Source organism: Danio rerio, chromosome 2 (assembly GCF_049306965.1).
Source record: "Danio rerio strain Tuebingen ecotype United States chromosome 2, GRCz12tu, whole genome shotgun sequence".
Lineage (NCBI taxonomy): Eukaryota > Metazoa > Chordata > Actinopteri > Cypriniformes > Danionidae > Danio > Danio rerio.
Genome location: NC_133177.1, coordinates 39,080,232 through 39,152,320, shown reverse-complemented (window position 1 = coordinate 39,152,320; position 72,089 = coordinate 39,080,232). Strand labels below are relative to the sequence as shown.

The 72,089-nt window shown below is 29.8% G+C and overlaps 1 gene segment (V, D, J or C); it reads right to left on the bottom strand.

The window, feature by feature from the left end:
* Positions 1 to 17,170: 17,170 nt before the first annotated feature.
* On the bottom strand, positions 17,171 to 53,743 carry trac (T cell receptor alpha constant). The segment is given in 5 exon segments: positions 17,171 to 17,679; positions 19,340 to 19,447; positions 20,121 to 20,162; positions 20,245 to 20,424; positions 53,648 to 53,743. Coding segments are annotated over 4 exon segments (405 nt in total).
* Positions 53,744 to 72,089: the final 18,346 nt, after the last annotated feature.

Sequence of the window (72,089 nt, the reverse complement as noted above, 5' to 3'; positions counted from 1 at the left end):
TGAAGAATAAACTAGATATTGTTCTTTTCCATTTCTGTGTAAAACATTACAGCAACACTGTAATGTTTCTGTTGTGATAAAAAATAACGATTCGATAACGATCAATAATGATTATTGATTTGAATCAATAATGAGTGAATCAATGAATTAGTCAATCAATAGCTACATTTAATGACTTTATTTATCACAATACTATTAAACCAGTTAATAATAGTAATGATTTTGTTGTTCTTGCCCAAATTAATTTCTTTTTTTAATAATCCTAATTTGTGATAAATGACACATTGCTAACAACAATCTGAAACCCACCACATATAGATAAATATTTCTATTATAAACATTTCACAATAGTTTCAACTTATTTTTATTATCAACTTGTTTGAAATAATTTCTAGATTATTTGTAGTGTGTGTTTCATATGGGTCAAAGGGACTGTCAGTGGCCTTAGAGTAGTATTTATCTTGACAAAAAATTTTTTTTTATCAGCTTGCATTAAGCTTGCATTTAAATAGATGTCAGTTTGCTGTTAATGCTGTGTCAATGTTGTCTGAGAACAATGTCATTATCCTGTCCCTATAATGTTGTTCAAAACACTGCCATTTTGTTTCTTGCAAAAGGTGTAATGAGGTCATGCTGGCCTCATACCATATTTAATGTCACATGTAGTTCTGTAGGCCTTGTAAAGGAAAATGACAACAGAAAAACGAAACTTGAGTCAGTCCTGATCTATCTCTATTCAGACAAACATGTTTTTGTCTCCTACATTACCTGACATTACCTATCCTGCTACATTAACATTTTATTGTAATACATTTTTATTTTAAAAAGGCAACAAGTTATATAATTTTATAACTTGTTGCCTTTTTTAAAAATAAAAATGTATTACAATCAAATGTTAATGTAGCAGGATAGGTAAGAAATAATAACTTTTACAAAGAGTTTTAAAATATGAAATATAAACATTTAAAATATTGCACATTGCAGAATAATAATAACAACAATTAAATAAACAGGTTTTATACCTTTAACTGTCTTACATTTTTACCACAATTTTACTAGACACCCACTAAAATATAATTCAGTGCAACAATAGTTTATGTATTAATAGTCTTGTCAGGCATATTTAAATTAAGAATAATTTAATGACAATATCATTTAAACAACTAGGTTTTACTAATTTGTTAGCAAGGCGTTTTGGATTATTTAAAATATACAAAAGAAAAGTCACAATACACATTTCGTTTCAATTTTACAGAAATAGATTTGTTATAGAGACAGACATTCAACATTTATTTTCAAAAGCTATTTTAAAACATTATAACATTACAGCACACTTTCACACTTTACAAAAAGGTTCTGTTAGTTAATGTTAAAGTTGTATTTATTAATTGCATTAGTTTATAGTATTAGTTAATCATAGTAAATTAGTTCACTGTGAGTTAACATGAACTAACAATGCATGAATTAATTTGATCAAAAATCAACATTTAAAAAGGTAATATAATTAATACTAAGGTAATATAATAAAAATAAACACTGTTATGAATGTATTGCTTATTGTTTGTTCATGATAGTAAATACATTAACTAATGGTACCTTATTGTAAACTGATATTTGTTTTGTATATAAAATCATATTTGTACATTTAATTTGATTAACATTAAGGTAATGACCCCAATAAGGTATGACCCCAATGTATATAGGTTAGGGTTAGGGTTGTATATTTTGCAATCCTAGACTGAGGATGACACAGAAAAGCATGAGCAGGAAGTGTGAGTGATTTTGTTTGCGTGGAAAACAGGTGCTGTGGAAGTGGTGTTTGTGTGGGCTTTACAGACTCTGATCTGACAGCTGCTGTATCTCGAGAGCTTGGTTTTCCGCTTCACACAGATCTGGTTTTCAAACCATGGAAAACACAACACACTTCCCGGATGATGTGGACAAGTTTAGACATTTGGGCGTGTGCCTTTTTTGCCCGTTATTTACAGATGTTGTTTTTCTTTATAATTTGTTTGACATATATACAGTGTGTACATGTCTGGTATTTAAACACACCCCAAAAACTTTCACATTTATATATTAATGTATTAACAGTATTTGTTGCTTTTTTGAATATAGCAAACTAGTGGGTATAAATGTTAAAGTTACACTTATTAATAATAAATCTTCACCTTAGAATTATAAGGTTCTATCTGACATTTTTGTCAAAATTGAGTTATTAACATATTCTTATTAAATGACAACTTATTCACGTTATGGGAGTTTTTTTTATAAGTTGTTTACATTTTAGGACTTTTTATTTAAAAAACAAATGTTACACACATACTGTTTGCTATGGAATGCAAAAACTTTGGAGCTCAATATCTCAAAATCATTTAGAACACAGATAGAACCTTATAGTTCCAAGGTGACGAAATGTAATTGTGCATCTAAGTTCATTCAAATTCCCAATAACCTACAATAAGATTAAAGGGGGTTAAAAGGGGTTGCATATTGATGCATAATAAACAATGCACTGAAAAAAAATGCTTGTGGGTGTTTTCCACTTCTTTAAGCTTTGAATTGCATTATAAGTTCTTTATCTCATGGTCAGACAGCTAATGACGTTGAGAATGCAAAACAGTGACTTTTTTTTTATTTTTATTTTTTTATACAGTTTTAGTTGTTTAAAACAATATGTGTGATTTTATTGTGTAAATTATGGTACAAAAACCAGGTAATGAGTGACTTATTTTCTGTTATTTTATGAATTTGTTTAATTTTGAATGCAATATCTTGTCTATAACTGTTACAACATTAAGTGTTTAAATTGTAAGGTAAATTTTCACATTAAGAGATCAAGCACCCATATTGCAATTTTTAAGGCGCTAATAAATCAAACTTGATTGAATCGCTATTAATTAACAGATGTTTTTAAAAGCTTGCTTGAGTGCATGTAATGTGAACAAGTACCGTGTAAAATTAAAATAATATTGTTAACACAATAGTGGTATACATACATTACATAACATTCATTTGTTTTTCTTTGTCCCTTTAGTCATCAGAGGTCACCACAGCGGAATGAACAGGCATCTTATGCAGCGTATGTTTTACACAGCGGATGCCCTTCCAACTGCAACCCAGTACTGGGAAACATCCATACACACTTATTCACACACATACACTACAACCAATTTAGTTTTAGTTTATTCAATACACCTATAGCGCATGTCTTTGGACTGTGGGGGAAACCGGAGCGCCCGGAGGAAACCCATGCACTCAAACACGGAGAGAACATGCAAACTCGAACCAGCGACCTCCTTGCTTTGAGGTGACAGTGCTAACCACTGAGCCACTGTGTCGCCCATTAAGTAACACACTTTAAAATAAATAACATTTACTTCTGTGTCATTATTTCAATGTGAATGTACAGAATTTGAGTCTTACATTCAGTTTATTTGAACAAAACTTTAAACTCAAAAAAAAAAAAAAAAGAATAGCACCAATAGGAACAATACGCGTTATTTTAAATCAAAAGCAGTACATATATACAAATATATAAACAGATATAGATTATGTATGTTTCAATGCTATGTTATATTATGTTAAACTTCTTCGGTATTAAATGACCTAGAAAAATAGAAAAAAGAAAAGAACTAAGCATTCACTACAGACACTTTTTCTCTGATAGCATTAGGGCCCATTTATATTTTAGTGGTTATGCATTGTTGATCAAATTTACACACACTAAAATGTGCCTCAAATGTGTGAATAACATTTGATATACAGTTGTAGTTAGAATTATTAGCCCCCCTTTGAACTTTTTTTCTCTTTTTAGAATATTTCCCAAATGATGTCGAACACAGCAAGAAAATGTTCACAGTATGTCTGATAATATTTTTTCTTCTAGAAAAAGTCTTATTTGATTTATTTCGGCTAGAATAACAGCAGCATTTAATTTTTTAAAAGCTATTTTAATGGACAAAGTCATTAGTCCCTTTAGGCTATTTTTTTTCCGATGGTCTACAGAACAAACCATCGTTATACAACAACTTGCCTTATTACCCTAACCTGCCTAGTTAACCTAAATAACCTAGTTAAGTCTTTAAATGTCACTTTAAGCTGTATAGAAGCATCTTGAAAAATATCTAGTAAAATATTATTTCCTGTCATCATGGCAAAGATAAAATAAATCAGTTATTAGAAATTAGTAAACCGTCATGTTTAGAAATGTGTTGAAAAAAATCTTCTCTCCGTTAAACAGAAATTGGGGAAAAAATAAACAGGGTGGCTAATAATTCAGGGGGGCAAATAATTATCAACTGTATGTATACTTTTGGGTTAAATAAGGCCCAACAGTATAACTTTCGAAAAATTACCATGCCATTGACAGCTTTTGTACTTTTTTTTTTTAGAGAATTTCATATACTGTAGACTAATGGATAAACGAGAAAAAAAGGCCTGTAGTCGAAATACAAACCTGCTCACTGCACAGCTTAAACCATCCCTCAGCTTGAAGGGGATTTACAGTGATGAAAAGACAAAACAAACCAACATATTATCCCACACTCTCAGAATTAATGGTGCAAAAGTGGTCAATGGTGTGGGATTTCTTCAAAAGGTACACTTTGGTACTTTTGAGGTACTAATATGAACACTTTATTGTACTTTAAAGGGCCCATCCCAAAATGTGAGTCTTCGAAAGGGTACAGTCCCAGTGACAACCTTCATTTCTGAGACTGCATGCTCTAATTTATTATTTTTGGTACAGCTAACAGATGCAGGACATTTTAAATGACGTATTTCTTAAAGCATGAATGAATGCAGCTGCATTTCCCATGTGCTGTAGCACATCTGCACTGCCGGAAGTAAACTTCCTGCAGTCAACAATCTGTAATATAAAAAAAAAATTTTGACCTGCAAAACTTATAACTTTTGGAAATGCATAATTTAATAGACAGTGGAGCAGATTTTTTTTATATTTTTTTAAATCAGTGTTAGGTATTTGTGGTCAAAGATAAAACAAGACAAATACTGTACAAACATAGTGTCATAAACAGAAAGTATTTCAAATGTATTCTTTGCAATCATGCTGAATGTGTTACATTTTAAATGAATAAAACCTTTTTTCTATAACATGAGTAAACATAATGATTTGAAGGAAAGTGACAAACTAAACATCAAACAACAGTTAAATAGTATTTTAGAGCAGCATTGTGTATCAAATGACACTTGCTTTAAGTACTGTATGCTTGTATGAGTGTCTTCTATAAATTATGGTAAAACATATGATTTTCAATAGTTTTAGTTCATGGGAAAAACAATTAAATTAAATAGGACACATCCTAATAAACAGATTATTGAAAAGTTGTTGTTACTTTTATTCTTTTGATAAAAATAAATATCTTTGAACCACTGAAATACTACTCTTACTTCTATTACTATTATATGCATATTTACTATGTACATTTGTATATGTTTTGTATGTTGCAAGTGAAGCTGTAAATAAAAATCATAACAATGTTCTGCATATGGTGAAGCAGGTAAAGCTCCAACACTAGTTCTGCATTTGAAGAGGCTTTACACCAAGCATAAGGCCATGTTTACAGATCACAATGTGGCTCAAAAGTACTAATTAATAGTCATAAATGCTTGTGTGTTGCTGCAGTACTTCAAATCACAAGGATTTATTCATTTTAAGAAAAAAAAATCCTTTTATTGTCATTCAAAACATCACAAAAAGGTGGAATGCAGAAGAAAACAACAATGCACCAGTAGTAAAAACTATACAAAATAGATATGAATCAGAAAGTTTAGGATGGAACATTTCTAATATGTTAATGTTTTATGTTGCATAAGGGACACCAAAATAGGACAAATCTTGTCTTTGAGTCATGTATTAATTAGTTAGTTTAAACCAGGGCTTCCTGTTGTTGTTGATTCTGTAGGATCAGTGTCCTGTAGTTTAACTCTAACTCTAATTAAACACACCTGAAGAAGCTAATCAAGGTCTTATACTTGAAACTGCCAGGCAGGTGTGTTGAGACATGTTGGAGCTAAACTCTGCAGGGACACCGCGGCTCTCCATCCTGGCCACCTGACAGCTTCACGTTCTTTCTACAGTAACTGACTTTTTCCATGACATGGCCACTTTTCACTTGTTAAGGACGTGATGTTTTCAGGATTGAGATACTCAACATGGTATCTTTGACATATTTGAAAAATTTTAAACTTTTTATTTAAATATTGAATAAAGTTGCACCTGACATAAATATCTAAATATGCAGGTACACCGGCCCTTCAGGACACACACACACACACACACACACACACACACACACACACACACACACACACACACACACACACACACACACACGCACGCACGCACACACGCACGCACACACAAACACACCAACACTCACACACACACACTTTTATTTTATGCTATAACAAAAAGGATTATCAGGAATTACCCTACCCTTCCCCTAATACCCAGTTAGGTATGATTTTTAATCATTTGGATTTGCGAGGGCACAGGATAGTCACAGTGCTTGTAGACCACCTAAAGTAACACCCACTAGTAACCACAAGTTACTGTGGCACACACACAAACAAATGAAATATACTTTTACAAAGATTCAAGACTCGAAATAGAAAAGGCCATTTAAATATGCTTACAGATTTATTTTTTAATATGTTATTGGTGTTTTTAATTGAATTCATTTATTGTCTAGACATACACTCTCAGTAATAAAGGTACAAAACCTGTCACTGGGGTGGTACCTTTCCAAAGGGTACAATTTTATACCTTAAATGTGCACATTGGTACCTTAAAAGTACAGTTTTGTACTGTTAGCCTACACCTTTGTTTTTGGATAGAACTATGAGGTACACATTTCTACTTTTTTAAATTAGTAAATAAGTTGTACCTTTAAAGTACATAAAGTTGAAGTCAGAATTATTAGCCCCCCTTTGAATTTTCTACCCTTTTTTAAATATTTCCCAAATGATGTTTAACAGAGCAAGGAAATTTTCACAGTATGTCTGATAATATTTTTTTCTTCTAGAGAAAGTCTTAATTGGTATATTTCAGCTAGAATAAAAGCATTTATTAATTTTTACACACCATTTTAAGGACAAAATTATTAGCCACTTTAAGCTATATTTTTTTTTCGATAGTCTACAGAACAAACCATCGTTATACAATAGCTTGGTTACCCTACCATGCCTAGTTAACCTAATTAACCAAGAAAAGCCTTTAAATGTCACTTTAAGCTGTATAGAAGTGTCTTGAAAAATATCTAGTCAAATATTATTTACTGTCATCATGGCAAAAATAAAATAAATCAGTTATTAGAAATAAGTTATTAAAACTATTTTGTTTAGAAATGTGTTGAAAAAAATCTTCTCTCCGTTAAACAGAAATTGGGGAAAAAATAAACTGGGTTTCTATTAATTTGCACATCAACTGTATGTGCCCCTGTAAGGTACATAAGTGTACCTTTTGAAAAGGTACAGTACCACCCCAGTGACTGCACCTTTATTTCTGAGAGTGTATAATTTAGTCTGATCAAATATATGTTTTGAGATGCTATTGGTATCTTGGAAAATGAACCTTTTAGGAACATTTGTCACAGATGTGATTTTCACTGCCGACTGATCCAGTTTCTTTAGAATCCATATTTAAGTATTTATGCCTACAGTGCATCTAGAGCAACTTATTCAAGAATTGAATAAAAGTTTAACATGTTTCAAATATCATGTCAAAAGGTACCACGTTGAATATATCAATCCTGAACACATAACAGGTGAAAAGTGGCCATGTCAAGTGACAAAGTCAGTTACTGTAAAAAGAAAGTGAAGCTGTCAGGTGGCCAGGATGGAGGATTGGTTTTCACTCTTCCACAAATACGCATGTAGGTCACAGAGGTCAAATCTGTGTTGATTCATTGAGAGGTTCAAACAACTAGGGCTTAACCAAACAATAAATAAAACAATATGAATATAAATGAAATAATAAAATATAATGGATAAAAGTTAGAATTTTATATTAAACAAGATCATTCTTTCAAAGAGTATTTAGGTTTCTACTTTCCTGATCCTTTTAATTGATCTTTTCAGTTTATGGTAATTGCTCAAGGACAACTCTTTTATAAAAATACCGTCACATTTTATATTTATGGCTGTACATGAGAATGTGTCATGTATAATCTAATAATATTTTCTATGCTAAAACTACACTGAAATGTTTTGTTGGATCAACTTACAAATTGTACATCCTTTGGTAACACCTACAATAACTGTTTGTTTAACTGACAGATGTAAAATGTTAAGATTACTGAATATATTTGCTCAGTTTAACTAAGTGAAAATTTACTAAGGTTTAACTAAGGCATAACTGTCAGAAAATGTAACTTGATTTGTCTTGTTATTTTACATCACTTTGCAAGTTTGAAATGATCTGTTATATCTTTTTATCTAAGGAAATTAGCTGGACTATTTATCTAAACTTATGTAAATTTGTGCATTCTGTAACCTCAAATCACACATTTAAATTAATAAAAGATACTGTTTCATTTTAATATGTTACATCAAGTGTGTGTAACTTCAAATCATGGCTCACTTGTTAATAAAGCTGCCAACACCCAAAGCACAAGTGCTATTCTTCTGGATAGTGGTAACCTTAAATCTCAAGAAAGGAAGATTAAACTCAAACAAGACTTTCTCTTAACTTAAAACACCTGCTATCGTGAACATTTTCTTCTTTTGATGCAATTCCAATGTCATGGATGCTGCGAACTACACATCAATTACGTAGAAACTTAAGCCACGGTCACACTGCACTTTTCGCCCTGTAGACTTCCATTCATATTGCGAATGCAACAGACTGGAAAATTTTGCAAGTTGCTGTTCAGAAGTTCAAGCTTGGTGAACTCTGACCTGAGAATCGCATCACATGATTGCATGAGACCAGTAGAAGGCCAACACATGAGCTTCATGTACAAAAATGGAAAATTTGGAGCAATTGCTCACTTTATCAATGTCTAAGCCGTACGGCAGATATTCGCTAGCTCAAAACCCAAATATAAAAACCGTTTTACACCTACACAATTCCTTCATGTTGATTTGAACACAAAATAATTAAGTTAACTTAATTGTCTTTTTTTATTTGTTTTTATTTTACAAGTTTACAACTCTATACTGCCCTCTTTGTGTGGGGCTGACAGTGAGCATGTTTTGAATAAGTCTTTCCCAAGTACTACTCACAATTGTAAGTTGGTTCAATGTAACTCAATGTAACTAATTGTAAGTTACATAATGAATAAAGTACAGTAGGTTATACCAACAAAATAAAATTTTCTACTTTTTCCATGTTCATTTTTACAGTGTATTGATTATCATATATTTCTACTGCAATGTACAGAAGACACACAAAAGTCAATCAGGATAAAAATCATTTATGTACAAAACAATTTTGTCAGACATACAGTACTAAAATCAAGACTCATTTGATGAAAATACAGCTCCAAAATACTATTTAATTGTCTTTTTATATCTTTTTGTTTTGTCACCTCAAAATCATTATGCTAAAAACAAATCAAATTAAATCAAATTTTAAATTATTTAAACCATGATAAAATGTAGCACGATCACAAAGATTAAATCAGGCACTTTGCTTGCATTGAATATGCCTTCTCTCTCTCTCTCTGTGTGTGTGTGTGTGTGTGTGTGTGTCATTATGTTTGTCAATGCCTTCTCTTGTCTTTGACACTATAAGACCTAAAAACTGATAGAAGACTAAATTAAAACTCTGCTCTTCTGTGCATTTTTTCAAAAGTTAAAAGTTTAGTAGAAGTCGGACACCATTATTTGGAAGACTGTTGACTGCAGAGAGCTTACTTCCTCTCAGTATGTGGTTTTGTCACCATCTGAAATTAGATCAACAACCTGTGCAATCTCATCTGCAAACTCAGATGCACAGTCATTTTTGTTTATTTAGAGTAGGTGTGAGAGAGACAAGGAACATGAATCTGCATTTTGGACATTGAACTCTATTTGAATACTTTTCAGTAAATAATTTGTCATAAAATAATGTCAGTGCTTTGTAATTATAATTGAATGAGCTATTTAGCATCCTGAAGTGTGTTTCAGTGTCGCAGATGTGATGCAAATTAGCACTCAGCAATCACTTAGTGCTAGATTAGATCCATAAAGTAAAATGAATAATATTATTTGACACCTAATCCAGTTCAGTTTAGATCATTGGAATACAGTCATTTAAACAGGGGTTCTCAAGCTCACTTTGAGGCCTACCTCCTTCTCCAAAAATGTTTTGAAGGAAAATACTCATTTTAAAGCTTTATCTAACCCTAACCAAAACATTTTTTTTGTCTTTTCTTATTCTCTTTTTTTTGATCAATTTATAAAAAAAATAAATAATAAATAAACAAATATATATATATATATATATATATATATATATATATATATATATATATATATATATATATATATATATATATATTTAAATATAATCTAAAATATAATAATATGTATTTAATATTAAAAAACAAAAACGCACAGACAGGTTCAAAGTTCCTGAATTCAGTTATTCAGTTATTCTTTAGAACTGCAGAGTATTTGGACCTTTTCTTTAACAAATTAACCTGACAGGACAACAGGAAATGGCAAATAACAGTTTCTGCTTTGACTGACTGACTACTATTCATCTATTGATCTACTAATCATATTTTTGAAAAAATAAACAAAGTATTATAAAACACTTTAAAACCTGTGCGATACAATACAGGTTGCGTACGTGAGGCACGTTCGAGCTGGTTTTTTAAACTTTAATCATTGTTACCTTTACATTTGCTTGACGGTTTGATTCATACAAATGAGAACTTAGTCCTAGTTGATGCACAGCGGTTGGAAGTTTAAGCCACATGTCTGTATTTACCAGTGAGGCTGTTTTTGCACCGGGTCCGAATTAGCCTGTTCGATCACAGAAAATGGGAAATACCATTACTTCAATCATTTTAATATGACATATTTAATAATGGATTCAAATAATTATAGTATAATATTTAAATTAATTTTAAGCTATCTCGCGGCCCACCTGCAGGATCACTGAGGCCCACTAGTGTGCACAAAATGCATACAGTTAACACCACTTTAAAATGTTTAAACTTCTTTTACACACAAGTTCAAGCAAGACCAAAACAATGTAATGTTACAGTTAAATTTACACATGCTGTCACACTGTTTGTCAGAACAGATAACATGTTCTAACATGTGAACAGCTGTTCATATTGTGAATGGAAACACAAATATATTCCCTCTATTTTATTCCATTTCCAATGAGAAACAGCTTATTGGATAAGGCATGCCAAAAAATTCATCCCACGATGCCTTGCCAGAGAAGATAACAGGTGTGAAGGGATGAGAACATGTGGCCAAATGCAGAAGACCGGGCACAATAGAAGATTACTTCTAGAAGTTTTTGTATTATAATTGCAGTGCTTTTTCTGTTTGTATATCTTGCAGTAATGTCATTGTGCAAATAAAGTCTGTACTGTACAATTCTGTCTGTATTTTATTTACATAAACTGCACATTTTAGAAAGCTACGCTGAGATGGTCATTCATTTTTTTATACTGAATTCCTGCAGAAAAAGAAACAAAATGCATGCATTTGCTAAACCCAACAAAACAAACATGTAGAGAGGTTTCAAGGGCAGGGCTGACACATAAAATAATGCAGTTTCTGTAATGTCAGCTGATGATAGTGTTTTTATTGTCAGTGTGTTATGATTGACTAAATGTTTCTGTTGGAAGAGAACATGTGTTAGTGTTTTGAATCATTATTTGATTTTGAAACATGTTTGCAGTGTTTTGTAGACATGTAGTGTGTTAGTTTATTATTCTATTTTGAAAAGTTTTAAGGTTTAGTTTACAATGTGTGATTTTGAGCATGAAATTAACTATTTTGCCAATTGTGTGTTTTAGGTGTGCTGGTGCGTTAAGAGTTTAGAAAACTCATAGCGATTGTCAAAAAAACTGTAAGTAAGTAATGTGTATTTTTATAGCGCATTTATTTATTGTGTACGACCATACAGCCAAAGCACTTCACAAAATAATGAGGGGGGTCTCTCCACACCACCAAACTAACAAGAACAGTAAAAGAACAGTTCAACCCAAAATGAGAATTCTGTCATTATTCAACAAATTTTTGAGTTTCTTTATTTTGTTGAACACAAAAGAAGATATTTTAAGGAAAGCTCTTGAAAGTGTTCACTAGAATAAAGGAACTCATAAATGTTTGGAATCAATTGATGGCGAGTAAATAGTGAGTTAGATTTCATTTTGGGTGAACTATCCCTTTAAGTCGGGACTGAAAACATAATGTAGGCCTGAGTTAATGTGAATAGTTATTGTGCAGGAAACAAGCTAGTTTAATGTACAGCCTCATAACCAGGGGGGTTCGGGGGATTCGAAAGACCCATACACCCCTCTGACAAAGTCCAGAATTTGGCTCCTAAATGAGCCAATTCGTCCTATTTTTGACAGTATGCAATCATAAATTGTGAAAATAACCGATTGAAGAAGGCTTTAAGACAAATTTAGTTTTTTAATTATTCAAATGGACAAATTCTGACTGTGGAAATGTGCTAGCCAGTTTGTTATTTGCCTACAGGCTACAGCTGTTATTGTTTTTTAAACAAGTTAGAGCAGATTTCTACTGTAATAATGTTTTTTTTTAATGATGGATAATAATAAGCTTATATTTTAAAAAATGTTTCATATTTCTTTTTTCAAAATGCTTAATTTGAAATTTTAATCTCATAACAATTTTTAAAAAACTAATAGCTTACAGTTTAAAGGCACATTTGTAAATAAACACTAAGTGGTAAAATAGTACGGTAAGCAATTTGGCAGTGAATAACTGCAAAAAGAGCCACTTTTTGAGAAAAAAGAACCACTCGTTTCAATAGGATTGCTACAGGCCTGATGTATGATGTATAGGCTGCCTACCATGTTTAATAGTTAAATACTGTTGAGCTTTTGTTGTGTGCTGTTGCTTAAAAGTCTTTGATACTAAATGGGTATTACATTTGTTCCGCTAAACTGAAACAAGCTATTTATGTTTTATTGAACCAAAGTTTCTCTCTCATTTCAGAAAATAGCACACAGAAATTGTTTTTTTTTTTTCTTGTTTAATCGACCTACTCAAAATTTGTAAAACAACACAGTTTGTTACAATTTCAGTCCACTTTCAGTGAAAAATTGTGTTGGCCTTGCATCATTTTTGCTTCCCAGCATGCATAGAATTCTATGAGGTGCATGAAACAATTCTGTATGTTTCATGCTTTTGAGTAAAGAGAAGTTTTTAGTGTTTCATTTTATTTTATTACTTATTTATTTTTATACAATTAACATTTGTTAGATGTAAAAATGTATTGCAGCTCATTTTATGTGGTTACCATTATGCTAACATATTTTCTAATAACATGCAGAATGTTATAACATAGTTGCAATTAAAATTAGCAAATTAAAAATGTTAGCTTTATTTGAAGATACAGAGTTTAAAATACACCCACATCTGTAATGGTTTATGTAATTAAATGTTACTTTTTTGAGCCATATGATTTTGTTTTATTTGTTTGTTTGATTGATTTTTTTAACAGAGTTGTCATAATTATCCAAACTCAGTTATTGATTTGCATGGTAGGCCACAAACCACCAAAATCTATAGCCATATGAAATGGCTTTTAATATGTCTGAAATGTGTTCTAACAGAAAGCCATTGAGGATGTAAAAAAATCATCAAATATAAAATGTTTAATGTAAACAACAAATAAAACTTTATATTTTCCCGCCAAAGACTAGAGAAAGAAACTTTTCAATAACAGAAAAATTAATAAAACAATTTCAATACAGAATACACAGTGTTATGTGTGGCATTCACTCCTGCCCATGATTATTACTTTCAATTGATCTTGTTCGTGTTTTTCCTTTTTCATTTTTCTGTTGGTTGATTTGGTGAAGTCAGGCTTTTACAACGGATGGAAGCGGACTGCTCGCTGCCTCATATCTCCATGCTACCACAGTTTCTGACTGCATTTTTGTTGTGCTCTCCATGACTTACTTTCATTTATTTGGAATAGGGAGTCCCAACTTGCTTTAGGTTTGTTTGGTTGTTATTGATTAAGTTGTTGGGCTCCCCATCTCTTGTCGTTTTGCTGATTAAGTTATGTTAACAAATAAATTAGTTGGAGCACTTTGGCCGTTGTTTATTTATGTCATGTTGTCTTAGGATCCCGAATTTTGTTTAAGTAGCGACCATAACATACAGTGAGAACAACATATATGCATGAATTTTATATTGGATCTACTGAGCAACATCTTGACCATGAAGAACATTAATCATCGTTTACTCATCCTGCTCTTGTTCCAAACCCATCATAGTTTCTTTCTTCTGTTCAACACAAAGGAAGACTCCATTCACTTCCATAGTATTTGTTGTTGTTGTTCTTTGTCAATGACTGCCTTTAACCAAAATCCTACAGAATGGGATGTGTTGTGTTCAACATAAGGAGAAATTCATAAAAGTCTAAAACTACTTAAGTGTGAGTAAATGCTGAGGAAAATTTGATTTTAGATGAACTATTTCTTTAAAAGGCAGACTTGATTAGGCTAAAATTTATTTGGAAATTCAAGGGAAGTTCTGGATGAATGTTTCATTGGTTGATTTGAGCTTTTTGGAAACATGAGAGTAGAAATACAGTATATCTTGTTATAAAGATGCTTTGTTGCTGCATGAAGTTGAAATCTTTACCTATTAAGAACTTCATGGATTATTTGAAATAACAAGCCACTTTCACTAAGATTGTGATATGGTGCTGAAGCTTGATTGTCTGTAGACTTTGCATCAACCCACTGTAATGAATACATCCAACCTTGGTTTAGAGATCATAATGTTTCTGAGTGTCCTGTTCGATGTCCAGCAGTAAATGTCATTTCAAATATAAAGTAATCATATGAAAACCAAAGTTTATCAGCCCACAGGATGCTTTTCAGGAGAGATGATGCTGAAGTAAGCGCTTAGAGATACCATTTACAGTAGGACGCTATAAAGAATAAGTGATTTTATCCAAAGACTATATTTGCACATAAACATTTAAAGACAATCTCAAAATTTTTTACAGTTACTTTGTTTTTAGAAATTGTCAAAATGAACTGCATTCAAAGTATAGCTGCATTTTTTGCAGATCAAGGGGGATTAATACTTCAAATGCAACTGTATATACACTAAGTGACAAAAGATTTGTCACCTATATCCAAAATTTAGGGACAACAAATAATAACTTGACTTCTAGTTGATCATTTGGTATTAAAACAAAAGTGGTTTAAATGAAAGAAATAAAAAAAGCCTCTAGATTATGCTTATTTTACCAAAATAAAATTTGATCATGCCTTTATTTTTTATTTATTTAAATAGAACAGAAAGGTCTGACTTTGCTTAGACAAAAGTGTTGTCACTTAACAGAAATAATGTACAGTATAGAAAATAAAGTCATGGTTATAACTTATTAATAAAGTCATCTGGAATGGCAAAGAAAGCATTTCTCGCTGGACTTCCTCAAAATTCTTTGGATTCAACTTCAATGCCTCTTTTACATCTTAACCCAGACCTGCTCAATAATGTTCATGTCTGCTGAAGAATTTGCCCTCTTCTGTGGTTTGCAATGTAATGGGCAGCGCAAATGTCTTGATATCTACAGTAAGGCTGTTGAGGTTGCTATCCACTCTGCAGATCTCTCGCACACCCCCATACTGAATGTAACCCCAAACCATGATTTTTCCATCACCAAACTTGACTTATTTCTATAAGAATCTTGGGTTTATGCAGGTTCTATCTTAGGTCTTCTGCAGTACTTGTGATGTTTGGGATGCAATTCAACAGATGATTCATCAGAAAAATCTACCTTCTCTCACTGTTCCAATTGATTAACTAAGTCAAGTTATTACTTTTGCTCTTACAACTGGGATAGATGACAAGACCTTTTGTCAGGTAGTGTAAGTTTTATATAAACTGTATTTTGCATGCTGATGTGTAGTAGCAGCTAGCATACTCCAAATGCTGCTCTTGGTTTCACATTACAACATTAGTGTTCATAATGTACTGTAAAACTACCATGAAGACCATATATATATACTGACTAAACATTGTGTGAGAAATCAGAGAGAGATAAAAAAATTAATACATCTATTTAAGGGCTAGTTCACACAAAAGCAAAAAATTCCGCCAACATTTACTCTTCCTGGAATATTTACTTGCTCCAAAACTTGTTTCATTTTTCTGTTGAACACAAAGGAAGATTTGTCTTTGATTCCATATTATTTTTTGCCTGCATGGATGTCAAGGGCTGCTTTTTTCCCAACATTCTTCAGAATATCTTGTTTTGTGTTCAACTGAAGAAAGAAATTCATTAGTTTATAACAACTTGAGTGTGAGGAAATTTTTTGGGGGAACTGACCCTTTAATTCAACTAATCTCTATCAGGTCAGCAATTCAGGCCATTGCCTTTAATATGCAATTAAGATTTTAAAAAGTTTCAACGAGTTCTCATTCTTTAATAGTAATGTATTTACCTACAAGCTCATTCAATTTAATAGTTAAGATCTTAATGGGTAATCAGCCTTCCTTTAATAGTTAGACTTTAACAGATTAGGTCTACTCATCCTGCATAGCGATTGGGAAGGCAATAATCAAAAATAGTCCTAATAGAGACTATAAAGTTTATTGAAAAATAGTTAGCATGTGGACATTTTGTTAGTAATAAATTTGGATTTGGTTTGATTCATTTATTTCATACATAAAACAATTCTTTAAACAAAATACATTTTAACATGATTGAAATGGAGCGGGATGAAGCACAAGCCTATTATTTTCCCCAATGCTGTTCATCTCTAAGTAATTACCTTTAATTATACCAACACAACTGCATTTGTATTTTAAAAATAAATGACAACTAATTAATTGTAACTAGTTTGATTACCATTCAGTGCAATTGATCCTTAATGGTTAGTCAATGATCTATTAATCATACCTACACACTTTCATGCATTATGAATTTATGATACACATTTATAATGCATTTATAATACACACAACTGGACGACTTGTCATTTACACATTTTATTTGCATATTCTTTGTACAGTACACAACATCTGCCAATGTAAAAAAAGCACAAATCTACTTAATGAGATGAATAGGTTGTAAATTAATTGTAAATAATAAGTTGTAGCTATATAGTCAGAAATATTCAGATGTAATACAGCGCCAAAGCAATTTAAGATGTTTACAAAAAATATATATGTAGAAAACCTTAAAATAGAAATTACACAGGAGAAATAATCTAAATTTGAAACAAATATACCTCTACTGTACGCTAAGCTTAATGAAATATTTTTAAAAATCCTATATAAACATATGACATTCAAATGTGTATGTAATTCTCAAATCAATAATGATTTTGCATTACTGAGGGCGGTTATATAATCCCTCCATTGCTATTTAACAACATCTGTGCACATCTGATGATCTGGAATGGGATGCAGCTTTTTCTGTTGTCGTCAGTAAAAGTTCAGTCTCATGAATTTAACTGATGAAACGTGGTGTTTTTCTGAGACCTGTAAGGTAAATAATAGACAAATTGTAATTCTTTCAACAAAACAGGTAATCTGTACAGTTAGCCAATTCAACAATGGGTCTCATTCACTAAAGACTGCATACAAGTAGCGTACTTACTGGATATTCTCGCAGAAAAACAAGATCTTCCAGCATAGCCATGTGAGCCATTCACAACCAGTCGAAAATGATTCAAATGTTTTCGAGGTACCAGAACAAATCCTCTTTTAACCATAATAGGCTACTATTGAGATTTATTAACCGGACATAGTGAAATATTAGCAACAAAAATCTTTTTTGTGACTGACTTTATGAGGAAAAGTTTATATTATTTATACGAATGACTTTTCCCACTCAACATTTAAAGCAGGAGAGTATTTAGATTAATCACACGATGAGATTAACAAATGTTGGCATTTTGCAGTTTACTGGTGTTTACGCCATTATTAAATGGCATTTTTATTGTTAGTGCTTTATATACCCTGATTTTAATCACCTTCACTTATATACAATGCATCCCAAATGGGATATTTTGCATTACAATAGGCACTTCAGAATGTAAACAATCATGGCTGCCATTTCGAAGTGCTCAAAATTAGCCATTTCAAGGGTTTCTATAGTAATAAGACACTTTGGGGTTTAATGATCGGGGAAGTTTGGTGTCACACGCTTCATTCCAACTGGAAGGGCTCATCCCTTTAGAAGCGATCACTTTTGGAGGGCAAACCCATAGAAGGGATTAGGACATATAGGGAATGAGCACTTACAAATAAAATGAAGCGTGACACCAAACTTCTCTTCAAAATGGAAGGCAGTGACAGATTATGTTGGTTATTACAGTGTTTTCTGCATGCCAGGCTATTGGTTGTTTTGGTTGTCAAGTACACACACACACACTGACTGTTCACCCTACAGACTGAACAGAAAATATACATGTGCTTGACATCTTTATTTTCAGAAAATTACATTTTTTGTAGTTTACACAGAGACCATAACAGCATCATTTTCTAAAACCTGCACTTTCAAAACAACAAAATAATTTTTACGTTATTTTTTTAAACCTAAATATGGAGAAACCCAACCATTGGGTTAACTTTTAAATTATTTTATTTATATTTTTTTTACCCACGAATATGGGTTTGTTCATATTGACCATTGGACTAACAAGCCCCAAAAATGCCACTGTCATGTAAATGAATGGCCAAAATGTTTCATCGAAAATGTGGCTCAGAAACATACAAACCAAATCATTTTGTTACAATTTTTTATTATATTAAATAACATTTTTAAATGGTTGGGTATGGTTTTTAGAGTGTCTGTCCCAAAACACTGTTATTATGCAATGAAACAACCAAAATGATTTCAACATTTCCACTTTCTAGTTGAAGTTGGTTTAATCTAAACATCCCTGTAAATCTGACCCCTAGATTGACTTGTGATTGACTATGTTTTTAAAAACTGACATCTCGTCCACCATTTTACGAACGAACTGCTAAATGACTCTAAGAACAATAATAAATATAGAGAGCATTTCATCTGCAGTGAGTTTTATTTCACCTGTGGTTTCATTTGTTTCTATATATGCCTATAAAGTGTGTTCACACCAATAAACATGCAGTTAGTGAATGAGACCCAGTGTTACAAGATAACAAGTTGACTCACGTTAGCTCATCCATGCTTTGAAAGTCACCAGCACATTGAAAACGACTGTCTTCAGAAAGAGAATCCTCAGCCAGAAGATGCCCAGTGACAAGAAGTTGACTTTTTCATCTGGAGAATTAAGAAAAACAAACATTAGTACATCTCAACAGTTTACAGAGTTTTCTGAACAATCCAGCACTTTTTAATTTGTTTACAGGTGCACCCATTAGGCTATTTTAAAAATTGCTAATTGTTTTATTTTAACGGTTTACATCCATCTAATGTAAAAAAAAAAAAAAAAGTTATGTTTTTGAAACGTTTAACTGCTCTGATTGGTCAGACATCCAGTGTTTTGTTTGGTAAATCCCTTAAAATGTGTCAGAAACCAAACACTAATTACATATTTGCAATTACTAAAAATTATTTCTTCTAAAGTGCTTCTTTTGGGAAATATTAACTCAATTTATCGTGAATTTTGAAACTTTGAGATTTTTCCCATCCATAAACTGCATTAAATGCATAATCAATAATAAGCATAATCAAGGCACTTTCATTATTTCCAAATTGCTACAGTATGAAGCCTTACAATTTGAAATCTATGGGAGCGTAAATTACTGTTTTACATGAAATATTTTCTCCAGAAAGAAAAATATTATAGGAAATACTGTGAAAATTTCCTTGATCCATTAAATATCACTTGAGAAATATTGAATTAAAAAGAATAACTATTGCTAATTATTAAAAGAATAAATATTGCTTATATTTCCCTTTTAACTGTATATAAAAGTGAAACAAATCTCACCTCTTTCTAAATCTGTACCTCCACCGGATGATGAACAAACGCCTGAAAGTAGAGAAAAGCTGATTAATCTAATGTGACCATTAACTGATTGATGAAGATGTAAAAGCTTTGTGATCATTCTTACCTGTCTCCTCGCAGTCATCTAAGCCGAATTTTAAGCTGCTGTAGTAATTTTGGCCTGAATATCGGACAGCCGACGTTTTAAGAAAAGGTGAATCGGTAATGTTGAACACGTTGTGCTTTGTGAAGTCAGTTGCCAGGCATGAGTTTCCCACTTGGTAAATATTCGGCTTCACTTCAGTTTCTGTAAAACACAAGAAGAAAATCCCAAATACGTCAGTCTCTTAAACAATAAATGTAGGTTTAATAAAGACAAACAAATTGCCGGATATTGAAAAGTGCTGGAAAAAGCCAGCTTAGTTGGATTTGAAAGTATGCTGGATGGCAAATGTTGTCCAAATGATGTTTAACAGAGGCTTTTGAAACTTTACAATAAAAAAAAATATATTTTATTAAATATTAAAACTTGTTAGTCTTAATAATGGGCTCACATGACAACAAACTCAATGAATATTTAAAATATTAATAAAACGACAAATTCTTACCCTATACAGTCAAAGTATCAACTGATTTTTCAAGACCCACAGGCTCATACTTCATCTCAAAAACTCATTTACACTTTCACTATATGTGCATGTTTATTCTGACCAGAAAAAATCATCAATTTATAATATTATAATAGTTACATAACTATTTTCTCTCTCTTGTTTTACCTATAGAGACTAAATGTGCATTTGCTTTGTGTTAGTTAAATTTATAGCATAATGTTTGGAAGTCTAACATTAATCAACTTTAACATGGAAATGTTTAGTTTGTTGTTTTTAATAGTTCGTTATGTCAAGAATTTGTTATAATTTGCGTAATAACAGAATAGTTTGGTCTTTGAATCAAATTAACTTGATTATATGCATCGTATACATATTAGCTGCATGTTAAGTGTAAACTTCCGTGTTTTCAACAACTAAAACATTGGTTAAATAATGTTTTAATCATTATTCATAGTAACAGACATATTAATAGAACAATTAAACACCCTATTCTTAACAGTACTTACACAAATATAGAAAATATTAGACGATCATACTACAGTGTATGAATTTTAAATGATTAAACATTTTTTTGCCGGAAAAATTAGTTCAACCACCTTTTGTCATGCGCAACGCAAAATGCTAACATTGATCAATTTTACCTCGAATTATGTAGCATTTCTGAATTGTTTCTGTAATGGATGAGTTTGGTTTTTATATAATTGCAATCTTCTGCCATATCTGGATTGAGTCAGAACAGCTACATGTCAAGTTGCTTTATAAATCAAAAATAATAATAGGTACTGTATACTATGGCTTTTATCCATTTAATACTACTTACTTGAGTGCACAAATAGTTGTGTCCCTTTTCCAAATATGATTTTGTCAGCAGTGTTCGTCACACAATGATAAATGCACATATAATAATCCTCTTCGTGGCCAAAATTTTACAAGCTCAATGTTACGAACTACTTATAAAACTCTATAATAGCTACTTATAAAACTCAAATGATACCAAAATGTTGACATTCAGCCTCGTTTGTACCTAGCAAATGAATCAACTCCAAATTTGTCGTTATATTGATTTTACATTGCCAAACAGAAATGCATAGAATATAATCTTTTATATAATTTCTATCTCCGGAAATAAAAAATGAGCCATTATTGAAATAAGAGATACAAAAATAAAAGCAATTACTATGATGTTGTTAATCCATGCTGAACATTTGCATAGTTTTTTTAATTTAGCTATTTTTTCTTTATGTAAATGAATGCATTGATGAACAACCTTACGTTCATCAGATTATTTTTAAATGCTGGCTTTATACATTTTTAATTTTACAAACTTTTTTGTGTACCATTTTAATCTATATTGACCCCAATCAAGACAGTTCGACAACAATAAAATAGTTATTCTCTTACTTGATTGCACTGTTAATTTTGTTCCTCTTCCAAAAACAATTTTAACGCTAGTAGTCACACAGATTGATATACGAGTACAAAAACCGTTTGGATGGTACCTACAGTATACATGCTAAAAAGATCAGACGTAGCAGTAATTATATATAAATATGTAATATAATATCACTTTGAGTGAAGTGTGATGAAAGTGGACACTGCTGTAGTCTTTATTAAATAACTTTAATGCCACAATTCATACAGTATAAAATGTCCCTATTTATGACTCTAATATTCAAATATAAAATGATAAGCTAATCTTATTTAAATGGTTCTACTCACTTGGTTGTACATACACTTGTGTCCCAGTCGCAAATATAATTTTGCCGATATTGTCATTCACACAGTGGTTAGTCGAGGGATAATAACTTCAACATTTTCCGTGTCACAACAATGATTATTTACTGCTATCAAATGTATTTATGGTGAATTAAAACAAAGTGATATAGACACACATTTCTAAAATTTACTTGTATGCAACCCATTTGACAGCAAGAAATATTTAACAACCTAAAAATGGTCAAATTTAGTGTGATCACTTAATATTTTATATATTTTATAAGTACTTGCCAGAATAATGTTTCATTTTTACAAAAATATGTCTTTTACAGTGAATGATAATGAAACTTTAATTCACAAATGTTTTAGTTGTTAAGAACACAAAAGTAGACATTTGTATTTCATATTTATTTGGTGAGTTATAAAATGTGAATTTGTGATTATGAAAGTGTGAAATTTACTTGATTTACTAAATATAGTTTTTTTTTAATTACTCCATGTTTCTTAGACACATTTTGACCTTTATATTTTTCACTTGACTTTTTTATTTTGTTTGTTTATAAGTGCAAAATCACTGAGCTGAATCGTTTATTTAATTCGATGCTGCAATTTTGATAAATCGATTGTTTTTTAAACCGAATTTGTTTATTAACAAATTATTATTATTATTATTGACACAGACACATGAAATACGTTCAAAATTCTTTCAAAAATGAATAAACTTACTAATTTGTACTACAACTTTTGTCCCCGTGCCAAAGAAAAGCTTAAATCCATCATTCACACAGTCTTCAGCCTAATACGAAAAACTAGCAAAACCTGACAACCTCATGAACAATTCTGTCATGATTCTCTAAAATAAAAATAATTTTGTAACATGTGGCCTTACAAATATTGATAAATAATGTATGTCTCAGTGAAGCCTTTATGTAACTATTTTTAACTATTTACTAAAATTCAAAAGTTCTGTTCTAATCTAAAGTTACAGCTTTATCTTTGATTAAAATGAACGAATCTCTTACTTGATTGTACTGTTAATTTTGTTCCTCTTCCAAAGAAAATTTTGATATTATTATTCCCACAGGCTGATCTATCAGCACAAAAACCAGTCGCGTGGTGTCTACTGTATATACACTTGACAGATTACATAAAGCATGTAATTATGATCTTTCAATATGATTTCGACAGTTACCTTTGTAATAAAAATTTGCACTCGCTGTTCCTGTAAAGCACTTTGAATTACCATTGTGTATGGAATGTGCTATATAAATAAACTTGCTTTGTCTTTCCTCAGAAATGACTTTTCAACAGCAATTATTGCATTTCTTTGGTCAAATAAATGTCTTGTGTCGTTTAGCTATAAACATCTAATGTTTAAACCTTTTAATAATTAAATACGTTTTTATTTAGGCAGCTCTGTCTATGGTGGACATTCCTGCAGGATATTTTTAAATCTGATGTTTGCATGAATTATTTCCAAACATAAATGAGATTTTACTTACTCGTCTGTACAAACAACCGAGTTCCCTTCGCAAATATCATTTTGCCGTAGTTGTCATTCACACAGTGACTGTCTGTGTTATAAATACTACACTAATCGACAAGTCAAATCATCAGTGTTCATTTTGATGCGAGACATTCAGCAATACGGTTACAATTGTAATAACAGGTAGAACAAATGTATGGATTTAAAATCAGATAAACGTGTGAAAAAAATAGCTTTATCGCTAGTGAAATATCAGCTTAAATACACAAAACCATAACTTACTGGATAACACAACAAGCTGCGACCCCTGTCCAAATATTAGTTTGTTTGTGTTTTGATTCACACAGTTATACACTTCAGCACAGAAACACATTCAAGACACTATTTTCTATGACGAGTTTTGACGTTACAGCAAATTTGACTGATAATTAGATTAAATCACACTTGTATTGTATATGTATTTGCATATATCATCATTTAAATGGTTGTACTCACTTGTTTGTACATATAGTCGGGTGCCATTCGTAAATATTATTTTACCAGTATTGCCATTCACACAGTGGTTAGTGGTGGAATAAAAACTTTAACATCCTCCATCATGTTAGACTCAATAGCTATAATGATTTTCTTCACTTAATTAAATCAATCCTCAATTAAAAATAATAATAACTGCTTTAGCGACAAGTAGGAAGTGCAACTTTGATGTAAATGTACATTCTTATAATGTATTTCTGATAATTTTTTGTCTTTATAATGTCTGCAAATTTTTAAAATGGACATCTTTCAAAATGCTTGACCAATGTGTACATATTGAATATTCTCAACTATTACTGATGTATACAGAAGAACTTTCTGGAATGTAGTTTTTTCAACTTTCATGCAGTGGTTTTGTCTGACATTTTTATTCCTGTGCATTTAAGGCCTTTATACTTGATATTTTTTATTTGTCTGTTTTGTTTTATGAGAAATACATCATTTGAATAGTTTAAATGATGATCAGTTGTGTAATTACGTTTTCACTGTAACAAAAGTAATTCTTTACTTGCGTTGAAATCATAGTTGAAATGGTGAACAAAATGCGTGCACCACAAAATACGTTCAATTAAAACATTAAGCAAAAACTTACTGATTTGTACAAGAAGTTTTGTCCCAGCACCAAAGAAAAGTCTACGTCCGTCATTCACACAGTCTTTAGCCACATACCAAAAACTAGCAACTAGCAATGCTGCCACGATCCTCTAAAATAAGACTGTAGTGTGTTTAGTTTATTTTAAATATCTGCTTTTTAATGTTTTTAAAACAAAACAATAGATGTTGTTCCTAAAGTTAACAAGCAATAAGTGTCAAGTATTTATCTAAAAATAAAACTTTATATTACTAGAAAAATTAGGGATTTTCCCTAGTTCAACACGTGAGTATAATGAAGCTTTTACTTACTTGTTTGTACAAACAACTGAGTTCCGTTCGCAAATATCACTTTGTAATTGTTGTCATTCACACAGTGACTGTCTGTGTTATAAATACTTCAACAAACGACATGCCAAAACTGCGGTGCTCATTTTGGTGCGAGACACTACAGTTAAAATACGGTAATACTGTAAAAATATTTGTTTCAATTCTTCATATTGTAATGATCTACATACTAGAAAACTTCTATAGAAAAAAAAAATTACACTATTAAACTGTCATATGATTACCTGCCCAGTTAGTAAATTAATTGAAACATTTTGCAGAATATCACTTTAACGTATAATAAACAAAATCATAACTTACTGGATAACACAAAGAGCTGCGTCCCCTCTCCAAATATCAGTTTGAATGCATTTTGAGTCACACAACTATAAATCTCATTACAGAAAAACACTCAGAGTTTTGGCTGGAGTTTTCAAATTTGACATTACACTAAATCCTGTTGATATTTGGATTATTAATACGCTAATGTTTGTAGATTAATTGTTTTTATCTTTGAAAAGGTCTGTTTGCTAGCACATTAAATGTCAATATTCATGACTCTAAAAACAGATATCATGTCCCATGAAAAAATATATGTGTTATTATATTTATTATATAAATAGGTGTACTCACTTGGTTGAACATACAGTTGTGTCCCACTCGCAAATATTAATTTACCAAAATTGTTATTCACACAGTGGTTTGTAGAGGGATAATAACTTCCTCCATCATGCCAGGCATAACAACCCTAATGTTTTACTGCTTTAAATGAAATTTATAATCAAGTCAATCAAATAAAGCGCAAATTTGATATAAATATAGATCTAAAAACCAAGTGATGAAGATAAAAAAATGTACTAGAATTATTAATTATTTTGTTTTTTCCCCAAATATGATTTTGTTATTCATTAGATAATTCATACTGTGGTTTCCTGTCTACTCAAGGTCTTTATATTTGTCTTTTTTTTTTAGATAGTTTAGATAATAAATTAATTGCATTATATATATATTCCTTGGCAATCACAGTCATGGCTGGCTGATGAACTAAAGGTTTTAAATGGCAAAAAGAACAAAAAATAGTCTTTTAAAGATTAAAATTAAACTTACTGATTTGTACCACAAGTTTTGTCCCTGTTCCAAAGAAAAGTTGAAGTCCAGCATTCACACAGTCTTTAACTATATGCCAAAAACTAACATCCAGATGACCAAATAAACTGCTAATTATTGTGTAATAATCCTCCTTAAATTATATCTGATGTGAAAACTGTGAAGTACACTTAAAAAAATTACCGTAAAATTTATGGTAAAGAAACAGCAGCTGTGGTTGCCAGAATTTTACTATTAAAAATGTGAGAGGAATGTAAGAAGAAATGTAAACATTTTACAGTAAATTACTGTATTGCATTCATTTATAGTCATGCAGCGATGTTTAAAGTACTAACATTTACACAATATATTATTGCAATAAGCATTATCTTGCAATGTTAGATGCAACAATATTGTACATAACTGATGACAAAATAATGAAAAAGAACCACACTAATGCTAACCAAAAATTGAAAAATTTAAGTGTTCTGCAGGGAATTTTGAGAAAGGAAATTTACGGTTATTTACTGCACTGTATATATTGAGAAAACATACTGTTAAGCAGGTTACGGATTTTTACTGTGAGCATTTTTGCAGTTTTTCCATTGAAATCATGCACATTTTTAAAGTGTCAATTAACTTCATTACATGTTCAGGAGTTGAAATGGAACTTTGAAGTTTTTAATGGTAGGGTTTCTAAAACAAAATAAATTATTTAGTTATCATTCCTAAATAAATAAATGAAAGTCACTTACTGGAAAGCACGGTTAGTTTAGTGCCTTTTCCAAATATAAATTTGAATCCACTTTGAGTCACACTGCTGTTGATCGCATACTCATATTTGATGTGAAATGTGTATTAATGCAGTGTTCAATTCATTAGTCTGGCTAAAGAGTTTAAGAATCACTTAATAATTAATTAACATATTATACATTATTAGAAAATTATCAGCTCTTTGTAAATGGTTAATGGTTTTCTGAGCAATAAATATCTATGGTTCGTTGTTGATAGCCATTATCATTTAAGATGTTTGCAAGACTTAAAAACGACAAAAGTTATTACTATTTAATTCATTCTGTTTTTTTTTTTACTTTTTACACAGTCTAAACTGATTAAATTTGAAAATGAAAGAGTTTTTGAACTCCAAAGACATGCTCAGCGGTTCAATTTTATAATCAAATTAAATTTTATAGTAATGACAATTTTCAGGCATATTTTTGCAGAAGAAAATTATGTGATAAAAACATTCATGAAACATCTGATAATCTATCATCACCTAAATATTATCCTTGACACTTTTTTAAGCAGCAGTTTAATTAAAACGAGAAAAAATAAATAAATTAAATGATTGAGTGAGAATTACGATTTTAAAGATAAAACTTACTTGCTTGAACTATAAGTTTGGTCCCTTGGCCAAAGAAAATCTTGAACTGATTATTCACACACTTATTTCTTGTATGCCAAAAACCAACAACATCTGCTTTACGTGTGCACATTTTTCAGTCTGATTAAAATAACTAAAACTAAACTAAAATAAAGTTAAAACTGTCACACTGATAACTCTTGAAAAAATTAAGTGATACATTAGAAATGTTCTGGTATTTAAACATTAAAAATAATTATAATAATACAATATATAAACACTGCTTAGCAGTTTTTGTTTTTATGCACTTATAAAGTGTATTGATTTATGAAAAATTGATTTATGATTCAATCAAACTACTAAACTATTAAAAACTTTGAACTTACAAAATCTTTAAAACTATTTATTTTTGTAACAACATACCAAAAGTATAGTTTTGTTTGATGCATTTATACTGTTTGGATATTATTCTGTGCGATTGATTACAGCTTCTAAATCTATACTCTTCTATTTAAATTAATTATTTAAATATTGAAATTACTCTGCGTTTCTGTATGGTCATTGGAAGAATCAATAAACTCACTTGAAACAACTGTTAGTTTGGTGCCTGAGCCAAATATGAGCTTGGTTCCTCCAGGATTCACACATCAGTAAAGCACAGTACATTTATTCTAGAACAACTCTAGCCAATGTTTATGACAGATTTATGACAAGTTACGTTGTCAAGTTATCAGGACAAAGACATCTCAAACATAGCTTAAAGCCTTTAAAACTGACATAACTATAAGCGAATTAACAGTTAACAAGTTATAAACATTTATAAAATCTCAATTATAACCTTTATGTAATGATTATAAAAGTTTTATGACAGACTTATGAAGACCCCATCAAGCAAAGTGTTAATAAAACTTGAAAAAATTCTCTTTCAATATCATGTTTGTTATAGTTGCTGCTGACGTGTATTGATTAGTTAGTTTAGTGCATAATCAAAATGAAACCATTAGTGGTGTTTACTGTTAGCATAATCAGAAACACCTCGGAAGTCCTATTATTATTTCTATAAAATTAGCATTATATAACTAGCTTATAAAAAGCATAAAATGACATGTTGGTGTGAATAAATAATATTGTGACTTACTTGACTGTACAATGAGTTTTGTTCCTTTGCTAAATAGCAGTTTAATTCGATCATTCACACAGTCATTCATTACGTACTAAAAAGTGTGACGAAGGAAAAATCATCTTTACCTCCACACTCGAAGTTCAAATTCACAACGAGATTCATGGGAATCTGTTTCGGTTACATTACTAAAAAGTACTTTTGAGGACTAACGGCTATCAATATATATGAATATACTGTATAGCTTAACAATTAGCAAGTGCAATCTATAATAGATACTTGACATATTGACCTAAATGCTTGCATTATTGCATAACAAAACCAATATAGTTTGAAATCACTACCTTTATTCCAAGATTATTTTAATCAGTTTCTCAATTTAATTTCGACAATGCCAGTTTTTCAAGTTCTACTGAGAAATGTTAAGTGTGAAATATTCAGTTTTAAAGGCAAATATCGTATATTTCAATTTTTTTCAAGAAAACAAGCTAAATCACTTACTTGAAAGCACAGTGAGTTGAGTGCCTTTTCCAAAAATAATTCTGTTAACCCCTTGAGTCACACAGTGGTTTACTGGACCACATAAACATGTTCCCACACTCTTCTCACACTTAGAGCCATTATTCATTTATTTATTTGTTTGTTTGTTTAGAATCCTACATTTGCAATTACATTTCGGCATCACAATACACACTTATCTTAATGATTTTCGCCCCTAATGACTCCACAAGTTACTTTAAAGTTATGTGAAGGGTCCTATTTTTCCACGTTTTCTGTATATTTTCAGTTTCATTTTTAGTAAAACACATTTTTGGGATTATATGAGTTTATATGATAGAAGTTCGATTTGAAAAAATAAACGCCGAGATTAAAATAAGACTTACTAATTTGTACGAGAAGTTTCGTCCCAGTGCCAAAGAAAAGTTTAAGTCCATCAGTCACACAGCCACATACTAAAAACTAGCAACATCTGACAACTGTAGTGTGCAAGATTGTAGTGTAAACATTTTTGAATGAATGTATTTCAAAGTGAAAAAGTTTAAAGAAAACAAAAAATTCCTTCAAAAATTTTTTTTATTAACGTTACAGCTACTGTATTTCAAAAGGTGATTTGAAGCTATTTTGTATTGCTACTAGTCAATAGTCAAGTGTTTTGATCATGTTTAATTACATTATTATGTTTGATTACATAAAATTACATTCTAGTTTTAAGATATTTCGAAATTAGGTTTGAAGCCATTGTTGTTTAATATTACTACTAGTGTTTTGGCTGGTGTGATGAAATCATCAGAATATTTAAATATATTTTTAATGTTCGCACTCTTGTGTCCTATGGTTTAGCAAATAACAATAAACTTACGTGAATCAACTGTTAGTTTAGTGCCTTGTCCAAATATGATTTTCTTGTATCCAGCTTTCACACATTAGTACAGCATGGTACATTTACCCGCAACATTTTTAACCAAAACACTTGTGTGATGTTTGCGATATTTCAAAATGCATTTTTGGACAAAAAGTAATAGAGAAATTTAATGCCATAAACCTGCATAGCTAATTATCAGACACCACATTGCGAATAATCTCACTAACATTTTGATGTTTCCAAAACGCAAAAAACTAAATGAAGCAACTGTAAAATATGTAAAAATCGGAACTTACTAGACTGTATTATGACTTTGGTCCCTTTACCAAAGTAAATCTTATACGCATCATTCACACAGCGATTGGTCACATACCAAAAACTAGCATCATTCTACTAACATCTGTACCTTGCAAACATTACATGTTACACTTTAAATCCTATTATAGGTGTATAATACTTAACACAACTCTCGCTGAGCTTTTTTTAGCAATAAAAGTTATGAAATTTTGAATGTATGTATTTTCAAATAATATTATTTTACGCAAATACACATTCGATTTTGTGTTTGTGTGTGTGCAAGGGAGATTAAGTGTTGCATATGTTCGTCATATTTACTAGGAAAGAGAAATGCATCAAGTATCAACACTTTTATTATTTTAAAGTTATGCGTTTATCTTCTCATGAAAATCAGGAAATTTCTTACTTGAGGAAACAAAGAGACTGGTGCCGCTTCCAAATATGATCTTGTAGTTATTATTCACACAGCAGTACAGTACACTACATTAACCTTTTGTTTCTTTATCATTGACCAGTAACTTGCAGGTCATTACTTGGAAATCTTTGTTTTCTATTTGACTTTGATTAGTTTTGAAAAATGTAGATAAGTGAATTTAGTGGGTGAATAAGGAATAATGCAAGTATTTATGAAAAGCAATTACTTTAGATTGATTGAACTGATTGATTTAGTTCAATTTTAAATAAGTGCAAAATCTGTGTTTTTTCATATCACTCAGTTAATCGTTTTAGGAAATCAAACTTCTAAAATAAATAACATGTATTAATGTTGCCTTTGTTAGAAATGCTTTACTTACTTGTTCGCACAATCAGTCTGGTTCCTTTGCCAAAAGTAATCTTATTGACATTCACACACCCTTTGAGCATGTGCCAAAAACTACCGCATTCCAGCTATTTCATATACCATTTAGAATGAAAGTTTAGAATAAAAGTAATTACATTCAATGAAGATATTATTGATACAAATATAATAACAATGTTATAATTACCATATTGCATGTCAAAAACAGACTTTCTATATTTTTTGCATTAAACTGTCCTATCAATTTTTTTCTGAGCAGTAACAATAACGATTATCATACAATTAAATGATCATATTCAACCTGTATACATTTCCACAATCTTTCAAACCACTAGGTCTTACCAATTTGTCAGCAAGACATATTTAATCAAGTATTTTTGTCTTTGTATATAAATATATCAACGCAGAATTTCATTATTATGTTGTAATTTTTTCACAAAACACAATTTGAAACATGAGACTTGCATTTAATGTGCTTTCACCTTTTAAAGTAAACATTTATAAAAGATATGCGGCTTATAACTAGTACTAATTTTATACTCACTTGGTTCAACGGTTAATTTAGTTCCTTCCCCAAACACTAATTTCCATTGTGAGGATGTCACACTATGAACTTTGTCTGTGCAAAAACATGACCTACACAATCCCACGGTTTGCATTTAATTAGAATGTACATCATAATAATAATGCTTAATAAATAGTGTCTGTTATTTTATTAAGAAGATGCCTAGTTTAATCCCCTGATGAGGACTGGATACAGATATATTTTGTAGAAACTAGTTTAGTTAAGATTTAAGTGAAACTTTTAATTAAATACATAATGGAAATATTCATTTCAGTGCAAAATGTTCAGTGATATTGACAATATAAGCTTACTTGTTTCTGTTATTAATCTTGTCCCACTCCCAAATATAATCTTGTTGGCAGCATTCACACAAATACTGACTTCATCTCAACCTCAATCAATAACTGTGACTTACCTTCCATTTTAAAATATACAAACACCATATAACTTGTTGCGTTGCATTACGTTATGTTTTTTATACATGTATAATTACATGCAGAAACAGTATCTTTTAATTTGCTACTAATTAAATGAAATGTATTTAATTCAGTTCGGAACTGACAGTCTAAGCTCTACCTTATTACACAATGAATAATTACATAATAGCGTATTGCGAGATTTGACATCTGAAGACAAGTTTATGTATTTTAAAATGACAACTTTTAAATATCCTACATTTTAAAGGATAAATCAAAATATATCTTAAGTAACTTACTGCTTTCTATGATAAGCTCTGTTCCTCTTGCAAAGAAAATTCGGTTTGTCGTAGTCACACATGGATAGAGTTGGTTACAAAAACGTACTGACGTAATATTTCTCATAAAACTTAATGAAATTAGAATGATGAGGTAACTTTCTTGGCCTATAATCATTAGAAGCAATAACAATTTTAGAGCCAGCCTGCATCAAGATTGTATTTTAAATGTAAACTCATAATGGTGTCAAACTATTCCGTTTACGCTACAATGTGAAATGTATCACACTAATCGAAATCAATTATTTATATCTTCACTTATTTTTTGCATTAATCAAGTTTTTATAATCAGATTTGAATGAGTTTGAATTCATTTAGCAAAGTAAACTTACGGGTATGTACAGTGAGTGTTGTCCCCGTCCCAAAGATTAGCTTTTGGTTGTTAGTCACACATATGCTGAATCCATTACAAAAACAGCTATACCTTTGTTATGAGTGTTGTGCAGTGAATTTGACAAAACAAATTTTTTGCCAGAAGTGAACAGAAGTGTTTGTTTGAATTTTGTTTTTACAATAATATTTGACATTTAATGGTAAACAATTATCTTTTTGTTGTTTGTTTACAACTATATGTTTAAGTTAATGCAAAATAATGGTGAAAAGAGTGGAAAAACTCACTTGAGTTAATGGTTAATTTTGTCCCAGATGCAAAAATCAGTTTGTCATATCCTTGATTCCCACAGTATATTTATTCACAACAGTAACTTGTGTGCTTTTCATTTAATAGTAACAAGTAAGAAATAGTTATGGTGCATGAATATTTAGTATGTTTTGTGAATGTCTACTTTTTACATGTGCAAATACACTTTCTAATAGCGTCATTTTCCAAAAAAATTCACTGCAAGATTTACAGTATATTTGTCAAATCTAAACCTGTTTCAACTCTATCTACTATGAAACATAATTAGCAAATATAATTTAAGATTTAAGCTTCGCAACTGTTGATCTTTTGGTATTTAGTATTCATGATAAGCTACATTCATGCTTTTGTAAATAATAACAGCAAAATTGTCAACAATTCATGTCAAAAGTAGTTGAAGTATTAAGTAATAAAGTATCTAAATGCTTAGCACGAGATAATATTTTAAAACTAATAACTTACGTGTGTGTACAGTGAGTGATGTGCCCGTCCCAAATACTATCTTTAGGTTGTTAGTCACACATTTGCTGAATCCATAACAAAAACAACTAGCCTTGTTATTTAGGAGTGTCGTGTGTTGAATTTAATAATACACATAAAATATATTTACAAGAAGTGATAACAGGGGTTGTTTGGATTTTGCTTTTGCGGTAATAATCGACTAATAAATACGTTTTTAGGTATATATTTTTTTGGATTACAACTAAATATTTAGATTAATGCAAAATAATGGTGAAAAAAATAGAAAAACTCGCTTGAGTAAATGGTTCATTTTGTCCCAGAACCAAAAATCTGTTTGTTACTGTATATCATTGATTCACACAAAATATGTATTCACAACTATAACTTGTACACTCTTCTTTTATTAGTTATCGTACATGTAAGAAATAGTTAGCGCATGAATATTTAGTATGTTTTGTGAATGTCTATTTTTTACGTGCAAAGACACTTTCTAATAGCGTCATTTTCCAAAAACAGTCAAGAACACAGTTTGTGTGTAATTCACTGCAAGATTTACAGTATATTTGTCAGATCAAAACAGATGTCAGATGTTTTAACTCCATCTACCATGAAACATAATAAGCAAATATAAATTTAAGAATTAAGCTTCGCAACTGTTGATCTTTTCTTTTAAATGTGGTATTTAGTATTAATAAGTTACATTCATGCTTTCGTAAACAATAACAGTAAAATTGCAAACAGTTTATGTCAAAAGTAGTTTAAGTATTTAAGTATCTAAATGTTTATCACGAGATAATATTTTAAAACTAATAACTTACGTGTGTGTACAGTGAGTGATGTGCCCGTCCCAAAGACTATCTTTCGGTTGTTAGTCACACATTTGCTGAATCCATAACGAAAACATCTAGCCTTATTTGGAGTATTTGGAGCTTCAGTAAGTGTCTAATTATAAGTTTGATTTACGTAAGCACTTTACCAATTTTTTCAACCAAGCACATCGAGGGTTTCATTGTTTTTTAATAATATTTAACAAAGTTTTCTGTTAAACATTAGGGTTTTCTTTAACATTATATTCAGAAGTTAACGCCATAAAAATGGTTACTTAAAGTAACTTTTAAAGTTTTAAAGTACTTAAAGTAATTTGTTAAAAACTTACTTGAAGTGACTGTTAATATTGTCCCAGAACCAAACATCAGCTTGTTAAATCCTTGATTCACACAGTATATTCACTCACTACAGTAACTTGTGTCTGTTTTCGCTATGTTTCAGAGCATAAACATTTGGTGTTTTTAATGGTAGCTTTACTTTTGTATACTTTGTGTATCAATATATTTACTAAGACTGTCCATCTTCTATAAACTGTTAAGAATACAGTTTGTGAATAAAGTCTATTTGATATTGGTCAAATGAAAAACATGTTTTACCACCATCTACATAATGACCGGAATATTTGCACAATGTAAATAACCAATTCTTTGTAGTATTTGGTATTAATGATCAGCTGCATTCATATTTTGTAACGAAAAACATTAAAATTGTCCATAACACCAACTATTGTATTAAATTCGTACAGTAAAATTAAAGTTCACAAATGCTCAAAATCAGCAGTGAATTGTATTTTTTAAAGCTACTGATAATGAAATTTTCACGGATAAACTTACGTGTTTATACAGTGAGTGTTGTCCCTGTTGCAAAGATTATCTTTTGACCAAATGTCACACATATGCTGAATCCATAACAAAAACATCTAGCCTTGTTCAAAGTGTTACGAGCTTTAAAACTGAGCTGGTGTTGTGAAATGTCATTTAATTGGCAGTGTAAACATGAACGACAATTAGTTTTTTGAAAAAAAAAAAAAAAAAAAAACAACATAATTTTGAATATACACAGCTGTGGTTATTTGCGTTAAACTATAAAATAGATGTTTCCAAATGTTTGGAACTTAGCACCCAATTGTATATTAAAACTATAATTATTATAATGGTGTCCAAAAAAGAAAAATCAATAAAGTTCAATTACAAATCCAATTATAAAACTCACTCGTTTGTACGACAAGTTTGGTCCCTTTTCCAAAAACCATCTTATATCCAGTATTCACACAGTCATTAACCATTAACTCAAAACCTTCCTCAAATTGCTACACTATTGCAAACATTCATGTCCATTTAAAACAAGCAAGCTTTTGTTTAGTGTCATATTTTAATATGTGAAATGGTTTTAACAAGTTATAAACAGTTTAAATTATTTAAATATGATTTTTTTTAACAGACAGAAAGCTGCAATGTGATGAAATGATGTAACACAAAACATTATTATGTTTAATGTCAGTTTTGAAGTTCAGTATTTCTACATGTATGGGTTTATATTAATGTAGAAGTGTAAACTTACGTGTTTGTACAGTGAGTGTTGTCCCCGTCCCAAAGATTATCTTTTGAGCATTAGTCACACATAAGCTGAATCCATAACATAAACATCTAGCCCTGTTTTAAACGTTGTCAGACATTATTAATATATTTCCTTAATATTATTTTATCAAATAATAATGCAACTTTAACAGTGCTTGTCAGATGTAAAGACAATGGCTGTTTGGTTATTGTTTTGCAATAATATTTGACTTTTCAATATTTTATTTTGAACCGTGAATGCTTCTATTATTGATGTTTGTATTAAAGTTAACATAAACAAATGCTGAAAAAAATGGAAAACTCACTTGAATTAATAGTTAATATTGTCCCTGAAGAAAATGTCAGTTTGCCAAATCCTTGATTCACACAGTATATTTAGTCATTACAGTAACGTGCGTGTGTGTTTTGGTAGGTTATGGTGTACGGACATTTGTTGTATGTTTACTTATTGTCATTTTCCATAAGCATAATACAATTTTGTGCATAAATATAATAACAACCATCACACTTGCATCCACCCAAGTTATTAAATTTCATATTTATCATACCGAAAACACTTATCTGCATCTATTGCAAAAAAACTATTCTCAACATAATTGTTGAATACCATTATAGCACCTTTGATCATTTGAAAATGTAACAACTTGCAATATTAACAAAATGAATTATGCATTTTTTTCCATTAACAAACCTTTGTCTGATCAAACGTTTTACATTTGCAAACAATTGTTTGCAACTATATTTTATTTTAGTGCTATATTTTTATGTAAAAGAATGACTTAAAGAAATAAGATAAACTCACTTGAATTAACAGTTAATTTTGTCCCAGAAGCAAATATCAGCTTGTATCCTCCTTGATTCACACAGTACATTTACTCACTACAGTAACTTGTATGTGTTTGGTAAGTTATAGTGTAAAGACATTTGTTGTTACTTAATGTCATTTTCATTAAGCTTAATTCATTTTTGTGTATTAATATAATAACCAACAACTATCTTACTTGCATCCTTCATTAAAAGCACAGATAAATTATTCAGTTATTCAGCTTTTGATACTTTGAAAACAATACAACGCATATTTGTTCATAATTTAATTGCCAGTATTAAGCTAAAAAATAACCTACAAGTTTTTTTTAACAAAATGTCAATATATTTTTTTGCTGTAATTTACTATAATACTACCAATATAATATATATAATAAACCAATAACAATTAATTCTTAGAAATATCTGAACTTACGTGGTTCTATGATGAGTTTTGTCCCTTTACTAAAGAAAATCCTATTGGCGTTATTCACACAGCCATACAGTGTGAACCAAAAACTGGTGTCAAATTTCAAAGAGGCCAATATTCATTTTATAGCATATAATATATGCTAGAGAATTAATAAATTTTTACTAAATCTAATTGAGTTAAATTTTCTAGTTAATTTTCATTTTCTAGTTAATTTTAGTAGATCAAATAATTAATAAAATATATAGTATTTTCTGTTCAGTTTTTGTATTTTATGTGCAGTTTATAATGCTATATTATTTTTGTAGTTTAAAACGAAACTTACTTGTTTGAATGATAAGTTTGGTTCCAGTGCCAAAGATAATCTTATAGCCAGTATTCACACAGTCTTTAGACATGCACCAAAAACTCATCTGCCTAATGCTCTCTATTAGGGTCTGACCAAACTTTACCAAAATTTTTAAATAACCAAAAATGAAACTTCTGATCAGGCGGAACCACATATTAAAGTCAGTAATTGCTACACTTTGAAAAACTTTATTTAAAAAATAAAACACTGGCATATTTGGTTACTGGAAATTTTGGCAATTTACAGAGGCATTGTAAATAAATAATTGCAACTGTAATGTAAAAAATACAGAAAAATTTTAAATATTTAGTAATCTGTTTGTAAATTTCCAAAATTTCCAGTAAGTTACTGTAAATTTTACAGTATTTTTTTAAGTGTCGATAAATTTGTATAAAATTCATGAAAACACCTAAAAGCTTAAAAACATCAACAACATTACAACGATTTCTCATTGAGAGCTAAAACAAAACAAAAAACATCTCTAGTTTTCTGTGTTTTAAATAGTACTCACTTTGCTCAACTTGTAGTTTAACTCCTGAACCAAAAAATACTTTCCAGTTTGATGTCACGCTATGAAAACCGTGCAAGCAAAATCTGCACATTACCCTACTTCAAAATATATTTGAGTTGTATATGCATTCTTGATTTTGTATTGTATAGACAAAATATTAAGCTGATTTATTTAACACTATCTACAAAACATGGTTATGCGGAGAACAATTGATAGACTGCAGAAAAATCGAACCTACTTTGTTGTATTTTGAGTTCTGTTCCTTTGCCAAATATTATTCTAACTCCGTCATTCACACAACTAATGACTTCTACACAAATACCTAATGCTAACTGCTCTGTTCCTGGAGACATTGTGCACTAATTTTAAAAAAATGCAAGTTTATAATCATTTCATATCTGTATTTCACTTGGGCATAAAAAAACTTGAACACAATTGACTTTAAAATAATAATTCGCTTGAATAAAGAATCAATTTACTTTTAGCCAAAAGTGAAGTTTCTGGTTCTATAAGTCACAGTTCACGTGCAGAAATGACATAAACTAGTATACTATTAGTAGTACAGTACTGTGAACACAATTTCTTGTTAATTTTGCATAACATGACTTGTCAATTTTTACTTATACAAAAATTTATACCAGTTATGAAGTAGGCACGTATTACATGGATAACAAATGAAATCAATTAAATCATCCAATAACATTTAAGTTTATAAATGTTCAGAATCAGTGGTGGATTGTGTTTTAAAACTACTGATAATGGAATTTGCATTAATAAACTTACGTGTTCGTACAGTCAGAGTTGTTCCGGTAGCAAAGATTATCTTTTGACTAACAGTCACACACATCCTGAATCCATAACGAAAACATCTAAACTTGTTTAGCGGGTTGAGTGTACATAATTTAACATGAATGACTAGCTACATTTACAGTATGTTTTATAAAATGTGTGTTTTATTATGAGTAACTATGGATCATTGAAGTTATTTATTAGGTACAATAAATAAATAACCTATATTTCAGTCTATGAACAGATAACATGTTTGGTGCTGAATCTGCTGATATATTTGGGTTTACCTAATTAATTAGTATGACAAGATGATAATTAGGGCTAGTATTTTTTTATATTTATATAATTTATTATCTTTGTTCATTTTTAAATGTGGTTGTCACATTTGGTCATTTCCATCTTTTATTTTTTTTTGTCAAAGCATCTGCACTGGCAAACTACAAATTATGAGATATTTTAATATTTGAAGACAAAAAGTAATATGACTTACGTGCAGTGACATATAATTGTGTCCCTCTTCCAAACACAATCTTATTGCCGACATACACACATCAATTAACCACAGCACAAAAACTATTCAATGACAAAACCGTAAGACAAACACAGTGCACATCATGTGTAGGTAAACAAAACACAAACATAATAAGATTAAGCATTTTAATCACTAATTTGAATTTTTAACTGGGTCCCGGATCTAAACATAACTTTTCCTACTCCCGATGATGTAAACACACTGATATAAAGGCTATCAGTAACTTATCATCCTAAATCCTAATCCTAACATAAGTGTATGTGCAATTAGTTATAGAATATTATGCAAACACTATATTTGGTATGGGTATTATTTATTATTTTTTCTATATTTATTCATGCTACACCAATACTCTGGTGATCTTACATTGAATTATGTAAACAACAATTAAAGCAAAGTAATGTTTAATTAACTTGTTTAATTAGATGAGGGGAAAAAATAGGGTTCTTACTAGATTCCACTGAAAGAAAAGTTCCACGTGCAAAAATGAGTTTGTACATCCCATCATTCACACACTGATAAAACTCTTGACAATAAAGGGGTCCCAAAAACATTTCAAGATCCAAACCGAATTTGTGTTTAATTGTGATATACTCCATTACATTATTTTACATTATATTATATTAAATGCATATAACATTATTAAAGAGAGAATCTTAACTCATAATGACTGTTTTTAAACAGGTTGTTTCAAATGGGTTTCTTAGAAATTCCACTAAAAGAGTGGAGAAGTTGTAATATTTTTCATGACAATTAGATTTATTCAAAAGGTAGATGGGTTGGAAAAATAGTGTTTTTATGTGTTATCTATGGATTCCATGTTTTGTTCCTCAAACAATAAAGTAGATTAAAAGAAATTAAATTCTACTTTTAAAAATACTATTAAAATGTCATGCAACACTATATACATATAAATTACATTAAATGTTTCACTCACTCGCTTCAACGTGAACTTGTGTTCCTTTTCCAAATATTAACTTGTAACCAGCAGTCACACAGACACAAACTACAATGCAAAAACTTCGCAAAAACTTTTGTCTGAATGTATAAGATGATTGTGTTGTTGCCTTATCAATATGTAATCGCGATTAATAAAACTCAGGGCCAAGGTTATAATCAAAGGTTAGTGAGAATAATATGAATATTAATAGAATGTAAACACATGGACTTAAGTTGTCACATTTTACCATAACCTTTAACAATAATATATCATCATCAAGATTTTTTTCTGATTTTTTTTTTATATTAGCATACCAAAATATTAGTTGAACAGGTATAAAACTAAGGAAATATTTATTTGCTGAAAATAATTTACTTACTTGACTCCACAATTAGTCTAGTACCACTTCCAAATATTAGCTTTACTCCAGATGTCACACAACGATCTGGATAACTACAAAAACCAAATACACGACTTCCAAAAATGTGTAGCTTTAATCATTACAATAATTATGTAAACTTTAATTTTAAATAAAAACTTTTAATTATTCATCAACATGACTGAAATGTACTAATATATATGTTTAATTAGTAAAACAGTTGTTTTACTATTCATTAATAACATTAGCGTTTTAATATCACTTTGATCTGTTTAATCATTAAAATCAAAAACACTTTTTCAATGTCATTCTTGGACTGTTTTTCAGCTTGTATAGTATAAATGCAACGCAAGAAGAGTCTTAAGATTCTCTTAATTAATGCAATAAAAAAATATTGTGTTAGTAAGATGATTTAAGATAGAAATAATGATTTGGTCTTACGAGATTCCACAATTAGTTTGGTTCCAGCTCCAAAAGTGATCTTGTTGTAATTCACACACTAACAAAAGCCTGAGCAAAAACTCTTGACGGACATTTAAAAGTTCAACATTTGTAAGAATCATAAAAAGTTTTTACTTCTTTGTAGCTTTTTATTATTATTTAGTTTTGATGTTTTAAGTCCAACATTGCAAGCAGTAATGGATATTATTTTTACTTTTGCCAAGACATTGTAAAGTTCACAGTTAGTAATGCCATTTGTATAATATTAACACAATTTTTTACTTAAGATTATTTAAATTGTGTTTTAAATAGTCAAAAATGGTCATACTCTAAATGATTTTGATTGTCACTAAATGTGCAACAGAATATATGTATTATAAAATTAAATATTATTTGATATGTTATCAATGGAAATGTGATAAGAAGCTCAAAGCATCATTATATCTAACATGCATTTTGAAATGCTCTTTGCATTGCAATGCAAATAATTACCTTTTTTTACAATTTCAATGAGACAGTTTTTATATCATATCTTAACGCAAAACATAACATTTTCATTATAAAATAAAACATTGTACTTACTGGCATAAACATAAAGCTGTGTTCCCTGACCAAATATGATCTTGTTGCCGTAATTCACACAGTGTTGAACACCAGAACAACAACTTCTGGACTCAACAACTGTGGTGCTAAGAATAATTATTTCCAATTTTATTTTTTGTTTTAAAGGTTTGCACAAATATTTTTCACTGGTCATCTATTAGTCAACTTTCTTTTGGTGAACATTTTTGAACAATTTTGGATAATATGACTAACCTATGGAAGTAAATGGGAATCTTCAAAATATTCTCAACACAAAAAACAAATTCATGAAAGTTTGGAACAACTGTGTGGTGAGCAAAGGGACAAATTTTCCATTTCGAGTAAACTATCCCCATAAAACTTGACACCTATAGAAAACGCTAATGACACAAACAGTTTAAATTACGAAAATATAATCAGGCTCTTACTTGCTTCTACGTATAACATCGTTCCTGCTCCAAAGATGATCTTGGTTGCACCAAAAGTCACACAATATAAGCAGCCTTCACAAAAACTGCATCTGTGCTGGTTTGGCAAAACAGATCTAATTTTCTGAACCGTTCCTAAACTTCAAATATACGATTAATTTTTCAATTACAATTATGAACAAAATATTATTAAATACTTTATGGTAGTGTTTTCACACTACTTTAGATCAGTCTTTAAGCAAAAATAAGACGTTTCCATTTAATTTAAACTAACATGACTTGTTTAATAATCTAACACAGGCTAATAGTTTATTATAGCTTTTTTTCTTTGCATTTACTGATATTGATCTACAGTATGGAAACATGTTTTGACTATTGCAGTATCTAGATAATAATTTCAGTGTCTATTGAGCATTTATATAATATACTAAAAAATAAAAGTGTCTTACGAGATTCAACCGTCAGTTTTGTTCCATTTCCAAAGGTGATCTTGTTGTTGCCATAATTCTCACAGTAACAAACATCAGACAAAATTTTCTTGAGGATGCCCTTCATAAAGTACACAAGTCTACAATATACTGTACATATGTAAAAGAATATTTTGATAATTTATCAATACAAATAATTCTTGTTTGAGGAATAAATTGCATTAATGATATATTGAAACTGAAACAATATACAATAAATACATCTTCAACAAGTGTATAATTTTCAAGTGTCAATAGCTTAAATACAATTAACTTTTTTTTTTTTTTTGATAAAACTGCAACCTTATTATGACCAAAATAACACTAAAGACAAATTAAAAATCTCTTACTTGATTCAACTATTAAAGTTGTTCCTTGACCAAAAATGATCTTCCTAGCAGCATCCACACAACACAAACAATCATGACAAAAACTGAACTGGTTTACGTTTGAACAATGACTTAAATTGAACAAAACATTAACAATTAACAGTAACAATTTTACTTTGGGATTTTTACTCAATGGCAATGTGATATGATGCAACATTATAACTAACATGAATATGTCTTTTATACTTCTTAAAATAGACAAGTAAATGCATTCTCTGACCAAATATAAACTTATCACAATTAAGTGTGCGAGAATATCATAGCACAATTTTCCCATGATTATCACGATTTTATCATGATTCTTTCAAATGCTTTGCTGTTTTATTAACGTTGAATGGATAGTAATAAATTAATACAGATCAGGGTCATCATCAGAGTGACCAAATGTTAAGAGAATACAAATTTTGGGGTGAATTATCACTCAATGTCAAGTGGCAGAATGTTGAGACTATTAGTCGGCTCACACTTTAGGACCTGCACATCACACATTCATTTTTCTATTAACTGTAGTTTCCATTCAGTTTAGACACAGTAACTAAATGTGCTTATATGTATATCTGGCACGATCAGTCTTTAAAGATAGCCTAATCTTGTAATTTGGAGCTGTGTAAAGGGCTTTCCTCAGGTATGTGCGCTCGAAAAAAAAAATGTGGCTCTGCATTTGCTGTTAATGTTTAACCGAGGTTAAAATAAATGAAACTAACATAGTTTTGTCAATACGAATACGTGCTGAGACTAATGCTGAGTTAATATTGGATTTGAAATAACGGTGTGTTGTAAAATGGGTATACTAAGACAGAGATGCATGTATTGACATTTTAATCGTCCACAATCAAAACTTGTCATATCGCACACCCCTATTCACAACACAATATGTTTAGGCTACCTAATATTTCTCCTGGACATACAGCTATTACTGTTCTATGGGTCAGGACTACAACAGGAATAATCAAAAGAATGATATTATTTTTCGAATGGTTGATGTTGTCCAAGACTCAAATATGAGCTTAAATATTAGTTTATTGGCTGTGAAATAGGTTTAAAGAGTACAATAACTACATATACTGTATATATAAGCACAAAAATGTTTTCTTACTTGATTCTATGAATAGTTTTGTTCCAGACCCAAAGATGATCTTTCGTGTTGCGTCATTCACACAGTAACAAACACCACTTCCAAAACCTTTCTTTCAAAATCAATGTTATTTTCAACTAAATAGTTTTGCATCATTTGTTCAATTATTTTAAAAGACTCATTTCTGTTTCATCTGACTTGTTCAGATTGAATAACCTTTTGTGGACATGTAATCAAAGTCTTACTAATCAACTTTAAAAAATACAAGTAGTGTCTGGTGAAATAAAAAATATATATACGTTATTATAAATTAGATGTCTCTTACTTGATTGAACAGTTAAAGTTGTTCCTTGACCGAAAAAGATTTTTCTTGCAGCACCATCCACACAACACAAACAATCATGACAAAAACACCACCAGGGTAACTTTAACTGATGCAAATGTGTTTGAAATATGCGTTAATTATAAACGTTTAAGTTAAATGTATTAGTTCATTTATTTAAGATTAGATTTATTTAGTTATTTTAAACATTCTATAATTGTATAAAAAGTTTTTTTTTTTTTAGCAATTACAAACTATTATATTCTAAGCAACTTTTTTTAAATAAAACTAAATTTCTTACTTGACTGCACATATAAAGTCGTCCCTTTTCCAAAATGAATCTTCCTAGTCCCATCATTCACACACTAACTGACCTCACAGCCAAAACATTACTTTTCTACAATCTGGCACCGAAACATATTGAGTAATTTACTGAGTAAACACTGTTTACTCAGATTTACTGCATATACATAAAAAACATTCACATTGTGTCTCACTGGATTTTAATTTCTAAAAAATCTAATTTAAAAATCCTGATTACATTTAAGACGTTGTTTTAGATAATGTTGATGACTACACTATCATCAGAGATGAATGTGTGAAGCACTTAAATACTCGTAATCAACATTTAGCTTAGTGTGCAGATTTTGACTTATTTTACATTCAACATCCAATATACAGTAAAGATGAGTGATTTTTCTCATATAACATCAATCACATCAGTGATTTTACACATACATTTTCATTAAATTAAACTATTAAAAAAACAAGCAGTGTGGTTATTGTAAATGAAGTTCATTTAATTAAGTTCATTGGGAAAAAATACGTTTCTTACTGGATTCCACTGAGAGCAAAGTTCCACTTGCGAAAATAACTTTTAATGCTGTGTCATTCACACACTAATAAAGCTATCAACCATAAAGGGAATCCCAATAACATTTAATGTTTCTCATATACTGTGACACATGAAGATATACTGTATACTGCACATAAAGTTGTTAAACAGTATGGGGTTAAGTGTGTGGTTTTAAAATCTTCAATTGAATAAGGACTGTTTTCAAACAGGTTTCCTAAATATTTTCGGCCATGTTACCAGACATATAAAACATTTGAGCTCACTGTTTAAATATAAATAAATGATCAATCTGTTTCACTCACTTGTTTCAACATGAACTTGTGTTCCTTTTCCAAAGATTATCTTGTTACCAGCAGTCACACAGACACAAACTACATTACAATTACTTATACAACTAACCACAAATGAGTCCACTATGTTTTTTTCTTCTGATATTCAACTCAAATGAAAAAAATGTTATTTTATTTTTTGTGATCACTACTGTATATAAAGACACTACTTCTTGAAACTTGAGATGGGTTCCTTCTTCAAAAATTTTTTGTTCCACTTTTTATACAACTAATCTAATAATTTACAACAAAACTGTAACCTTTCCATCCTCAGTGGTGATGCACAAATGATAATTTTTGGAACGTTTGAACATATAATTGTTTGACCATCTCTGTGAACCAAAGCATAAATAGATTTTTTGGGCTTTCATTAATTTAATTAATTAATAGTTTATTAATAGTTTATTAATTAAAAGTTTGCTGAAATTAAATCACTTACTTGACTCCACAATAAGTCGAGTACCCCTTCCAAATATTATCTTTACTCCAGTTGTCACACAGCGATCTGGTTAACTTCAAAAACTTGATACACGACTTCCAAAATAATTTGGATTCTTACAAACTTACAATTCTTGGAATATTACAATTTATGTTACAGTTTATTCATTAACGTGACTAAAATCTATTAATGAAAATACTAAATGTTCTGCAATTCATTCATGCTATTCAGATTAAATTTGCTAGCATTACTCTGTTACATTGTTTTACTTATTCAGTTTTAAGTTTATAAAGTTGAACTTATACAGTTGAACGCAACACAAAAATACTACAAACATTGAGAGATTTTATTGTTGTATTATGTATTAATATTAAATAATTATGATGTTAATAAGATGATTTAAGAAGGAAAAAATGTTTTGGTCTTACGAGATTCCATGATTAGTTTGGTTCCAGCTCCAAAAAAGATCTTGTCGTAATTCACACACTAACAAAAGCCTGAGCAAAAACTCTTGACGCACATTAAGAACTCGAACATTTTACAAATTCTAAAAACCATACTTTACTTTTTGTTTGCTTCATGGTTATTATTCGCCAAATTCAATGACATTTTTTATCATTTATTTTATGACTTTGCTACAGAATGCGACTGTCATCACATATCGGTAATCAGGATATTATTAATTTTTTCTTCCTTCCTGCTTATTTGCATATCTATGCATTATGCATATGCATCTATGCACTATGCATCTATGCATTAATAAATGTATAATATAAAGTACTTACTGGAGTAAACATAAAGCTGTGTTCCCTGACCGAAAGTGATCTTATTGTAATTCACACTGTGTTGAACACCACAATTTTTACATTCACAACTGCGATTCCTACTATTGTCATTATTCATTTCCAATGACTTCTAACACCTAATATAACTTAAAATTCTCAAATGCAATCCTCTAAATACAAACAGAAGTTTTAATTATGAAATTATGATCAGGGTCTTACTTGCTTTTACATGTAGCATTGTTCCTTCTCCAAAGATGATCTTGTTTGCATTCAAAGTCACACAATCTAAGCAGCCTTCACAAAAACTTGCTTTGGCTAAACAATCTACTCTAACTCTTTGCACTATATCTTCTTTTGTTTCAATTATAAACAGTGCTTTTTCCTAATATTTTATTTTATATGATATTTTAATATTGTGTAATGTCAGCAACTGTCATTTTTGAATGGTATTTTAAAAGATAATATAATATATTTTCATATAATGTGATATAATATATGATCTGACAAAATTAGTCATAATGTAACTTTACTAAACATTTAAAACCCTATAAAACTCCTAAATATTAAACTACTATATAATAAATCTTATTTAAAATAGTATTATTGACTTAAGATAAGAAAGAATTTTACAATATTACAATATTTTACAATAAAACAATGATATAAATTTTAGTGTAGGTATTTAAATGGTACAATAAAGAAGAAAAAGTGTCTTACGAGATTCAACTGTCAGTTTTGTTCCACTTCCAAAAGTGATCTTGTTGTTCCCATAATTCACACAGTAACAAACACTCAGACAAAATGTTCGTGAGGACATAATTAGTAAAGTTTACATTATGCGTAAGCCTTTGGCCTGTTATTAAAATAAACATGGTTTGATGAATACATTATTTATACATATTTAAAAGTTTGACAATGGTAAAATATAGCTTATTTATTTATTTGTTTTTAAAAAAGTGTGCATCTCATTTATGCTAAAATTCAAAAATCTTACTTGATTCAACTTTTAAGGCTGTTCCTTGACCAAAAATGATCTTTCTCCCTCCACCAGCATCCACACAATAGAAACAATCATGACAAAAAACTTTACTGGTTTACCATGAACCAGAGGTCACATTTTTATTGGTAACTGTAGAACTAAATATTGCGTAAATATGTTAGCTAGATATTTGATTTTTTAGAAATCTAATGAATTAGATTTTATTCATTATATTTTACAATTTGAAAAAAACGTGTCTGTTTTTCATTTTTGAAGACTACTGTAAATAAATCTCTGCTGTTAAATACTATATGTTTTTTCCTTTAAAGAGTAAAGCATATATGTAAAATAGAACAAAATGTCCTACTTGTTTCTATGAATACTTTTGTTCCAGATCCAAAGACGATCTTTTGTGTTGCAGCATTCACACAGTAACAAGCACCTCTTCCAAAAGCTCTTCCTTAGAGTTTACAAGGCCTACATTTACATCATTATTTTCTCAAAATATATATTAATAGTCAATAAAACACATTTGTATCTCTGATGATGTTATTTGTTTGCTAGTGATAATAACTTGTAATTCATAAACACGTGTCTTCATCTATGTACATGAGGTTAAATTGATTTTAAAACATTTTATTGAATAGATTCTAGTAGATACTTTTAAAATGTAAAGTAAAAGTCTCTTACTTGATTCAACTATTAAAGTTGTTCCTTGACCAAAAATGATTTTCAGCCCAGAACCATCCACACAACACAAACACTCATGACAAAAACATTATCAGTTTACCAAGACTACTGCAATACATAGTTGTTTATAATCTATCAAGATAAATTAAATTTTTTAAATTAGCATTTATTTTTCAGTAGTATTCATTAGAATATTAAATTAAATATAATTAGATTACGTTGCAGACTAATACTTTTTTTTTAAATAAATAACTAATAAATATGGGTCAATTATAAACTCTAAAATAAAATATATTTGTTTATTTAATTGAGATTAGATTAATTTGGATATTTAAACATTCTTCTATCATTGTATAAAACTGAAAGGCTTTTTTTGTACTTTTTTTCTTCTTTGGTTTACTTATTCTAAACAATTATATTATACGCAGTTTATTACACTTTGTAAACGAATGAATAAATCTCTTACTTGACTGCACATATAAAGTCATCCCTTTTCCAAAATGAAGCTTCCAGGTCCCATCATTCACACACTAACTGACCTCACAGCAAAAACAGCTTAGAGTCTATAACTGGATATTGAAAGATATGCATTTTATACTATGAATAATAATTTTTGAATTAAAATATTTAATTTTAATTGCACATAACCTCTATAGTCTGCACATCCAAGTTATTAACTTGAAAAATAGTTTTAAACTATTAAACAAACAACAGAATTACAATTTGAAATGTTATAAATGCTTCATTCAGAAAACATGTGAAATTTACTCACTGTAATTGACATTCAGCTTTGTGCCTTGACTAAATATCAACTTATCAGCAAGAGTCACACAATATTTCAAACCATGGCAATATCTAATACTCAGTTCTGAGTTACTTTGTCAGATTAACTGCATTATTGATTGTATTTGTCCGATTAACTGCATTATTAGCATATATTCACTTACTTGAATGAACAGTCAATGACGTTCCAGAGGCAAATATGATTTTGTCCCCTGAATAAGTCACACAGCAGCAAACACCTCAGCAATTACTTGTGAGTTGCATTCCGGAATTAATGCAATTTATAATGACAATCTATAGAAAGTTTAAATAGTAGATCATGGAGCTAACATTAAAGGTCAAGGTTTCAATCACAAATGGATGCAATAATTGATCAAATTCATTGCAATTCCAGTCTTTTTGAAAAATTGTCTGCCAAATGTGAACATCCACATTTCTTAACACTTAAATAATAATAAAATACAAAATATTGTTAATATAAGGTTGAAATGTGTCAAAATGTTATTGTTTTGTTGGAAATTTGGAATTGGTTATGCTTGTTATTTCTCATTTGAATATTTGCATGACATCACCTACGTGAATTTACATCTAGCTTAAATACATTTGAATTTATAGATAAAATTTATAACCTCTGACTTATGAAAACATGACTGGTGGAAAAATATTAAGCTTTTTTAAAAAAAGAAAGTAAATATAAACATCAAATGCGGAATTAATATGATATACAATACCTGAATGGACAGTAAGTTTTGTTCCTTTTCCAAATATCATACGTCCCATTGTAGTCATAGTCACACAGAGTTATGTGGCTTTACAAAAACATAAGATTATTATTTATGTATCAGAGCCACTGTGTGATTTAGTTAAACTATTGTGATATGGGATGGTATTTTTTTACTTTAGCAGTGAATGTGAGTAGAATTATTTATAGAATTGTAATTGACAATTTGGCATTAAAGGAAAAACCACAATCTAAAAAATTTGAAATAAAAAAGGTCTGGAATAAAAATATAATCAAACTTAAATCTACAGAATAAATCAAATGCAAACTTATCAAGAAATTAGCTTTGTGTCAATGGAAATTTTTTTTTAGTTGTTCTAATAACTTTTTCTAATTGAGTTATGAATATTGTTTGTGTACATGTGTTGAAAGGCTTATGTATCAACAGATTTTTGGACTTTCAGACTTTTTTTTCCAACATTTTTTAAATTGAGCATTGAGGAAATTAAAATGTAATATTAAAATGGAAACTAAAAATCTCTTACTTGACTGAACTGTTAAAGCTGTCCCTTGACCAAAGATGATCTTTCTTCCAGAACCATCCACACAACACAAACAATCATGACGAAAACACCACCAGTTTACCATCAACTGAGGCTATTGTGTTTGAAATATGTTTCGATTAAAAACTGAGAATACTTGTATTTTGGTATTTTAAATGTTTTTGTCTGATAATGGTAAAGTCTTAAAGGTTATATTGGGATTTAATGTTTTAAAGCTACTGTATTATAAACCTTTACCTATTTAAAACCTAAAATCTCACACTTGGCTGTGCATATAAAATGCAAATTACGGTTTTAACTATCAGCAGTGACAAATGTAATGTATTTAAATACTCACTGTAATCGACATTAAGCTTTGTGCCTTGACCAAATACAATTTTGTCAGCACGTGTCACACAATAGTTAAATTCTAAGCAATATCTACTGTATTATAGAGTTCTGGCAATATATGGTCTTTTGATTTGATTATAATCATTAGAGATAATTACGAAATGAGATTATTTAAAAGCACACATTTCAAGTCTCTTTTTACTAAAACATGCTTAAAAGCTTTTGAAGTGTATTACTGTTACTAAATAACAATACTAATAGCAATCTCTTTTTAATTTGTATTAGTTCATATTGACTTACTTGAATGAACAGTCAATGATGTTCCAGAGGCAAGTATTATTTTGCCCCCTGAATAAGACACACTGTAATAAACACCTCAGCAATTACTAGGTGTAATTTAAATTATAAGTAAAACTTCTGTATGACAAAAAATTCTCAAAATCTTTTTAAATGTATATTTGGAATTGGATACCTTACATGTTGGTCAACATTAACTACCGTCTATATAAAGCGTTCAAATGCAAAAAAAATCTTAAGTGGTGTATGTTCTCAGACTCTCATGTTTATGAGTCATTTCATTTTAAAGACAATGAAAAAACTTATTCTTTGCCATACAAATGTGAAATTACTCAGCCTACATACAAGAGCCTGGTAAAAAAGCTCAGTTTTGAAGACAGTTTCAGTTAGTAATTTGAGATTTTTGCATCCAAACTGTTCATATCTACATGAAACAGCATCAAAACTTGTGCATATCAAAAGTATATTTTAACACTATAACACCAACTTTACATTTCGGTTTGATTGATGCAACAGACTTACTTGATTCAACTAGTAATTGTGTGCCTTTCCCAAAAATGATCTTTTCCAATCCCACATTCACACAACAGGAAACATCATTTCAAAAATCTCAAGAGAATGTTTTTTTTTTTTGACTAATCGTAATCTCTGAAACGCCACTGTAAATACAGTTTTTTAAGGTATAAATTAATTATTCTGAAATAAAGAAAGTACTATTTCTGTCAATTTAATATCTTAAGTTCACTGTCAATATTGTATTGTGTGCTGCTAATTCTGAATGAATATTTTAGTGTATTTAAAGATAAAGACTGATTTATCATGGCAAATTTGTAGATAAGCTTAAGCACATTTACTATCAGGTTTGTTTCTATTTCAAAGATAACCTTTTGACATTCACCGGTTTTCACAACCACAAACAAAATGCACAATAAATAATACAAATGAATGATTCGAAGATAGATTTTAGCAATACCTGAATCAACAATAAGTTTTGTTCCTTTTCCAAATATCATACGTCCCACGTTGTTAGTCACACACAGCTACGTGGCTTTACATAAACTTAGCATTCGTATTTTTTATGTAATGAGTGCCATTGTGTGAACTATTATAATTGTATGCAATACATGATGATATTTGCAACTTTAGTGGTGAACTTTAAAACAATTATGATGATGCGGCTTTAAACAAAACGTATAGAAATCAACAATCGAAGCAATCTCAAAAATTAAATAAAACCTTATTAAACTGGAAGATTGTTCACTTACGTGCTGCAACTATTAATTTAGTTCCAGCTCCAAAAATTATCTTTCCGTATCCACCAGTTTTCACACAATGAAAAATCTCACAACAAAAAACGGTTTAAGAGCTGACACATCAACGCAACATGGTTCAATATGCTAAAAACGCTAAAAACATACTGTAATAATTTGTGAACTGGCAAATGGTGAAAATAACAAAATTTTTCATCTCTTGTGACTGGAAATCAGGGTTACTACAATAAATACTGATTTTATTTTTGAACTCTTCTAAAGTTCTAAAAAAATGATTATTGGTGTGACTGAAAGCATGACATTTTTTGACCAATTATTACTTTATGTAAATTACAAAACGTTTATTCAAATTTAAAAGACATCATCATTATTAAAATTATTATTTTAAATAATGTTTAACTCAAACATGTAAACAACAGAGAAACTGAGAATTTCAAAGTGGTTTCTTATTTTTTTCTATTGCTGTATTAGGACGTAAGCTACTTTGATATCAAACATTTTGGTTTAAAAACTGACCAGAAAAAAAAACAAAACACTTAAATAACTTATCATGAGAATTAAATAATTCTGATGACTTTGTTTCAACTTACTTGAATTTATAATAAGCCTTGATCCTTCACCAAAGTACATCTTATCAGAATATGATACACAGTGTTAGCAACCATATACATTACCCCTTTTAATAAACCTATATCTCCTGAATACATTCAGTGGTGAAAAGACAATTTTTTTTACATTTAGTAGTAAAAGGATGAGTTTTAAAAAGTATTTTGTGGTCAAAATATAATTATTTTAATATTACTGTTAAAATGGGTAATTTTTTTTATTTTTTACCTATAAGAAATAATGAAATTACTGGATTACATCAGGCACTTTTTTCTTTGGAGTACTGGTAAATAAAAATAACTATTTATGAAAATTAAACACTACCTGACTCGATGGTCAGTTTGGTTCCTTTTCCAAATATTACTTTCCATCCTCCGCTATCAGTCACACACAGATACATGACAACACTAAAACACACTAACTACTCATGGCAAGCATCATAAACTTTATACATCATGTGTAGTTTTGCTATATAGTACATAGAACTTAAAACAAATTTAGCTAGTTTAATGTATCGTTTTGTTTACTTAATTCATGGTTTAGCCTGATTAACAATGATCAATCTATTTGCAAGAGTATTTATTAATCTTTATTAAGGAATGTAGTTTATTCTTGCTGAGAAACATTTACTAATGTTCACAACTAATATGTTTGATCCAAAAAATCTATTGCTAAATGCTGAAATTAATATTAGTAATCTTTCCCTGGGAGCTTATGTTAAATAATGTATTTAGGAAAAGTTCATTTAAAAGGCTTGTCGTAAATTGCTGGTGTTATTTTTAACTACTCTCAACAGGAATTAAAATGAACTTACTTGTTTCAATGATTAATTTTGTGCCTGATCCAAAGATGATTTTATTAACTCCACTTCCATACGTCACACATTATTAGACTGCATAGCAAAATCTATCAGACCTAAAAAACAAGCCCTAAGTAACTGTGTGAATGCATTAATTATACTATAAAAATGTATGACATAGCCATGATTATTTTGCATAGTTCAAATATAGACTTTTGGTTTGAAGTGCAACAAAAAATACACAATGCATCTTTGAATCCTTATAATTTGTTGGTTTCTACTTACTTGAATTTATGGTAACCTTTGTTCCCTGTGCAAAGATGATCTTTTCAGAATATGACACACAGTGTTAGCAACCATGACAGTAAAGCTGTGACTATTTAACATTGTTTAATGAGCGTTTTGCAAACTAAAATAAAATAGCTTTTAATACTTTGTTGTGATTGAGTTCTGTTATATTCTGTGGCCATAATACTGTACATTGATATCGATTTATATGGAACTTCTCAACCTAAGAACATAAAGTATCTCTAAAATAAAATGATCAACTTCCTCCATATGTCCTATTTTTTTCTTGAATTGATGTTTTAAAATTATAAATACAATTGTATTTATATAATTGTATTTATTACTTACTTGTTTCAACATGAAGTTTAGTCCCAGAAGCAAAATAGATTTTGTAATTCCCACCAACAGTCACACACTGCTGCTGGTCTTTACAATTACTCAACATCCCATAATGCTTTAGCAGTGGTCAACTAAACTTTATAAACTCTACACTTTCTTAATTACATAAAAAAATATTAAAGATTATTTGTATTAACTATATTAATATTGCTTCTTTTGCACAGCGATTTTAAGTCAACTGTATTTTTTGTGTGTAATTTTAATAGCAAAGTGTTGAACAATGTTAAAATAAATGTGACATTTGACTAAGTTAGACTGCAATATATACTGGTAACTGTACAAATTTAGATGTAAAAAACAGTCATCTCTTGATCTATTGTGGAAAGTAGCATTTCCACTTTGCATTACTCTTCACATTATTTAAATATTATGTAAATTGTTTGTTTTTGTTATTATATATGTACGCTAAGGTTTTATGTAATTAATCTAAATATTATACAGTGACATTGCATGTGTTATTGCTTTGTTGGAATGTTAATATTTTATCAGTTAATAAAACAGTTAATAATAATAAAAGCTAGCTTAAATTGAAATTAGAAAAATAAAGTAGTAAGTAAAAAAATTGAAGTACTGCCAATTAAATCTCCCATTTTTTTTTTTACTGAATATGTTCAAGAACATTTTTTTATTTAAATGCGAAACATCTTCACAAAATGGGTTATCGACTCACTTGTTTCAACAGTAAGTCTGGTTCCAGAGCCAAAAATGATTTTCCAGTTTCCAGATCCAGTCACACACCGCATTTTCCCTCAACAATTACTCTACACCCTCACATAAAACCATATGCTACTAACATTTGCAGGATTTCAAACTTACGCAGATTCATTTATCCATTTATTTACTTTACATAGATAAATGTAATAATTATGGAGTCTTTATTAGACTTAAATGTTGACTTTGGCCTACAATATTATTTCAATGTCGCTGTTATAGTCTAACTGTAAATTTCAGAATTGAACAGTATTAAGTTGGTTATAATTTTATGCACAATTTACAGCTGTTACTATGTTGCGTGTTTAACAAATACACTGTAAATTAATTTCACCAAAGTTTAAAATGCATATGAATAGATGTCCGATTACTCACTTGTATTAACTTCTAATTTTGTGCCAAAACCAAAGATTATCTTTCCATATCCACTTCCAGTAGTCACACAGTGTTAAATCTGATAACTAGAACTCTCTGCATTTGAACTAGCTCACTGTCGCCTAGCACAATGTGTAAACATTATATTCTGATAGAGTTTTTAACATTTCTTGACATACTTAAAAAGGTTAGTCTTTTTCTGGACAATTTCTGACTTGCTTGTCAAATTTAAACTACTTTAACTTCTTCTATTTTAAACCTTTTTAATTTCTAGGTCTAATAATAATAGCAAATAATGATTTATTTAGTAAATAAAGGCAAACTCACTTACTTGCAAGAACAAGCAGGTTTGTTCCTTGAGCAAAAATGAGTTTCCCTCCATAGTTATTAGACACACAGTACTGAACTCTAGAACATTTAGTAGCTGCTCTTTAAATACACTCAAGATTAACTACACTCCACTACACTAAGCTTTCAAAGAACATTTTTACAATATTTTAACAAATATTAGATAATAATTTTTAAAAATATATATTTTCGTGTACTTTTTAAAACAATATTTTAAAACAAATCAATTAAAACCAATGGAAACAGGACATTTATCAGGACATTTTAGATAAGTAGAACATTTTGTACATTTACTACATTATTACATTATCTGAAGTCTGACTTTGCACACAATATGATATTTAATATGAATAGTTGGCTAAAGATCTCATTACTCACTTGTGTGTACTTCTAATTTTGTGCCGGACCCAAAGATGAGCTTTCCATATGAACTTCCAGCATTCACACAATGTGAAACCTGATAACGAGAACTCACTAATCTATCAACAGTTTGACTCTCATCAGATTACTGGCCAAAATGTGTGTGTAATAAGTATGAGGCCACTGCTTTAAGGTTTTTAACAGTACTGGTCATTGTCTAGGGTTAAAAAAACATAGCAATTACCCTCTACTAAAAATGAAATTGCATGAATTAATCATTATATTATTTGACTTTTCCAGTTGCTATTGAATGTATTTTTTTAAGCATCCACACATGTTCTTTACAAATTGAAGGCACTTTTTAAAATAGGAATTTGCATTATCAATATTTAAATAGTTTTCTCTTCATGCTGTTAATATTAGATCTTGGCTTTTTAACATTGCAATAATTACTAACAAAACTACTTACTTTTGTCAACAAACAGATTTGTTCCTTGACCGAAAATGAGTTTCCCTCCATAGCTACTAGACACACAGCACGGAACTCCAAAACATTTACTCCTAGTATCAAAAATTTTTTTTTACAATACTGTAGGAAAAAGTGGACGATTATAACATTTTGTGTTTGTGTGTGGACAGATTTCAAAACAAAGAAATGTAGGTATTTTTGCAATACACAAGATATCTAATGGTAAATTTGAGTACATAAATAACTAAATGTAAAAATAACATAAATGTAAAAATATACTATTTCTCCATACCTGACAGTACTGTAAGTTGTGTTCCAGTCCCAAATATAATTTTAACGCCTCCACTGGTAGTCACACATAGTTAAATCGATGCACAAAAACATCTTCCACTTCAAACAACTAAAACATCATCTTGCCTCGTGTAACCTCAAAGTGATAATAAGTAATACTGCTACAGTTAGACTGTGCAAATTATTTGAATTAATTGTAATTATTTAACTATAAATAATCAAATGATGGATACCTCGATATCAGTTGAATGCAAAACCACTTACTTGCATGAATAAGCAGATTTGTTCATTGATCAAAAATAAGTTTACCTCTACAATCATTATACAAACAGTAATTAACACTAAAACATTTACTGATTGTTCTTCAAATACTATCTAAAACATAAGGACATAATATCAAAATACAACAGAGCTTTAAATGCCAATAATATTTAAAAATTTGATATTTAACCTACTGAACTTAATTCACTTTGATTGCCACACAACTACAAAAAAAAAAAAAAAAACCTCTTCACCAACTTAAACAGAACCTGATGTTAAATGTTTCACATTCCATTTAATCTTTTATTAGGTATAAGCATCTAATAATCATAACTTGCACATTAGCACAGAATATGAATTGTTCAATAGATTTGATGAGTGAGATAACAGACTTACTCGAATAAACATGCAATTTTGTGCCAGATCCAAAGATGAGCTTTCCAAATCCAGCATCCACACACTGTTAAACCTCATAACTGTAACTATTGTTAAACACATGGACATTTCTATTAGGATAATAAATGCCTTTTTTTGTTTCAATTTGTTTTTAAACTTTTCTTGACAATCTAAGTGTATACGCAATTTGCGCTTGTTGTTAATAAATCTTTTGAACATTTTCATATTGGCATATAGTTTCCAAACTTATAGTTATAAATGCAATATTTTTTAATTGGTATTTTTTATAATTACAGATTAATCTGATTAATTAAATTGTTAGATTTATTTCTTTTTTTTCTATTATTACATTATTAGTAGTACTGATTTAACTAGTTTTTGTACTGAAACAAAAATACTGTATATATACACAATAGGGATTACCGAGTATATTTTTGTTAATATTATTTTTCCATACCTGACAGAACTGTGAGTTTTGTTCCAGAGCCAAAAATCATTTTAAATCCTCCAGTGTTAGTCACACAGGATTATACAGCAGTACAAAAACATCTCAAACCTCAATTTGCAATTTCAGACAACTTTAAGCAAGTATGATTAAAGAACATCCATATTTTTTAAAGTGTAAGCAGATGTCTCTTCTTTATTTTTCTAATAAAATAATAATTTAAGTGTATTGTGTGCATAGAGACCCAACTAGCTAGTAAAATTTAAAAATCACAACTATCATAATATAATCATCACCAGTAGTTTTTATTTCTTACTTGTTCTGATGATCAATTTTGTTCCTGTCCCGAAGAATATTTTGTTGATATTAACTCCACTATTCACACAGCATTTAGCCACACAGCAAAAACTATGCAGTCTTAGAGACTTGAAATGTAAGATCACTGATCAGTGCCTTTGACTTTGAATTCATTATGAAAACATTTTACAGTCAAACTCTTTCAGATTTTTATTTTAAAAATGTTTATTTTTGGGTAACTTTGGTTAAAACTATTCAAAAGTCCTCACTGGCTGTAAAACAACACAATCCAATAAAACATCCTTCAATTATAGAGAATTTTGACAAAAATCCAATACAGTATGAGCGAATCTTTTCCTCTAAATACAAACCTTGTAATGGCCTATACAGCAGTTTCTTTCACGATAAAAAAATCTATGTTTTCCAATGAAATTAAAAAGTAAGAACTACAAGCATGGAAAAACTGATTTTGAAAGCCAAGTGATAAATATGTATAAATATAACAAAAATATGTAATGGACTTATTATCATTTACCTTAAAATAAATGCACATTATCTAAAGCTAGAAGACAAGAAGTTCTTAAAATTGGTTTAAAATATTTGTTCTTACTCATTAAAGATAAAAAAAAATCTTAGATGTCACAATTTGGTACAAATACCATCATCTTTATAAATAAAATGAGTTATAACTTACTTGTTTGAATTTCTAGCTTTGTGCCTCTTCCAAAAATAAGCTTTTGTCCAGCATTCACACAGTATGAAACAACACAGCAAAATCTATCCCACCATAATTAAGATTTAAGACTCTTAAGATTTAAAGTAATTTCAAAACAAAACACTACAAATTTGGCATACTTTTAATGCTCTGCTGTTAATCTACTTACATTTTATGATTCAATATGTTTTCTATTTAACTCACTTTTTCAAATCAATCCAGTATTTCAAAATTATTTTTTGCTTGATGAATTTAACAGTCTACATTTAGAAGGATTTTCTTCAGAAGGAAAGCAAATTTCATTTAGAAGGATTTCTTTATTTTACATAAATCACTTACTGCTTTCAACGGTCAGTTTGGTTCCAGAGCCAAAATGGATTTTCCAGCTTCCAGACTGAGTCACACACTATATTTCATCTCTACACTAACTTACTCATACCATTTTTTGCACTTCTGCCATTGAAATGATGAAAGACTAATAAATTTGACTAAAAGTACACTATAAAGGTTATAAAAAACTATGATTATTATATATATATATGTTACATTTTATTTGTTTATATGTATGTTATACGTTTTACAAGGAAATACCATTCAAATCCTTAACTTTCGTATTTAATTCTAGCAATTTATTAGAAAGTGAGTTTCTTAATGTTTTTTTTTTCTGATTTGCCACTGTCTTTAATCTTTCATTTAAAGCAAGGTACTACTGAAACAAGCAAACAATGAATAATGTCAAAAAATAAATCTTGAGCGTACCAAGTAACGCAAATAATCATGAACTTACTTGTTTCAACAAACAACTTTGTGCCTTTCCCAAAAATAACCTTGTAAAGTCCACTTCCAGATGTCACACAATGTAGGACCACATAGCAAAAACTACCTGAATTTAATCCTTCTCACTGAATTTTAATAATTAATATGACAACTTCTAACTGATAAGCTGTACAAAATAGGCATTTTAAAGTAAACTAATAAACGAGTATAGTAGTAAATTACACTTGCTGGTCTGGTACATTCGTCACTAAATATGCATCATTACACTGAAAAGAATATTCTTTGGATTAAGTGAAAAAGAAATTTAAGATAAGTGGTTGCAAAAAATTATATGGGTTGGGTTTAAACAAACAAATTTAATTTAGTGATGTTAAAGTTATTTTGTTTGTTTAAATTAGCCTATATAAATGGTTTGCAATCACTTGCTTTAAAAAATGTTGGTAAAACCAATGAATAATTTTTTCAGTGTACTCTTTAATAAACTCTTTTATTTGTATATTGTGCATTACTGACATCCAAATAAAACACAATTTGTATACCTCTTTTTACTAACTTAGAATAGAAACACTTACTTGTTTCAACTATCAACTTTGTGCCTGTTCCAAAGAAAAGCTTGTAAGCACCACTTCCAGAAGTCACACAATGTCAGACCACTAATCGAAAACTATCTGACAGACTTTTTCTTAATGATTAATGCAACAACTGGTTGTTTATGTTTTTATCATGGACTTAAATATCTATTTCTAAAGCCTACTTTATTTTCAACAGGTTAGGAATTAAACATTTTCTTTGTTTTAGACATGAACACTTAATTTACAAACATTTTTCATAATACTATACATTGGACTGACTTCAACAACATTTTTATTTTAATATACATCTGCTGATATATATATATATTTTTTTCGTCAATACACTTACTTGATTCAATAACGAGTTTGGTTCCTAAGCCAAAATAGATCTGCCTTAGACCAGATGAAGTCACACATTGCATTTCATCAAACCAATAACCTCTTATACTACTGAAAACACCAATAATCTTTAGTATAAAAAGTGATTTTAAGAATAATATATTATATAATATTCTTTTAAACAAATAATAATAAGGTATAAGGATCATAATGATTTTTTTGTAAGTTGGATTTTACGAAAACAACTTTTTTTATTTGTAGTACTCCTCTGTCTATATCCGTATCACCTCGACTGCTTAGTTAGAACGATTTTGTATTTGACATACACTGTAAAAAGTAATTGTTTACTTTACTTGTGAGTTAACCCGTTGCCTTAACAAAGACAGGTTGACTTCATTTAAAAAAGCGAGTTAACCCATTTAAACTTGGAACTGTAAAGTTGATTTAACTTTTATAATTATGCACATAGTTTATTTACTTAAAAATTGGAAGGTAACTTGTAAGTACAACTAATTGTTTTAAAAGTAACAGGTTTACTCACTTATTTTAAGCAAACTCAACTAATCCTTTTGTTTTCAGTGTGTGATTTTTTGAATAACTAAAGCAAATATTTATGTTATAATAATAAAAAAATTCTATAAGAAACAAATACAATAGAGAACATAATTTCAAATTAACTTACTAGTTTCGATTATAAGGTTTGTACCCGTCCCAAAGATAATCTTATATCCACTTCCAGTCACACAGCATAAATCTACAACACTAAAACCTTCAAGCACGTTTATCACAGTTTTTAATTTAATGTTAAAAATAAATCACCTGCTTTTTATATATCAGATTCATTTCATTTTGTGGAAAACAAAGATTTTATTTCTGCTTGCCATTTAGTTTTCAATAGCACTAATAACATTAAAAACATTTTTGATGGGGTATCTCTTGTAAAAAGTAGATTTAAAAAAAAATAATAGCAGTAAAGTATTTTACCTGAATTTACAAAAAGCTGTGTGCCACTCCCGAATATGAGTTTCCCTGCTCCAGTGTTAGTCACACACAGTTATAAAGCTAAACAAAAACATGCTGACTGATTCAGGGAAACTATCACTGTAAAAAAAGGCTGTGAATTTAATTGTAAAAAAACAATAAAATGCCACACATAGCACCTTTACCTTCTACAAATCAATGTTTCTAAGCTTTTGGAAAAGCTGTTTATGATGGTTCATTACATGACTTTCTCATCACCACATGCTTTTCGGTAATTTTTGTCTGTATAACAAATGTATGATGTGTAGATTTTTGTACTTTATTGGTGTATAAACGCTATAAATTAGTTAAATACAGTAAATTACTGTCTTTTACCTATTCTACTTTATGGATACCACAACTGCATTTTTTTGCCATCAATTTTTTGGATTTAAAAAAAGCGTATTTCATTATAGAAGTCATTGAGTAGTCCCATGCTAACAAATCTTAACCTACTAATTACTTAAGTTTTTATGCAATCAAGACAATTCTATGCTCAACACCTTAAATATGGCAAAAATGCCAACGATATTTTGGTGTATTGTGAGTAATATAGCAATAATTAACTTACGTGTTTCAATAATCAGATTTGTGCCTTTCCCAAATATAAGCTTGTCAAAACCTCCAGTCACACACTACAAAAGCAAACAGCAAAAACTAGCCATGCCAAAAGATGATCACTTTGCGAACTCTCTAAACATTCAAGCGCCTTTTTTGACAACAGATAATAAATCAAATGTTTGACTAACAACAAAAGAATCGCTACATAAACTATATTATACTACTGGATTCAGTTGTAATGTTAAAAAGGTAAAAGGACAGCAGTATTTTTTATTTCTGCCAAAAAGATCTATTATTCCCATTGGGTTTAAAGTCTAAATTAAGTCTTCGTAGTATTTTATTAACATATATTTCACATTTTATCACCAAATTACTCCTGTTTACTATACCTTTCTACTATTTCCTGTCATATTAATTGCATGATTTTTCCCCTTATCTATTTTCGTATCATCCCATGAAGACAAAGTAATAAGAAAAACAGCACAAATCTTCATCCTGAGACCTGTTCATATGGATTAACTGACATCTGACAATGCATCACTTCTTTCCATTTCAAACTGAAAATGAAAAAAATGAAATACAGTGATTTCAGAACAAATAACACTACTAATCATGAACTTACTTGTTTCAACTATCAGCTTTGTGCCTGTCCCAAAGATAAGCTTGTAGTTTCCACTTCCATAATTCACACAATGCAAGAGTACTAGTCAAAAACTACCTTGCCTGAGTGGCTCATTATTATTACCAAAGATCATAAGCAAAGTTATTTTTACAAAAACTAAAACCATACAACTAAATTCATTATCATCTCTAAAATAAAGAATTAAATAAATGGCATATTTAGAGAATCCTTACAAATGATATCGGCTGAGGCAAAGGCAAATTTACCATTGAAATTAGTATGTTTACATCATTTCACTTATTTGTGGGGATATGTAGGTTTATTTATATATCTAAGTTCTCATACGAATCTAAAAGAGTTATAAAATGTAGTGTTTACCTGAATTTACAGTGAGCTTTGTGCCTTTGCCGAATAGAATTTTTTGTAATCCCGTCTGAGTCACACACAGTTTTACAGTCACACAAAAACATGCTGGAAATAATGTATGCTGCCATGTGCATGCAGGTTCAGTAACAGGCTCAAATTATTAGCATTATTAATGCACCAATAACTATAAACAATGAATGATTCTTTGCTACATTTAATAATCTTATCCTGCTAAAATAACTACCTTTTTCCTCTTCATATTCTAGAAACAAGTCAAATTAAACTAATCTCTACCAGCTGAATTATTTACTTGTAAATGTTTAACTATTTCCATCATATTAAATGGCAGCTATGAAGGCAACAATCAAATTCAATGAATAAAGGATAAATAATAATCTTCAACTTACTTGTTTCAACTATCAACTTTGTGCCTGTTCCAAAGATAACCTTGTTGAATCCAGTGCCACATTGCAAAACTATCAATCAAAAACTATCTGGTCTGAGAGGCTAGGGTTCCTATAACTAAAACTATAAACCTAAATTTGTCAAACAAAGGGATGTTATGTAGTGAAATCCATACTAATGACTACCTTTGAAAGCTAGGTCTACAATATCTACATTTTGTAAAAATATTTAAAACATGCTGACGGATTATGGACTTTGCCAACAAAAAACGACTTAATATACACTTACTGTAACTACTTTTTCCGAAAACCCAATTATGTCAATTTTTTAACAATGGGAGACATTAATGGAAATTCACTGTACTCTATGTAATGGTGATTATATTTCACTTACTTGTTTCAATGAGCAACTTTGTTCCTTTCCCAAATATAAGCTTATTGAGTCCTCCTGTATTCACACACTACTTAACCTAACAGCAAAAACTACTGAGCCAAAGTGCCCTTAATTGCTCTGTTGAACTGCAAACTTACATCTGTGCAACTGTACATACAATATTACTACATCCATTTTGGTTTAAAAGTGCATTTGACATAATTATAACCTGATGTAAATATTCCAATGTTATGTCATCTATTCTTTAAAAAAACTTTACTGTTGGTTACCAATTTCACATAAAATTAGCCCAGAAATAATATTAAAAAGTGGGATTCAGCATACTCACTTTCATTAACATATAATTTTGTGCCAGAACCAAAGATCAGCTTTCCAAATGCACTTCCATCAATCACACAGTACGAAACATCATAACTCTAACTGCTTTGTTAGACAACGGGAATGTTTTCCTTTAAGGCTTTCTAGATTCTTCTCATTGCACTAAACATTAAAACCTAACATTAATTTCAAATGACAAATTTTAAATAACATTGAACTTTTTCCAAATGTCCGACAATTGCTTCTTCAGTTGACATTTGTTGTTGTTTGTGTGTTTGATAATATAATATGTAATAATAATGAACTGTCAAGTTAGCCTTTTTAAGACAATCATTATATAGTATCTGACCTAAAGACTATATCACTTATTACTTAATTGTCATGTTCAGCTTTTTCTTTATGTGCCGCTCATTATTGTATTATCTAATAATGACAGAATGCATAAAACAATCCACAATCGTTACGTCATACTTTTCAAGGTTAGCTAATGTAACACTTCAGATCAAAAATCAAATACACATAACACTAATACTCAAAAACGTATATTAAGTAATAACACAAAAATCATAAACTTACTTGTTTTAACTACCAACATTGTGCCTGTCCCAAAGATTAGTTTGGTACCTCCACCTCCATAAGTCACACAATGTAAGATTACCAAACAAAAACTGAGAGCCTCTGAGATATTATTATTGCTATTAACTAAAGCTAAAACTGAAATCATAAAACAAAAGTACTAGTTTTAATAGTCCAAATAAACCTTTTATTCATGAAATCCATTCAAATTATTCTGCCAGACACATGTACATTTGGGATTCGCATGTCTATACGATCTAAATGTGAAAATTCATGTTTTTTTATTCTAAGTGGTTCAGTCAGACTTTTATAAGTGAATAAATTATTAATGACTTCACTTCGCATGAAAGCATTCTTATAAAGAAACCCAATATTTTTAATTATAATAAATCCTGTCCAAGTTGATGCACTCAATAGCTAAGTTTTTTTTAAATGTGTGTATTTGGCAGAATTGACACATTTACCCATGATACTTATATAATTATTATCTATGAGTGGGGATACTTATGTCTATTATTATATGCTGTTCTTATAGTATACATAGTTCTTTTAAGAATGTTTAAGAGTTAGAAAATGCACTGTTTACCTGTAATTACAGTGAGCTTTGTGCCTTTCCCAAATATTATTTTCTGAGCTCCTCCCTGAGTCACACTAAGTAATATTACTATACAAAAACATACCGCATAGATAACGCGTAGTATTATGCAAGCAGACTGTTTAACATTTAAAGATAACACTCCCATTATAAATGTTATTTAATTACTAAATCAAAAGCATTAGTAATTATGAACTAACAATAAACGATGCTTTAGCTGCATTCAAAAGGCATGAATATGAACAAACGTCAATTACAAATTACAATCCTGATCATCATTTCATACTATAAAAATGCTCATTGTTAATTCAAAATACCAAATGCATTGACTAATATTAACAACCTACACTTATATATTGTTATGATCTCTAACGAAGGTATATGTAGTGAATCATACACTGTAAAAAAAATCCTGGTTGGATTTTTAAGCTGAAACGAAATAACTTTGAGTCTATTGAACTAATATTATGTTAAATTAACTGGCTTGCGTAACTTATAAAATTAAGGTTAGAACATCTTTGACTTAGTTTAATAAGTTCCAATAAACTAATACCATACGCTATCAAGACTAATTGATCATATATATTTTTTACAGTGTACAGAAATGAAAATAAAATCAATTTTACCTGTATTTACTGTGAGTTTTGTGCCTTTGCCAAATATAATTTTACGTACTCCAGTTCCAGTCACACACAGAAAAATAGGCACACAAAAACATGCTGATTACCTTCAAGGTAATACACAAGTTAACAAATACTTTTTACACATCTAAGATCTCTAAATGTGTCTAAACATGGTGACTATATTTCACTTACTTGTTTCAATGAGCAACTTTGTGCCTTTCCCAAACATAAGCTTACTGAGTCCTCCTGCATTCGCACACTACTAAACCAAACAGCAAAAACTACTAAGCCAAAGTTCCCTCCATCCCTTTATTAAACTACAAATTTAAACTCTTTAAAATGAAAACACTTCCAAATATGCATATCAATTTGGTTCTGTGTAACCAGAGTTTAATAATGTAGATATGACTCACAAGCACAATACTGTTTGTATATAAATGAAACCAGATGTAAATATTAAAGTGTTACTTTACAAATTCCCTATAAATATTTGACTATTGGAAATAAAAGCAAATTCTGCATACTCACTTTTATTAATATATAATTTGGTGCCAGAACCAAAGATCAGCTTTCCATATCCACTTCCATCATTCACACAGCACAAAACACAATAACTTTAACTCATTCCACTCGCATCAACATCTTCAACATTATTTTGACATTTAACTGCATATTATATATAATATCCTTAATCTATGTGTACTAAACCACAAGTGCATTTAAATGTGAATCAACATTTGTTCTGGTTTTATCCTTGTAAATGTAAATATATCAAATAAAAAAAACAACAACATGTTTTTACCTGAATTTACAAAGAGTCTTGTGCCTTTCCCAAATATAAATTTTCTTACTCCGACATCAGTCACACAAAGTTATAAAGCTAAACAAAAACAAGCCGACTGCTTCAGGGAAACAGTACCTCACTATAAAAATTATTACAAAAAGTATATACCTTCATAAAGCAGCTTTATGATTCGTGCAAACACATATTAAACTAATACTTACTTTAAAGTATTACTAGTGAAGAAATCCAAATCTTCTCATAAAACAACATAGAGTCAATGTTTATAATAATATTTATAATCCTGGACTTACTTGATTCAACTACCAACTTTGTTCCTGTCCCAAAGATAATCTTGTTCACTCCACCAGTCACACTATGCAAGACCACTAAGCAAAAACTGTAACTTGATCGGTCTTTCAAAAATGAATAATTTAAATAACTTGCTTGCATGAAATCATTCGTATAATCAAATTATCCAGTATTTTAACAGTAAATGCTGTCCAGGTGTGCGCAATTTAATTGTCATGCTTTAAATACATCTGGTTCTTTTGACAGCCAAGTCGTCAAATATATTGTAAAACAAATTGATGTCATTTCATGAACTGGACATCTGACGTAAAGTGGTTTGACTTGGACAGACAAATGTACAATTGTAATTAAATGTAATATAATGAAATTTTACAATTGAAAATCAGATACAAAAATACCCATTTAGTCTGTGTTATCTTAGGAATGAATACAAGTTTGTAAATTTGCCATTTACCTGTATTTACAGTGAGCTTTGTGCCTTTTCCAAATATTAGTTTCTGAAATCCAGCCTGATTCACACAAAGTTAAACACCTATACATAAACATGCTAGAAATGATGCATGTTGTCATTTACACGATACATGTATAATAAGATAATATTCATAGTATTAACCTTGTTTAATGCAATTGTAATTGTGAACTAAAAATGAATACAACTTTTGCAACATTTGTTATCTAGTAAATCTAGTATTATCTAATAAACACTGGAAAAATATTTGTTTTGCTACTTACAAAACTATGAATTTAAAATGAACTGAATCAACACAAATCTTGAGGGTTTTTGTTTTTTGGAACAACTTAATTGTCTTATTTTCTATCCCCATACATTTGCTAACACAACTAGGCTAACCTAATAAATTTGTGTTTGGACAACATGAAGCAACTGTGTGAAACCATGCATTTTTTTTTCACAGAGAAGTTCTATTCGGTGTGATAATATAAATGAACACAAATGACCAAGTTATATATATATATATATATATATATATATATATATATATATATATATATATATATATATATATATATATATATATATATATTTTTTTTTTTTTTAAATACATGCTTTCTTTTACTTATAAAGAAGTTAATATATTTTTCTAGCATTTCCAAGGCATTACAAAACAGAATTTAAGGTTAACACATTAAGAAATAAAAATACCTTCTTTAAAATAAAGTTCTTTAATTTGGCCACAACATTTAACTTACGTGCTTCAACGAGCAGTTTTGTGCCTTTTCCAAATATGAGCTTATCGACTCCCCCTCTATTCACACACTACTAAACCAAACGACAAAAACTACTAAGCCGAAGAGTCCTTCATCGCTCTGTTGAACTAGTACAAACTCACAAATTTGCCCTGTGTAAATGCTACAGTTTAACTTTGCTAAATAAATTATTGAATAATGAATCCAAGCGATATACAAAATTTACCACAGATTTAGATTCATTTTATGTAAAATAAGCAGCAGTAGTAATATCATACTCACTTTCATTAATATATAATTTGGTGCCAGAGCCAAAGACCAGCTTTCCATAAACACTTCCATCATTCACACAGTATGAAACACTAACTCTAACTGCTTACTATGATTTTGGACATTTAGACTTTTGACAGATTCTCTAAAATATTGCAAACATACATAGAGTCAGCATTACTTTGACTTATAACTGCCTATTTTCAATGAACATGATCTTCTATTATGTGTACTACAATACAAATGCTTTTAAACAAAGATTCAACATTTTTGTATTATACTGTATCTTGTAAAGACATAACTGAATAAAAAGAGGAATATATTTTACCTGAATCTACAAAGAGCCTCGTGCCTTTCCCAAATATTACTTTCCTCCCTCCAGTGTCAGTCACACAGCATTACAAAGCTACACAAAAACACGCTGACTGCTTCAGAATTCATTACAGATATTATTCTATTTAAATATGCGGATTCACATACCAAAATGGTTTAAAACAGCTCTATGCTTCATTCACATTCTGAAATATTAATAAAAGTAGAAAACAAATATTATGAACAAATAAAATTAACAAAAATCCAAATTTTCGCATTAAACAGTAATCATTTACTTACTTGTTTCAATAATCAGATTTGTGCCTTTGCCAAATATAATCTTATTGAATCCACTTCCAGTCACACACTACAAAACCAAACAGCAAAAACTAGCGATACCCAAAAAGATCACTATACTGTACGTAAAAAAACTCAGATTGGGGAATCAGAGGGAATCTGAGGGAATCAGATTGTAAATCGTGTTATAATATTGGATTAAGTGTAATCTTTTGAGCAAAAATCACATCAGTATTTTGCATTTCTGGGGATAAAATCCAACATTTCCACTGGTTCTTAAGTCAGATTAATTTGCAGTATTTATTCTTTAAACATCTTCAGTCAACATTACTTGATTTGAACACTTCATCCTACTTAAATACTACTATGCCTTTATGCCATGTCCAATCAGATTAGTTGCTTTATTTTCATTACATTTTCTTCCAAAAAACTATCTTTTTCCATTTCGTCCCATAAAGACACAGTAATGAGTAAAACAACACAAATCTCTGTCCTGATATGCGGCCATCTAAATGAATTTTTACATCTGACAAAAGGTTAACTAACGCTATTTTAAGTTAGCCTGATGACAATTATAGAGGGATAAAATGATAAACTAATAATTCTAATAAACCTGGACTTACTTGTTTCAACTATTAACTTTGTACCGGTCCCAAATATAAGCTTGTAGCCTCCACTTGAACCAGTCACACAATGCAAGACCACCAAACAAAAACTATCTGTCTTGAATAGCTTAATCAGTCTTTTAAAAATTAATCATTTGCAGCAATGACTTTTTTTTTTCATTTTGCATGTAAGCATTTTTATAATGTTATTATTTTATGCAGTATTTTAGAGTACTGTAAATGCCAACATACATTACTGTAAATATCCATGTCTTAGTTTCTCTTAAAAAAAGATTAATTTGTCTAATAAATCAACCTATACATATATATATATATATATATATATATATATATATATATATATATATATATATATATATATATATATATATATAGAAAGATAAAAGTGCCGAATGAAATGAATTTTACCTGCATTTATTATGAGTTTTGTGCCTTTCCCAAATATAACTTTCTGGAGTCCAGTTCCAGTCACACACAGTTAAACATCCACTCAAAAACATGACGGCTGATTAAATGGTTTGCTCATAAAATACTTATAAAATTATTAGTATTTTTTTAAATCTTAAGTTTTTTCAACTTGGACAATATCCAAATAATCAGAAATTTGAGGTACATAACAATAAGTATAATTTACTCACTTGTTTCAACAATCAGATTTGTACCTTTGCCAAAAAGAAGCTTATTGGTTCCATCTCTAGTCACACATTACAAAACCAAACAGCAAAAACTAGCGATACCCAAGATAATGATCATATGTACAATTCAGCTCCTTTTTCAGATAAACCGAACATTTTACGGACAGATAATACAATAGATGTTTGTTGTTGTTGTAAACTCTGAATTTAGTTTTAATATTTTATGTTAAAATGACAGCAGTATGTATGATTGGTTATTCCAACTAGGCCTAAAGTAATAATGAATTCTTCAGTAATTATGTATATTTTAAGTCTACTTTTAATATCTTCAAGAATCTATTACACAGTAACAAGTTTACTACACCCTCATCTTGTCAAATTCATTGTTTTATTTTCAACTCTTTGTCTATTCATTCATAAGTGAGTAAATTAAAACATCACTTATTCACCCAACCTTACGCACAGCCATTTGGATTAACTATGGCAATATCATTTATTATCTGACAAGAGGTTACCTAACCCAACACTTTCTCTCTTCAGACTGATGACAGGTACAAAGAGGTACAAATTCAAACCTACTGAATTAAGGGCATGTAATACTTATAAACAAAAACTTACTTGTTTCAACTATCAGTTTTGTGCCTGTACCAAAGATAATCTTGTATCCTCCACCTCCAGTAGTCACACAATGCAAAAGCACCAAACAAAAACTAACTGGCCTGAGTTGCTCAAAAAAATCTCTCATAAATACACAAATAGCAATTTGTCATTTATGATTAATCTTAATAAACCATCTAGTATTTAAAAACTAATTTAAAAAGAAATATATTGGCCATACTTTAAATTAGTTTAGATTGTTATTTCCAGTTTGGAACTAGATGTCCTAATTCTGTGGACATATTTAATTTCATAATCATGATCTAGACACTTTACATGTAATCAATTTTAATATTTTTCACTGAAAATTTTACAATTAAAACGTATAACAATAAGTCTAAATTATATG